Raw genomic sequence first — 56,050 nt, 5'->3', positions numbered from 1 at the left:
AAATCTTTAATTCTAACAGAGTGGACACTGGTTTTTGAAATATTTCTTCCAGGTTTTTTTAAATACAGGTTTTTATGTTTTTTTTTAGTTTAAAGTTAATTTAAGGTTAAAACTGTGTTACATAGTATAACAACATTGAAAAGATATCGTAAAGCTAGTTTAAATGTGATTTTTTATTTGTAATATGATATATTTTTTGTTTCAAATCACAATTTTCTTACTAAACTTGTAAAAATTTTTTAAAACTTGAGGTTTTATAGTGATTTTCTTTGAAAATTCCAAATTTCTTTGGCCTAAATTGTCATATTCCAGTTTTTTACAGGATTCCAGATTAAGTGGCCACTCTGTTTTAATAAGAATGATATCTAAATTAAAAGGGTCAGATGACATAGGGATTCTAATCATAACATTAAAAACTTTCTGAGTTCAAACTTGCAAAATCAAAATTCAGTGGTTGACACATATACAATAAATCAAAATAAACTATTACCCAAAATTTCAAGTATTTTAGTTTTTATACTATCTATATATTTATACAATAAAATTGAGGTATTTAAAACCATAAACAATTAAATTTAGTTAAAAGAACAATAATATAATATAGTGATTATTGAAGCTAGGGAAGTAAAAATGAGCATAATAACATTACTTTATCTTTATTTATAAATCACTCATTTTGAAATTTTATAAGTATATATTTTGTTTTTTTGCTTTTGTCAGAATAAAGTTGCAAACTAATATTGGTATATAAAATTTAATTATAATATAATAGTTTTAAGACCAAAATAAAAATAATTATCTTTATTTAAATAATCGTCTATATGTTCAAATGCCAATGTAAAAAAATATCTGTGTAACGGATTTAACTTCTAGATAATTAAAAAGATCAATTTAATCAAAACCAATTATTTCTGTAAAATATTTCTTAGAATAAGTAGTATGAAGATAAAACTTTTAATCTTATAAATTTTAGAAAATATTTGCATTAAGTAGAATTTGAAAAGTTTTAAGTTCTTGGAATGGAGGATTACCCTTTACTAAAAATAAAATTTACATCAGTAAACGGATTGGTTTTTGTTCTAGTTAGTTATTCATATTGATTTCAAAAAAAACGTCTTTTCAAGTCAAAAAATAAGTAAAGTAAAATAACTATATTTGAGATGTTGTGCTGACTGCTGTGTTACAATAAAACATGCTAAAATGTTTTATATGGAATTAATTGAGAAAAATCTAATACGTTATATCGAAATTGTCTTTTTTAATTTAAAAAATAAAAGTAAATAACTTATTTATTTTTTTAGTTTTCTTAGATTGCTTTAATATTAGCTCGATAGATAAAACGTGGATGAGTTTTAGTTGCAAGAATATCATATTTGCGTAAATAAAGTAGTTGTACCAATATAGTTTGTGAAATAAGAATAATATTTGTTTTAATGTTTAAAATTTTTTACTTCAATTTTTTTTTAGTTCATTCTCTACTCAGTTTATTTGTGCTATAACAATACATAGTTACTATTTTATTCTAACAAATAATAATCTAATAAAGTCGTATTTATTAAAAAGATTTGATGAAGTTTTTATTTTGGTTTTTATAAACTTTTAAATATTATTTTAACACATGTTTGCAGAACTTACTAATAAGTAAGATATTTTGTCAATGAAACTATTAACTTTTTTTGCATGAACAAAGAAAAAACAAAAAAGTCTTTAAAATAACGTTTTCTTAGCTAAATAGTACGTAAAAAAAACAACAATAAGAAGCAAGTTACGATTAAACTTTTTCCAGTCTAGTATTTAGAGGAAAAAGTAATCATAGTAAAAAATACTTATGATATTATCTGAATAAAAGGTTTGGCTTTTTAAATGTTAAGAGATTTTAAAAACTATATAAAACTGTAGTATAGAGCAGGGAAAATGTTTTTTTAGAATAGTTTTTATTAATATCGGTTCCTTGTTAAATATTTTGTTGTACAATACTAACTTTGTCGCAATATTTCAGGTCGTCTATATTTAATAAACTTACTATAATCTTCTCTTAAAATTACTAAGCATGATGCCACTATTGAACTTTGTCACGCAGGTTAGCCCACATAAAAGATATTATCGCAGCAACTAAACGTACGGAAATTCATAGTTTATAACGAGGTCAAAGTTACAAAAAAGTCAGAAATTAAAAAACTGAAGTTTTCTCATATGTGGTACATAATCAAATTTGTAGACGTTTGGAAAATGGTTAGGAGATCATTGAGAAAAATGACTTGGGCTTATAAAAAAAAGTTACAAAACTTAAATGTTTGAAAATAAGTGATATATTTTTTCATGTTTGGTATTCGAAAGTCATTTTAAAAGCCATTTTTAAGATTAGTTTAACAATAAAAACCCTCATTAAGAACATAGTTATGTAATAAATGCAGTTAGAAGTTTTTATATCTATTACCTACACAAAAGTTTACGAATATTAAGTTACAGATTTAACAAAAATTAATGAAACAGTACGATGCAATATTTACATACATAGCATTATCTAACTCTGTAGATATTAAAACTAATTTAAATAATTCTAATAAACTAACTACATGTATATATTTAATATTTTTGAAACCTTTTCTTATATAGAATGGCGATAAAACCTGTTATACTTTCAAGCCCAACTGCAGTTTTTTGGCGAAAATATCTAAAATTAATCTTTAAGCTTAAATTTTCAGTTAGACATAGAACATAAAATTACCAAGTAATATTAAAGTAGTAAAATCTCAATTTAAACTTCTGAATATTTGTCTTGTTGCTCTCAGTTATTAAATATTCACAGTTTGTACTATCTATTACTAATCAACTTTTACAAACATGATAATCTTACTTCTAAGACTCAAAGGTTTGGTAAGGAAGTGTAATATTTGTAGTTTTTAAACTTTGACTATTTTCAATGAGCTATCACAGTTAAAAATAACACAAATGTATACTTGTTTAAGTTACTTAAATTAGTTAAAAAAAGTTTTTACATGTTTTGTTACTATAATATTTTTTATTAAAAAAGCATACAATTAAAAACAGTTGTAATTAACATTATCTAGATTTTTTTCTTAATTTTCTGAAGTCTTGTGTAAGAAAAATAACTTAATTTTTTCCTTAAAAAAAAAATTGAAGCTTTAAGTTCAACCCGAGCTAATGTAAACGCTACTTGGATAAATAAAACAAAAAACTTGTCTTTATCTTATTTTTATTTAAAATAATGAATATATTGCTAAGTAGTGTAAAATAATTAAAAAATTAGTCTTGAAGTTATCTTTAGTTGTTAACTTATTTGTTTTTTTTAAAGCCACTTTATATATTTTAATTATTTTAAAATTTTTAGGACCTTTTAGCTAAAAACTATATTACCTAAATTTTTATACATTTATTACACAATTTTTTTTCGCACGCTTTTTTCCTACATATTTTTAAAGATATGCAGACACTTACAGCTATTTATATTTTAGTTCACACTTAATAGTATAAAAATGTCATATGTTGAACAAAATATTTGCATATTTGCACAATATATAAAAGTTTTATTTCAATTTTTCAACAAACTTTGCTTGCAATAAACTTTAGTTAGAACTTAACGCCTTATTACTAAAGTTAATTACTACCGCTAATAAAGTATATATAGCTTACAATAAAAATTATTTTGTTTAGAAAAAAAAAATATTTTAATAAACTTTGTTCAACTTTACAAGCTGTTGTTTAAAAAACTGTAAATAAGTAAAATGAGATTGTTCTTAACTACTTTTGCTTTAAAAATAAAAACAATTAACAATTACTAAAGATTAACTTTTTATACTATATAAATGTAGTATAGTAGCTAATTTTAGCTACCCTAGAAAATTTAAAAACTTCTACAATTTCAATTGTTTAAAATTGAACACAAAAGATTGCACATAAGGCAAGTGATTATTTAACGACAAAAAACCGCTCAAAATATTTGGTCCCAGGACCTGGTGTACGAAGAACCTTTCGGTTATCGAGTCGCACACCACGGATAATTTTTAATGTCTTGTCCAGAAAAATTATCTTGTCTTGATAATTGACTTTTTTGTAATTTAAAAAATTAAACTAAAAATTATCCAATGTTAAATTTTACACCCGAGATAAAGCTTGTACTAGCAACACAAAATACCTTATATACTTATACTTAATCAATTCTTTTAATGAATTTTATCTTGGCTGGTATAGTTTATATTGAAAAACAACTTTAAATGTTTTGAAACTCTAAATAACTAAATTGTTGTTTGGCTAAATTGCTTTACTTTTGAAAAATCAAGGTGTTTTAGGACAATTTTAAGGAAAGCTTAGGGTTATTTAACTCAAAGAAGTCCTAGCTTTTTTTTTCTAAGGCAATACATATAAAAAAGAACTTACAAAAAATATTTCAAAAATTTTTTTTATTTTAAGTTATCATGATTAAAATTTCGATATTTTGTTTAAAAATTTTAAATAACTTGTTTATTTTACGATAAACACTGTATCGGACCGACCAAAAAAGTAATAAAATATAGCAAAATTTAAGTATTTTTTGTAGCATTTGCAAGCCATGTGATAACAAATCTTATTGAGAAATTAAAAAAATGTTTAAAACTGGCTTTTAATTTAAATTACTTTCGAAATACTTGAAGCAGAAATTAGACTTAACCGTTTTTGAAAAGGAAAAACCTAGCTCGATCTATTCTTATTTTCAATCGAATTTTAATCTTTTCTTTGATTATTCTAAATTTTTAGTTACTAAAAAGTTAATTTTTTGCTTGATCATTTCCAGCCCGATATAGATTTCTAAATTATAATGTAATAAATAGATGCCCTTTACCAAACATTAATACTGACAAAATTTCTTAGATTGACCAAAAATATATAAAGAAATGTTAATATTTACTTTTTTAAAACTAATTAAACTGAATACAATATAAACAGGTTTGTATATCTAGTATAAATTTTTTATTCAAAAAAAATTATTTGTTTCGATGATTAAATATCAACGAAGTTAAACTGCTCATTGAAAACAGTATTTGATGTGATTATAAACACATAAATAAACATAATGAAAAAGAGCTACTTCACTTTCTACTTCTTTTCTCAATATACAGTGCTTTTAACAAAATATTTAAATATGAACATTTAAATATCTTATATAACATAATTTTCTAGTTTATGTTACTATTCTATACAACACGCTTACGTTCTGACTGCTTGGTAAAAAAAAGTAATTATTAAAAATTAAACAAAATTCCCTGGACAAGGGCTAAATATAATTATAAATTCTTATGCAAGAGCTCTAAAAGTACAATTTTTCGAAATTATTTTTGACTTAAAGTTTAATTTTATTGTTTATTAAAATTACAGAGTTTATGTGTTTGTGGATCTATATTTTTTTATTTTGATGTTAAATTCTCATTTTCCTGACCTGGAAAAGACCTTAAAAGGTACCCGAGGTGTGCGACTCGATAACCGAAAGGTTCTTTGTACACCAGTTCCTAGAACCAAATATTTTGAGCGACTTTTTATGTCGTTTAATAAACTGTAATAACTATTTTAACCTATACTGTTAAAATAGTTGATCATAGCAATTTATTTTAGTTTAATCATAAGTTTCATCATTGGAAGTAATAACTTAATATAAAAAGCGACACTTTATACACAAAAATTAAGTATTTGCGCTTAATTTTAAGGTTGTAAACTTTTAGGCTGTTTACTTTGATTAAGGAAAAACTGTTTTTTTATTAAAAAGCTCTATCATTTGATTAATATTAGGAAAAAATAACTTTGTTGTAATGTTTATTTACATTTAATATCTAATATTAATCAAACCTACAATACATAAATACTTGTATCTCATAAAAAACAATAACTAAAATTTATTGATGCTCATCATTGATTCATAAACTTTAAATTATTCCATTCGTTGTTTCCATGTCTTATATTCATAAGTTTTTTCAAAAGGCACAAACTTTGATTGACTAATAATTATTTTTATAGCTCAATGTTTTCTTTAAACAAGTAATAAGCTAAAGTAATTATTTCTTTAATTTATTTATTTTAGGACAATCAAAGAAAGGGTTAAATGACAATTCAAATACAAAAATTTAAATTATAAGAATAAAATATTCTTTTTTATAACTTCAAAAGGTCAAAAAATAATATGAGTTAAAATATAATTGTTAAAAAACACTAATAATTATTAAAAATAGCCATAATTTACAGAGTTGCCACTAGTTTTTTTCAAATTTCTTTCCAGGTTTTCGAAACTTCTACCAGGTTTTTAAAAGTACACTATTATGGGTCTATTTTTAGTTTAAAGTTAAGTTTAAGGTAAGAAACTGTGTTAAATTGTATAAAACGTAATAAAAAAAAATTGACGAGGACAAAAAAAATATTTATATGATAGATTTTTTAAGTAAAATTGAAATTTTACTACTGTATATGTGAAAATTGTTTAAATTCCAGGTTTTTTTGCTTAAATTGTCAAATTCCAGGTTTTTCCAGGTAAAGTGACAACCCTTAATTTGGTAAATTTAAATCTTCTTTTAGCCTTATCTCACAAAATATTCTAAATTGATCAATTACAAAGTGTTCATTTAGGTCAAATTCTGTGGTTTTCATTTTTTTTAAGCTGCGCACACTAAATTACTAGAAAATAAATTCAGTGCTTACTAGACGAAATAAGTTACAAAATATTATCAAAAAACACTATTATTTTTTTGTTTTAAGTCTCTTAACTTGAATTGATAAATTTTAAGAACAGTTAATTTATATATAACTAGATTTTTTAAATATAAAAAGGCAAAACATAGATCGTTTAATTTTTTCTCACATTTAAAAACTCAATGTGCACAGGTGCACAACGAAATACCACTGGTCTTTCTAATGAGATTAAAGTAATAAAAAAATGTTTGAAATGCTTGTTAAAATAGATAATTAAAAACAACTCAGAACAGTTAAAACTTTAATTTTCGTGTACCTTAAAGAAAATGTTGCTACCCAGCTAAAACAATTTTTTACAAACAAAAATTCTTATTGTTGTAAATTTAATTAAAGTTTTTTTTAACTAATAATAAATTTATTAAAATAATGCTTTAGGTTTAATATAATAATCGTACAGGTTTCTAACATTACTTTTTCTTCGGTAAAACTCTAATTTTTTAACTATTAAACAAATACGTTGCAACAACCTGATCATTTAATTGTTAGTGAATATTATCGACACAATTGTTTAATTAAAAATAAAAATTTAGCTTTTAGACTAAGCTCACTCATCAGAGTTTGACTCTTGAATTGGAAGTTTAACATTTTCAATAACTTTTTCAACAACTGTTGTTGGTTTTTCTTCATAAACTGGAAGGTTGAAAACTTCATCTTCCGATTTAACACAATTTTCATTCATTTCTGATTTATCTTGTACCAGTTTCGCACTTTGTTCCTTCTTCTTGCTTTCAACCAGATAATAGAGGGAGTATACAAGAGTGAAGACAACAGCAACAGCTGCAAGATTGTTCGAAGCATTTTTCAGTCCATCTGCTACGCGATTTCCGGAATTTGATCTGTTTTTTTTTTACTATTTAGTGTTTGCTCATTTAAATAAATAATCGGTTCTCATTAACAATACCAGATTGGCCTTACCAGTCATCAGCATGTTACATCTAAACAATCTCTGAGAATCTTAAACATAAATAACTTACTTGTGAAAATGATGTTATTTATGTAATTGAATAAGCAAACACAATACAATAATATAGATTATAAAACTGTTAGGTTATTAAAACAGTTTAAATAAAACACAACGTTTTATCTGTAGCAATTGTTTAGTTGCCTTCAGAAATAGACTATATAATCATTCCATATATATATATAAATTGTGGTTTTGTTTATAAACTGACTGATGAGCTGGTCTAATTTTATAGAATAATGAAACAATTGTATAACAAAAACCGTTGTTTTGTTCAAAATAAGTAGAACATCATACTAAGTTCTAGTTCTTTGTTTTGCGATACTTTATCATATAGAAAAATATGACACATAAATCACACGAAAGAAGAACAAATAAGCTTTTATAAAGTCATTTGACTAGTACAAAAAAATATAACTATTTTTATATTTTGAGTTTACTTAAAATGTATTATTCAATAAATTGTAATTTTAAACATCCAAAACTAGAGCTGAATACAAACTCTTAAGTCCTAATTCAAACATTTCTGAAAAAAAATAATTTAAGAGATCATTTTTATTATAGCGTACAATCCTTTTCAATGTAAAACATTTTGCTTAGTGTTATCTACACATGTGAAAGTTCAAAGTTTAACATAATTTACCCACCCAATAAAAATAAAAAAGATACAACAATGATTTATTTTTAGTTGTGATCTACCAGATCCACTGTTTAAGATCCGGCCAGTTCCGGATTTTAAATGTTATAAGTTTTATGTAGTTACAATAGAGAACAAACTTATAAAAAATAATTATTATTATACCATTAATTATTAAAAATTGATTAATACAAAAATTTTGTTAAAAAACACAATGTTGTTGTCAAGTAGGGAAAAAGTCAAATCGATACCGTTGGATCGTTGTGAGTAAAAACAAGTCGTTATCATGAAGGTTTATTCGTATGCTGTTATTAATAGTATAAAACCTTCTTTCGGAAACCTCTTCTATATTTTTTGCCAAGGTTGTTAAGGTTGTAGAACTACTTTGATCTAGACCTTGTGGACTATTAACTTTATGATTAAAATATATTTTAGTACTGCTGCATGCGAGATTAACTTTGACTGAAATGCGTTGTTTTTAATACACTTTTGCGCTACTATATAAAAAAGTTCGAGCAGTTCATTAAGGAAGCCCACAAATTTCCATTCATCAGCTGTAAGAAAATTTTTTGATTTAAATTTGTTGTTAGACACATAGTTCTGAACACTTGTTTTTGAATTTTTCTAATCTTTTCAGCATTAGTTCGGTTGAGACCCACCTTGTTTTAACATCTTGCACATGTAACAAGGTTTTTCGCATTGACACTGATGAACCTAAAGTGATCTGAATTTTTCTAGTTTCTCGCACACTGTAGAATAATGGTTTAAGTGACCAATAGTTTGACGGGCCTTGTCTATTAACAAACTTATGTTACTTTCTGAAAAAAAGTGAATCTTTAACTATCAGTTGGAGCGTGTGAATGAAACAGAGTGCTGAAGACGATTTTAACATCAACATACCAGCCTTCATATTAAATGCGTTGTTGCTCAGAAAAACTGAATGCAATTCATATTAATAACCCAATTTTCAAGCATCTCCTTTATGTTTTCACAAATATAAAAGCCAATGTGAGAACCTTCTATTTCCTTAATGAGTAAAGCTCGGTGTTTGTACTCGAACTTTTCATTTAACCAATGCGATGTTAAAGAAAGATATGAGGTTTTTGTCTTCAAATTTCCCCATATTTTACTTGTAAAGGACTAAAACGAAGCTTCTGATAACTCAATTTGTACTTTATCTTCAAACTTTCATAAGTCTGAGCAAGCATTGTATCAGTGAAGTACTTAGTGCTCGGAATCAAGTGACCTGGCTCTAAAGCAGCCAACAGGTCTATGGAACCTTGAACGCTAGTTATTAAAAATGGTTGGTTGTCCATAGCAATCATGTTTATAATTATTTAATGAGTTTGATTGCTTATTGATCGTTTATTTTCCATTGTATTTTAATTGTATCCTTAATTTACAAAACTATCCGGAATTATCCTGACCGGATGTAAATCCTGTTTCTAATTGCTTATTTAATAGAAGAACCATGTCATATCTCCCTAAATTTATCATAATGGAAGTTAAAAAAAAAATTTCCTTCCAAAACTTATTCAAGTTTGCATCAAAGTAGATTCAATCTATATTTAAAACAATAAATAATAACTAAGCATAAAAACATTTCTATTTGGAGATTAATTTTAAAAAGTACTTTTTGTTTAAAATAGTTTTTTAAAATAATTAGACTATAATGATCTATAAGAAAGTTATGTCTCTGTGACAATAATTTACTGGTTATAATTTTTATATAGCTTAAGGTTATAGCTAAAATCCTATTTACCCTGGAGATTCTGTAAAGCAGCTTTGAGTTAAGGCCATGGGGGGGGGTTAGAAAGAAGCTTTTCATCGTTTTATAAAATTCAAATTATTTTTTGAGATATGACTAGTCTAAGTCGGGCCGCATAATAGGTTCTCTATGGAAAGGGAAAACTGAAACTGCGAAAAAAGACTATTTTATTTAAAATAGTTCTCCTCCTACATTTTTCAAGCAATATACTTCAAATTTTCACAGTCTAATCTTTATAAAATAAAATAAAATGTTACTTTGGAATTTAAAAAAAAGTAGTAAAATTTTTTTTTTTTGAAAAAAAAACTTTTTTTTGAAAAAAAAACTTTTTTTTTTAGTTTTTGTGATAAAATTTTTATTTTTTTACATTATTAAAAGTCAAAATTAAAGTTTTTTCCTTTTAATATAAGGAGCATTTCCTAAAAAATTGAAGAAGATTGCTTGAAAAATAAAGGAAGAGATAGATTTTTAGTGAATTTTTAAATTCCTGAGAAAATTGACCCCAAAAAATTTGCGGTCCATAAGTTTGTATCAGAAACTTTGTATTAAAGTTACAATATCTCAAAACTTTAATGATATATTTGAATTCTAGAAAAACAGGACTGTAGTTTGAATTAAAAGCTTTCATATAAAAGCCAAAGTTAATTTTTGTAAAAAAAAAATGTCAGACCCCCCTATGGCCTTAAATTTAAGTTTAATGTATTATAATATTTTCATATAAGAAAATAAACTAAATTTACTTCATAACTCCTTCAGCAACAGCAAACATTCCTCCCAAACCTAAATAACTAGTCCAAGCACCAAACCCAACATTTGAAAGGGCTTCACTCAAACTAAGAGTCTTAACAACTCCAAGGCAGGCAGCTGATGTAATTGCAAGCCTCATAGCTGGGTTTGTTCCCTGACCTAGAAAGTTTAACACTATTACGGTATAAAATAATAATTTGAAAATATTATATTGATTTTATTATTTTTAAACTTAATCAACTACATCCGTTTTGTAAATCCGTTCAACTATCTCATTAGTGTTAGTTTAGGGTATATTTTCTTAGATTACAATTTTATAAGCTACTTTGATTAAACAACTAAAAGTTTAAAACATTTATACATACATAAAAAAAAGATATAAATAACTTTCATTAAAATTAATCATTGAACAACATGCCTGAAACTTTTTGTTTTTTAATAAAGAGTTGTTTGTATGGGAAGTCAAATGGTAGTAGCCCATATTTTAAAAGTAAACAATAGAGTTAAATTAAAATAAAGATCAAACAATTTTAAATTCTAAAATACAGAAGATAAACTAAAATAAAACAGTTTAATTAAAGCTGGGACAATTCCAGCAGATCAATTTAAATATTAAATAATTGAAACTGTAACGTATAATCATATAGTTTAGTACATATTACAAATAGTTACTTCTTTTTATTGTTTTACTATTTTTTTTTTAAGTTGAAATATATTTAATTTTGAAAATTGCAAAAATATAAATTTCAAAATTATGTTGTAAAAGAAACATAGATATTTTTTTCATAAAAATTAGTGTTATTTTTTATATAAATTTATAACTGAATATATTTATATTATATTTTTTATTGAACTACAAAAAAAAAATGCTCAAAATTCTTGGCTCTAGGACCTGGTGCACAGAAAAATCTTTTGGTTATCGAGTCGCACACCACGGATACCTTTTAAGTCTTGTCCAGGACAAGAATAATTGGATTTCAAGAGAAAAATTGTTTTGTACAAAAATCCGTGACAAAACAAAAAAAAAAACATAGTTCAATTGATAAAATACCTTAAATACAAAATAGTTATAAATGTTACCAGTAATATATTACATGGTGGGAATTTTTTTAAGCTACACACACTTTGTTGTTGGTTTGATGGTTTTGGTTTCTCTAATTTTAGTAAGGAGTTTATTAGAATTTTAAAATTAAAAACTAACAAAAACTAATCTGTAACAAAACTAATCTATTATTAGTTATTAACCGTTTGTTAACTTTGTTATATCCGATATTTCTGATATTCTATGATTGTTGTTGAAACCACTTTTGTTAATGACTAAAAGTAATTTAATTATTTTATCAGGTATTACTTGAATCTAAATTGAAATTATTCTTTCTCAAAAAATTAAACAATAAAAATTTAAGAGTTTTCTTTTTTGCACTGAAAATGGCTAAGCTCCTTTAATTATTTTCTCCCGCCCAACAAGTTTAACTTTTTTAGTAAAAAACTATTAAAGTGGTATTTTGCTGATCACAAAAATTTAAAATAAATAAAGTGCTTAAAACTTTCAGAAAAAAAAACGTAAAATATTAAATGACAATAACTCAACAAGGATGACTAAGTAACATAAATGCTTGCCTCAATAAAATTTATAAGAATAGAAAGCAGGGATGCCAAAGATTTTTCGAATTTTTGTTCAGATTTTTGAAAGTACAAGCTATTTTGTCTGTTTTTAGTACAAAATTAAGTTTAAGGTAAAAAATTGTAGTAGTAGTTTAAATAGTATAACAATATTTAAAAGATACTAATGCTAATTACAAAAACTTTTAAATAAATAAAATTTTAAATGGTACAAAAAATTTTTTTTTGTTGCTAATAAAAATTTCACCCATTTACATGTAAAAATTGTTATTTTCCAGGTAAATTTTGCCTAAATTTTCAAATTCCAGATTTTTCCAAGAATCCAGGTTTTTTGGCAACCCTGAAATTGTAACAACAATATTTTAAATAAAACTATGATTATTTAATTGTTAAAAAAAATGCTTACAATTACATAAAACAATGATTTTATAGTTTTTTTTTCAAATATTTACTACATAAAGTATTTAAGTAGTATTTAGGTTTGATAAATATATTTGTTCTTGCAGTGTGTTTATATAGGTTACCTATTTGGGTTTTCTTTTATTTCATAACTTTTTTATGTTATATTTGTTATTTTTCAAATTATAGTGAATAAAAATACAACTACTTGGTGTTTTATTTAGTGTATATACTTTAAGTATCATGTTGTATATTTTGATAACAGCTCAATAAAATTTTTTAAGATAAAGTTTTTATAACCCCTCTAAAAAAAATTTACATAAAATACTTTTTAATATAGTCCAACAAAAATAAACAAACAATGTAGTTAAAGCTGTTGTTTTCACTTTAAATTGACGTTGTAAAATAAAATAGTCAACTATTTTGCTAAACTTAGTTATTGTATAATAGAAAACAAAAATTAACTTTTGTTTCAAGTTATAATAACAAAAATAACATGAAACTTCAAACTACTATAAAAACTAAAGGTCATACAAAATACTAAGGATAACAACAAACCAATAAGAAGAGCTGTGGCTAAGCTGGCTGCTGAGTTCCAATCATCCTTTTTCTTACGAACCCCTGCAAGGGAACATTCTATCATAGTATATCCCATACCGATCGAAGCAAAATTCCTAGCTTTTTGAGGTGCTACCTTTTACAGTAGAAGTATTGAATAAACAAAATTCATTAAAGTGTTAACCTTATGCCTAAAAGAGGCTTACCTGACGAACATGTTTCCATGCTGTAGACAATTTCGAACCTATTCCAGAGCTTGAACTTCTAACAACGGCAGATAGTCCAGCAACCAAACCACCTCCAGCAAATCCGATGAACCCACAAGTGAGACCAACGCGAACTAGTTTTACACTATTGCTATCTTCAGTTAACTTAACCATTTGAGAACTGTTTAACTTTTATACTGGTAATATTTTGACCTTTATAGCATATACAAATATAAACTAAATACATATAATAATTGTGAGAAACATTCACTAAACTGTTTTGCTGTCAAGTTTATGTAACAAAAGCACAAATTAAACAGTTACAAAAAATTCACGCTAATCATACACGTTTTTACTTTATAAAAGAATCTTAAGTTATATTACCAGATTTTTAAAGTACATATACATGGTTCTTACACAGTTTTTAAAAAACAAAAATAATGTGTGATATCTAAAAAACGTATTCCAAAAAAACTATTATATCAACTAGTAAGAGTTTTCAGCTAATGTGTATACAATTAAAAAATTTTAGGCACTTTGTGTCTGATGACATAAAATAATGTTCTTTCTTGTTATTTATTTTTTGACTGCGTTTAATTAGTTAATATTAATGTTACTTTTTGTGTTTTTGTCATAGACATTTTGTTTACTTCTAAAAACAATCTAACTGTAAACAATTGACCAAAAAAACTTCAAAAAAATTAAAATTCTAATATATTTGTTATTGACAGCGGTTATAACAGGTGGAGTAGAAGAATTAAAGGAGATCAGCTAGCAGCAACACAGAAATTTTCAATCACTAACTAAAATTCACACTATAAAGTTTAAAAAAATATAGAAGAAAGATATACTAAAAAATAACCAAATAATTTAAACTTTATCAAGTCAAACACTTTTAAAATCTAACAAAATACTAGCTTAAGGTTTTAAATAAACCTTAAAACTAGCCTTAGCTATAAAAATAAATAGCTAACTAGTCTGAATCAGCCTTAGTTTAAAATAATTAAACCTCCTGAGTAAGCCTGATATTTTTTTAAAAGTTTAAATTGGATTTATAAGCTTAGTGTTTGGCAACTCTCTGTTTGATAAGTGATGTAAAACTAGATTATGTTTTACATTTTACAAGTTAAATTTTATCTTTTTAAACTCTTTGTCAAATATTAATTTTTATAGAGTCGGGTGAAATTTTACTTCACTAAGAATCAATTTTCTAACTTAATGAAACTTATGTTGTTTCAGTTTGAGGATTTCACGTTATGTATTTTTATCTCAAACTAAAAATAATTTTTCTAAGAATGCACAAACCATGTTTTTTGTTGTTGTACATGTGTCGAATGACAAGTTTGGTCTTACAAGTTCATGGTTAAAAAAGTTAATTTTTAACTTTAAACTCAAAGGTAGAAATCTTCAGTGTCACTCTTTGCTCTACAATAGGAGTAAGGCAATTTTTCTAAAAAGCAGGCAAATTTACCAGAAGAAGTATTTTTCTTGCCAGGCTTGTTAAAAGTTTACAAGCTATGTAACTATGCTACAAAGAAAAATTAACCATAAATGTTTTAAGAAACAATTTATAAGTACAAATGTAATAAAATGTTCCTTTAATAAGATTCACTGTTAACTGAAAATTAAATTAAGGTCACATTGAGAAAATTTGTACAAACAGTTTAATTTAGTAATTTTGAATAAACTGAAATTTTGAATAAGGTTTCAAGCTAAAAGATTTGTCTCTGTTCAGAGATTTATCTAAGTCAAATTCTTTCTGCAGAGAGTTGGCTAGCAACCAGAGATTAAATTTTTTGGTGCCTAGAAAACTAAATTAATTGTTATATAAGTATGCAGAACTGGACTTTCTGTTTTTAAAACTTTTTGTCTGTTTCATATATTTTATAAGTTAGGTGAGTTGAAGTGCAGCAACATTGCTACTAGTTAAGTCAAAAAGTTACCATAAAAGGTATACTTATAATGTAAATTTAAGACCTGAAATAAACTACACAAAAATACATAAAATGTCTCAATTATACTATTTATTAACACTTGACACAGTACGTAGTTACTAAAAAACTAGATAAGCTGTTTAGAAAATTAAACAGTTTTATACTTTCAATAGTATTATTTTCAAAAGGTCTGTAATGGAATACCAGTTTCACTGATGTTCCATTTAGTTGAACATTAAGTATTATCAAATCATTTAACCAGAAAGCAAGTTGATCTGAAGCAAGTTTACGTTTTTAAAACATAGCTTTATAAACCAGACACAGTGTGATTGCAGTGATATTCTAGACAAGACCTTCCAGATGTAGTTCCAGAACTGAACTTTTTTGTTAATATATTGTTTATTGTAAATTTATTTTTTAAATAAGGTTTATTAATTGTAATTGTTTTTTTAATTTTAATTCAAAGTAGTTGACTTTTAACTTGGTTATATATTCTTATAGTGTAATCTTATTTGTGCAATTTGACTACATTAAAATTTTAAATAAAAAAGATCAAAAACTTAAAGCTAAACCTTGGATTTCAAAGGGGATTATTGTTTCAATTAAAAAGAAAAATCTAATCTTGAAGTCTGCCATCAAAGATAAAACAAAAAAAAAATTCAATTATATTCAAAAAATATAGAAATACTCTGAATTGGGTTATTAAACGATCTAAAAAACTTTAATTTAAACAGGTTTTAAACAAAAACAAAACAAACAGTAAAAAGTTGTGGAAAATAATTAAAAGTACTGTTGCTTATAAGCCTATCTCTCATTCAAAAATCAATGGTGTGCTTGATGTGCATAATAATGTTGTTGTTGAACCAAAAAAAAATTGGTAATGTTATGAATAAAAATTTTGTGTCAATTGCTGTTGGTTTAATAAAAAAAAGAACACATGTTGCTTGTGATTATGATCAGTTTTTAATAGGTTCTGTAAAAAATGGTTTTGTTTTTAAGAATATATCAGCAAGCAAAATTGAAAATTATATTAAAACAATGAACCCTAACAAGAGTGTGCGTTCTGATGTCCCTAGTATTTGTTTTGTGAAGCTTAGTGCAAAAATAATTTCTCCCTACCTTTCTATATTGTATAATAGTTGTGTTGAGTATGGTGTGTTTCCTAATTCTCTTAAACATGCTGAGGTAGTGCCAATTTATAAAAATTGTAAAAAAAGATGTAAATAATTATAGATTTATTTCTCTTTTGTCTCCTTTTTCAAAACTTTTGAGTCATTGGTGTGTGAGAGACTGAGTGGTTATTTTCTTTCAAATGATTTACTGCACTGCAAACAATATGGGTTTAGAAAAAATAGTACGACTGAGTTAGCAGTAAATCAGATTGTTTAGGAACTAATTGAGGTCGGTGAAAAAAAAAGTACGTTGTTCTGTTTTCTTGGATCTTGCTAAAGCTTTTAATACTGTTAATAATAAAATTTTAATATCAAAACTTAAATGTTATAATATAAAATGCTCAATGTTAAATTTTATTGAAAGTTATTTAAAAGATAGAATTTAGTCTACTGTTGTAAATAATGTTGTTTCTGAGCGTGAAATTTTGAATGTTGGAATACCTCAGGGTTCTTGTTTTGGTCCATTGTTGTTTCTTGTATATATAAATGACATATTTTCAGCTACAAATATTAAATTGATATTGTTTGCAGATGGCGCTTGTCTGAGTTATCAACATTGTGATATTGACCATGTTAATACTTTTATAAATATGGAGTTGAAGAAAATTGATAAATGGCTGTGTAAAAATAGATTGTTTATTAATAATTCGAAGACTAAGTTTTTGCTGTTTAATAGAACTGCAAAAAAGAATGAATTCAATGTTAAGGTAAATGGTTTTGTGATTGAGCAGAGTGAAAATATTAAGTATTTAGGTGTGGTATTAGATGATAATTTAAATTGGAAGGCACATTTAAAGTACCTTAAGTCTAAGCTTTTGAGAAGTTGTTCTATGATATCAAAATTAAGATATTAATTGGATACGAGTACTTTGAAAATGGTATATTATAGTTCGTTTTATCCTCATATCCTGTATTGTATATCTGTTTGGGGTGGTGCTGCTAGTTGTCATTTGAAACCAATTGTTTGTATGCAAAAAAGAATTGTAAAATATGTTTGTCGCGTACCTGCACTGACTCCAACGAATTCATTGTTTTTAAAAACTGGTATTCTGAAATTTAATGAGGTGCTTAATTTGCAAGTTTGTAAGTTGATGCTGAATACTTTGAGGGGATTTGAGGTTGACCAAAGTTCTATACTCCAGTAAGTATGGTTCATACTTACTATACAAGACATTCAAAAAATAATAATTTTGTTATTGAAAGACCTAGAACACAACTTGGCCTAAACTCCTTTAAGTATTTCAGCCCTAAGTTGTGGTCAAGTGTTCCAGAAATTTTTAAAACCTAAAAAAAGATCAGTCTAAATATAGTTACAAAAAATTCTTGTTGAGCCAGTATACTGAATAAGTTTAGAGTGCTGTGGTTGAGTATTTTGTGTTGCATGCAGATTTTGATTAATTGCTTTTGGTTGTTATTTTTATCTGTTTCTCTTAATATATGTATGGTCAATTTTGTTTGTGTCTACTCTGATCATGATTGGCTGGTTTTGGTCTGTTGATGGAGAAATATATTGTATGTTTGTGCGTGATTGTTTATTTGCTACTATCCAGTATTTATTATATTTTTGTTATATTTATTTCTTAGCTGTATATTAATTATTATTGCATAAATATAAGGTTTTTTCTTCTTACTTTTATTAGACTAAAATCAATTCTACCAATACAAGTTTCAGAAACTACATTTTTCTTAATAGTTTTTATTTTATTTTATTTTTATTTTATTTTTTTTTTTAATTTAGCTTAATTTTTAGATTTTTTTTGAGTACCATTACAGTAAATTAGTTAGTTATCAAGCTTTAAGATAATTATTTAACGCTAATGTATTCATTATAATACTAGTTTTATGTATTTGCTCAACAACTGGTTGTGAGTTCACTATGGTGGCGGTGATCACATGATTGGATTGTTGGTGTGATTTTTTTGTTGTAGCGCTGGTGAACACTTACTTGGGGATTTGAGCTTCATGATTTTCCCACACTTTGTGGTTTTTAGTGTTGAGATTTTAGCATTGTGAGTGTTCTCCAAATGGCGTGTCACCAAGGGTTTTTTTTTTTTTTTTTTTTAAAGATAGTTTTTTGTTTATTTTATTTTTGGATAGTTAAATATTAATGGGGCAGGTAAAATAACATATGATGTAACACACTCAATTTTTTCCCAGAAAACGTTTATTGTTGCAAGGGGTAGAGTTTGAGACTGATGTTTTTTTACCTAAGAAAACAAAATAATAATAAATAAAATAAAAAAAATATAATTTCTAAAGTAAATGGTTATTTATTTTTAGTGTTAGATACGTTCTTTAATATAACCACCAAAAGTCATGCCTAGTTTTTATAAGTAGTATAGAATAGGCTAGTGATAAAAAGTTGATAAATTCTCCACTTGATATTCCAGCAAAATTTTGGACTTTACATAATATCCAAAAAAAAATTTGAAGTTTACACTAAATATTTTATAGCAAGAAAAAAGGTCTCAAGCATATTTTTACCAAGTTTTAATTTTGGGGTGCATATATGTACCTAATTGTTTCAGTTTAATGTGCACAAATTTCAATTACTGTGATAATCACTGATCTAGAATTATCAGTTAAACTTATTTAAAGTTTTGTTGTAGAGTCTTCCCCAATAGCAAAACTTAAATTTAATGTTAGAAGTTAACTTAACTTACATAACAAAAAGTTCAAACATTTATAACGAATGGGTAAAAAAAAACAGATAAAAAGCAAAAAGTAGGATTTTTTTAAATTTATGTTGAACTATTTTTATTTAACGTAAAATATAACTTTGAACACTTTATCTTAAACGTATTGAGAACAGTGTTCACTTTACTATAATTAAAGAAAAACACAACAGCATCTTTAAGTCGTACTTCGTAAAACTTGTGCAAATTCAGGTTTAATTTTTTTAAGAAACAATTTCATAAACTAAAACATATTTGGTATAACATACTTTCCAAACATTTTTTAAGTTAACAGTATACAGTTTTAATGTAAGCGAAGAATTCTTAGATATAGTACATGCTTTTTCCGTGTTTCTCTGCTAAAGCATGTAAAGTACTAATGACATTGTTTAAAAAGCTTAGTAGTAAACAATCGATAAAGCAGGACAATACCACACCTACTTTTTATGCTGTCATAGCATTATTTTCTAAACAACTCAACAGTCTTACTACGTTTTAAACAATAATATTTTGTTTTAAATTTAAACTGCTATGTTTTGCAATGGTAACTGGAGCAGTATAATTTTTAAACTATATTAAAACATGAATAGTATTTTTACTAGTTTTAAACTCTAATAAAAACTTTGGTTTAGTAGACAGAATTAAAGGTGCTGTTATTTCAATTAAGTGATGTCTTACACAAGCCTGTATTGTTAGGAATTTATCGGTTTATAATATCTTACATGTAAATTTTCGTAAACCCAATAGTTTCGCATAACTACTTTATCTTTTCGAGTTTAGAATATCCTGTTTATCATTATTTTTGTTTAAATACTTGAGTTATTTTATTTACTAAAGCTTTTATAATTTAAAATATATTTAAGCTCTCATCTATTATTAGTTACAACTTTTTATAAATATAAACAAATTATTAATTTGATTTTATTGTCTCCTAAAAAAATAAGTTGCTTTCTTTGTTAAGTTTAGGTTTCCTCAACTGTAATGCTTAACAAGCTTATTGCTTTTCTAGTATTAGTTTAATGCAAAATCATAGTACTGGGCTTATTGACTAGAATTTATAGTAACTTAAAATTACTAGTATAAAATTTTAAAGGTATACAATAAGTTATATTTATTTCAATAAATTTTTAATTGAAAATTATAACTCAAACTTAAGTCTTATTTCATAATAATAAGGTAAAATTAAACTTTTTTTTAATCAAATGTATTTTTAAAGATTGTTAGACTTTTAAGCTGTTTAAAAACTTAAGTAAAAACTTAATCAAAAGCTAGTTTTATATCTATTAGAAAGGTACACTAACACAACTCTTTTTTTTTTGTTAGCTTTTCAAACTTAAATTATAAAGCTGTTGACCATTTTTAATTTTTAAAATGACTTTTCAACAAAAGATAGTTCCAATTACAAAATTATTGTTTATAAACTAAATTAGGTTTAATATTTAATTTTGTTTAGTTACACAGTCTATTAAAATAAAAAGCAGTCTTTTGTAACAATCAAACTTATAACCAATTAGTTTAGTTTGCCAACTAAATAAACTTTAAAAACATGCTGCTACAGTTTCAAAGTGAAATATAAATATCTTTATTTTCATTTGTACTGTTTAGAAAAGTGCTTTGTTTGAGTTATTTATTCCAATTTTATGATATATTTTATTTAAAAAATATATAATGTTTCCTTTTTACAAAAAACAAAATTAACCTTATTTAATACTGTAGGCAAATATATAGTTTAGACTTAGAAATAATTACAGTTTTGTTTTATAAAACTTTACTAATTTGTTATAGAGTAAACCGAAACAATGAAAGTTAAAAAATTGTACATTATTAAATAACACTAAACATTTGGATTGTTATATTTTAAAATGATGTTTTATTATTAAAAAAGGTAATTAAAGTAAAAAAAAGTTAGTTTAACTGAAAATATGTAAATATAAAAGTATTATATACAAAATAATTCAACTTTAAAATACTTTAGCAACTTCTTAGATATAATTTCACCAGATTTACTGAAAAAAAAAGTAAGCTATGTTATTTTTGAAAATTTCACTCTAAAATTAATAGAAAATTTAACACACGTAACATATGAAACTCAAACATACAGCACAGTTCATTAACAATCAAAAACAGTAAACCTGTAAAGTTTAATTTTATCAATTTTTTTTTTAATTTGTTTTATATTCTTAGTTAGTTTTTAGCTAAAATTACAACCGAATTGAACGTCAAGACGGTGGACTCGTAATTTAAAAGCTGTTTGTTCAAATCCGTCTGACTCCTTTATTTCTAAAAGTTTTTATACACCAGACCATTCGACCGAATATTAGAGTGCTATATTTTCTTAAATAGTGTTTAACAAACTAATAATGTACCAAAATTAATAAATTTATTATTACTTTTATAATTAAATTATTATTGACAGTTTATCATTGTTTACCTTGTAAAACGCTTTTTTTCAGTACAGTTAAACTATTAAGTGTATATTAGAAGTCAGAGATCTAAGACCCGTGATTTGATTTCTAAGGCGTTATTTTTAAATTTTACCCACTTTTTATAAAATGCCGAACCGTGATCTAGGTGTAAGAATCCAATTACAAAAATTTAAGTTTTGAAATTTTACAGCTAATCGGTAATTGAAAGATTGCTGACCATTATCAAAACACTAAGTTAAACAAGACACACAATTTAACCAACTAAATATATCACCTAAAACTCTTATCGGTAGATTACAAAAGCTAACAGTACATAAGATTGTTTATTCTTGTAGTAAAAACGTAACTATAATTTAAAATTTACTTAAATTTTATTAAAAAACTAAACTTTCTTACAAACAACTAAGGAACAGGTCAAATATGCACGAAAATATTTTTGCACGAAGGGTCATGTTTGCACGAGATTAAAAAAATAAAGATTAAAACTAAAAAGAAAAAAATAAATAAAACACAAAAAAATACCGATCTAGGGTAAGGGTAACAGTTATAGTAAAAATTATTACTAAAAAACAAAAAATAAGATAAAAGATACCGGCCGAGAGTAAGGGCTAGGGGTAAGAATGATTGTAAAAATTTATTAACAAAAAAAAAAAAAATAACAGCTACCGACTGAGGGTAATAGGGAAAATAAAATTCCAACCCGTGCAAAAGTGACCCCTTGTGCATGTTTGACACCTACCCAAATAATTATCCTATGTTAAAATTATACATAAGTATAATGAACAAAAATATCGGCGAAAGTCTATAGAGCAAGAAACCTGGACAAAAGTTTGCCATGAGACAAGCTCAAGTTTAACATAGGGTTGATCATACCAATTTGATCATCAGACCACAAGCTTTCGGTAGACTGAGACCGGTATCGTCCTTATTAGGAGTTATCAGTCACAGCCGAAAAACTTGTTGTTGCCACGAAGATTTTTTGAAACTTTACCTAGGACCACCTAATTTATGACGATCAATGAATGAAGTGGGGCGACTGAGAATATAACTTTGAAGAACCCTGATGTTTTAATATAAATTGTACAAAAATAATCATAACAGGCAATTGATTATTATACTTAATCTTGAGAAAATTAAATCCTGAATAATTTTTTTGCAATACTTGTTAGCCAATAAAATTTGCTGATATAAAATCCATTACCATTAGAAAAAAAAAATAGCAAGAGATGAAATATTATTTCTATTGGAAAGGTAATACACCGTCAACCTTACTACAACGCTACTTTAATTACTGGAGTGTTCTCGAAATTTTATTATTAACATGCAAAAATTACAATTTTTTGTTTAAAATTTCAGGTTTTCTAGCCTAAATTGTCAAATTCCAGGTTTGTCGGCAACCCTATAAATATATAAGATTAACATTTGGGAAAAATAAGAAGCTTTTTAATTCCAGGAGTCTAGTTTTACAGAGGTTCTTATTTCCAAGTATTTAGTTTTTTTATGCCTATGTAATCTCAAGCAACAATTTATGTAGACTAAACAACGAACATTTTTATTCAAAATACTGTTTCCAAATTTACTTCCAATTAAAGAATACTAAAGTTTAATATATTTTCTACTTGTTAATAATACACAGTGGGCTGGCAAGTGGCCATTGACTATTTTCGCGACTAATCAGTTAAAGCAAGATTTTTATTTAATTGTGTATAGCGGGGTTTCGTCTTTTAAAAACTGGGTTTGTTTCTGTTCTGCTTAAAGTATACTAAAAGTTATGTAAGCTTAAATGTAGCCAAAGTTAGCTTTTTTTAAGCTCAAAAAAGCCTCGAAAAAAGCTTAAATTTTTGTCAAAATTAAGGTCTACATCTACTGTTAAAAAACACCTTAAAAGCTTTTATACAAATACTTTTTTTTAAGTTTTTTCATTTCTTTGGTTTAATGTTAATTGAAAAAAGTCAAAATTCTTTGAATATTTAAATGTAAAAGTATATTATTCCTCATTCAAAAATCTTCTATTCTCGCCAAAAATTCATTGATGATTTTCTGGCAATTTAGGGTATTCTTTAGGGTTAATTTTCTCAATTTGCCACCGTAGAACCAACATAATTTTTTTTTAATATTTAGTAAAAATGACAAGGAATCTATCTATATACAAATTTACAGACAAATCTATTATGTGGAATATAACTATTTTTTTAGGTTTTGACAAGCGATATTTCTGTTAAAACATTGATATAATATCCTATCCCTGGTTTTTCACTGTGACAAATAAGACCATTTTGTATGTTCTAGAAGGTTCTTAATGTGTATAAATTCACTTACTTTTGTTTAGAGATCATTTAAGCTCCAAGAATGATGAGAACAATTGGTATTGGTCAAAGCATGGTAGCTTAGTATATGTTTTAGTTATTGAAATATTTTATTTTTTACTATTTTAGCAAATTAAAGGTTTTCTTGAAAATCGTATCCCACAGGCCTCGGTGTAACTTCTACAACAGGTAACGTAGTCAAAACTTTGCTAAACACCAATAATAGGACTCTGCTGACGAAGCATATTTCTGATGTTAGTTGTGCTGAACTAATTGACAAAAACAACGGTAGAGGTTTGCTAAATTACACCGAAAGTGGATTAAAAGCTAACAACAAGTTTTTAAGACAGTACAGAATGAACTTTTCAAATAAAACTTCTCAGTATGAAAATTTAACAGACCGTTTTAATCGATTATGGGACAAGAGTGACTACGATGTTAACAACACTTTAAACAGACTGAATTGCACTTATTGTAAAGAAGTCGGACATACTGCGCGAAGTTGTTTGCAGCTAAATGAAAAAATTCATCATGTAGTTCAGAATGGGAAACGTTTTACATATGCTTTGTGCTACTGAATAGTGTTTTATTTATTTGAGAAACTCAATTTCAAAGAAGTTTTAAGAACTTACTGTTTGACTTATATTTTCTAGTAAATTTAAAGTGATTTTTTTAATCACAGGCTAAATTATTTTGTTTTTTGCAACGAATTAATGTTTTTATAGTTCAAAATGTTTACGGTTTTTTTCTTTTGATAAACTAGTACAAATGTAACGTAATTAATAATAAAAACTTTGATATACAAAGATCAGCCTTAAATTAAAAATAAACTGTATTTAGAGTATAGTTTCACCCGGCTTGATATTGAAAATTCATTCATATTTAAACTAGAATGGAAGTAAATGTGACTCTCTTGAGGTAGCCAATTAAAACTTTTTTTTTTATAAGTTTCTTTCTTTAAAGTTTGATTAAATATTAAAATTTAAACTATTTTTTAAATAAAAACAAACATTATTCTTATTGTAACACTAAGTGTAACTTTAAATTGTATTATAGTGCTTTTTATGACAGTTTTATGTCAATGGCCACTTGATCCCCGTTTTCAGCCCACTGTTTAATACCAACAAAAACTGTAACCAGCAATCGCTAGATCTATTAATCATTGTTAATTTTATTTATTTAAATTAAAACTTTTTTTAAAATTTATTTTGATTATAGACGGGTTGTTGTATTTTAACTTTTTTTTTTAAAACCTACCTCAAATTAGTGTCAATAAAATAAACTTTTTTTTTACAATTAGTTCAATGTTTGAAAATAGTATATTATTAATTAACTATCATGCAGGACTTGCATATAAATACTTATTTTAACACTAAAAACAAACCCTTGAAATTGACCTGAAGTTTATTGAAAAACTACATCATAACTATATATTTTTTTTATAATTACAATAACACCTGTTTAAGGAAAGATAAAGATAAAAACGACTTTTACTAATAATAGCCTATTACATACAAAAATGTTTGAAAGAAAGACTATATTTTTTGAAAATTCTTAATAAATAAATAGTCTCAGATAATAGAAAGTAATTTTTAGGTTATATTTATACTATAATTAAACTGCAATTTGTGTACGCGGCAGAAATATTTACTCGTCGCCTTCATCGGATCCTTCTTCGTCTGACGATTCTTCCTCGTCTTCTTCATCGTCGCTGAACTCACCGCTTGGAAGTCTGTACAATCGAATGATCGGCTTGTTTGGATCCTGACAATTAATTTTAGTTGAATAGTTTAAGTATGAGAAATAATGCAAAGTTATCGATAAAGTTGTATTTCCTATAAATATCTTAAATAGTTTTATTAATAATATCAATTTTAATCACTATCGAAGACAACATATTTCTAAAAAGATTAAAACACAACCAGACATAAGTTTAAACCTTTAAAATGAGATACTTATAAATATATTTATCTAGTATGCATCTCTAAAAGTCAAGAGTTGACACTATTCTACTTTTTTTACTCAAAAGAAAACTGGTTTCCAATAAAAATTAAACACAACCAGACAGTTTATTTTCAAACCTTCAAAATAAGATATTTTCCCTTGTCCTGCTTCATGCACAGGTCGATGATGCACCTGAGTATGCCCCACGCGTTGCCCACGTTCAAGTTGATCTGGTTGGCGAACTCCCTCGGAATAAACTGCAGCGCTCCGATGATGTCGTGCGATTTGCTGTCGTTGATGTTGCTTCTCGCCACCATCCCCATCTTGATGTACTCCGACCTGAAACGTACCAAGTTTATTTACGAAAGTAGTTGCAATTTTATTATATCAGTTATTCAAAAGGACTGCCATAATTAAAAAATCTTGTTTTTGAAACAATCACTATTTGGCTCAATGTTTGAGAATACTATGGAAAAACTCATCCATTTAGTTTAAGTAAAACAATTCAATATATTTAATTACTTGGAGGAAATTCTATAAGCCATTATACTTATTGAAAATTATAAGTTAATCAAAAGTCTAGTAAACAAACCCTGCCAGTAAAGCGCACATGGTCCACTTAGCCAGCTTGTTGCTATTATTTTTCAATTCAGTAGCCAACACGCTTCCGCGCTGAGTGTCCAATTTCCTTCTCCATTCAACTCCGTTGCAACTGCGATGATCCCACTCGTTCAATGCCTTTTAATGTTGTAAAATATTCAAAAACTACTCAATCAAAATGTATGTAAAACTTTTACTATTGTATGATACTAATTACATGATAAATGTTGTTAACAAATACTTTATTATCTACACACTTAATCATCTATAAATGCATACTTCATTTAAAGTAATAAATTTCTGAAAAAAAAGGTTCAAAATTAAAACTTAACAATTGATTATTTATTTAGTTTTCAAATAGTTTTAAAAATATAGAAATATTTAGTTAAACATCCTCAAACAAATTATTTGCATAAAGTTACATATAAAACTTTCAAAAACTAATTTACTAATAATGTAATTTGAGTGAAATATACTTAAATATTTTTTTTTATTCATAAACGTAGTATACTTTATTTTATTAAATAGTATTTTGCAAGTTATAAAAAACTATTCCACAAAAATAAAACAAATTTATTCGGGCATTTATATTTACGCTAATATAAAATTGAATTAACTACCTAAATACATAGAGCTTAAAACGAAAATTTACCTTGACGTTAATGTAAGTATCCTCGCCAGTAGGGCCAACCATAACAGCGTCGTGTTCAGTTCTGGCAACCAACTGGATTCCATTACCGAGATCCCATTTACGGTATCTGAACGCCTTCGGGGCTTCACCTGGGAAAATAGTTGTTCCAACATTAAAAAGGAGTCAACTGAGCATTGCATATTCTTTTAAAAGATAGAATATATAATTAGTGTTTTCAAATAGCTTAAAAAAGTAAAACTATAGATTAAGAAGATGAATAATTATCAGTATTGTTGTAACTTAATAAGTAATCGATCAAAGTATAGCTAAACCACCTGACACTGAAGCAGCAGGGTTCTTCATTTTGTGGGTATTTCCGGGTTTCAAAACTTGTTGGAGGAAGCTGTGGTCGATCTTAGTTGCTTCAGTCGCCAGGTTCATTGGTGAATTCAATCCTTCTCCCTAGAAAATTTCAATAATTAAAACTTTGTAAACTTATGTTTTTAAGAAATACTATTAAAATTACAGATTAACACAATACAATAAACTATATAGAAAAGTATGTATATAATATTTTTTAACAAGAAAAAAAGTAATACAGCACTACATAAATGATAGCTAAGTTTTAACAAGAATATTTTTGGTTTCTCTGATCATCATTTTCTACTTTTGAACTACTCTAAGTCCGCAAAACTTTATATTAAAAAACTTTATAAACTTCTCAAATAGTCAAACAGTAAAAGTTCGCTATTATAAAGATTTATAACAGTACTACAAATTGAAACTCGAGGCCTCTAGCTCAAGAGTTGAAAAAGTAGCCTGATTGCCATAGGTTTTAAAAAATTCCAGGTCGTTGAAAGTAAAAGTTTTCTTTTTTATTTTTAGTATAAAAATATTGGAAAAATACTGTAGTGTTACTTTAAATGTGTTTAATAATAAATAAAATTGTAAATGATACCTAAAATTCATTATTTTACATTTAAATTTGTTTAAAATTCTAGGTTTTTCTTTTCGTCTAAATTATCAAACTCTATATTTTTCAAACTTTTATGGCAATCCTGAAAGTTTTTTTTTTTTTCGTAGAAAATTGACTTATATAAATTTAAAACAAACAAGGTCTTCAAACAAATATATTTCAACAAATTTTCATCAGTGTGTAACAAAATAAAGAAAATCTTTTATAGCCTTATAACTGCATCACAAATTAGTTAATCAAGCAAAAGACAAAACAAAATACTAAAAAGTAATTAAAATTCTAAATAAACATAATTAAATATAACATGAGAGCATTAATTAACTAAACAAGGATATTGAAAAATCAATTTTTTTCTGCTTACACAACTTTGTTTTATTTAAATGAATGTATATGGCTTCAATTTTGACCAGGTCAAAAAATTAGTACAACTTCTTAATATTTTAAATTTGTTTCATTATAACTTTTTCCACAAATTGGATTTTTAACTAAATGTTCAGATATTGAAGATCTATTCATTGCATATGAAGTTGCTATACTAATTGTCTTGTGCTGATTGTTAGTATGTTCTTTAACACATTTTTGAATTTGCTTTTTAATTCTGGTTTCAAGGTGCCTAGAGGTTTGACCAATATAACTGTTTGAGCAACAGCATTTAACCGTATAAACCACGCAAGTTTTAGGTTTGTTCGATATGAAGTGTTGACCTTAACGACTCAACACAGAACTTGATGTTAAAATAACTCTATGTTTAGCAGCACACGTTTTTCCGTTAACTTTTTATATTTCTTTCAATCTGAGTTGATTTTTTATATACATAAGGAAAAATTAAAAGAACTGAACATTTCTCAGGACCATAAGGTTTATGTAATTTAATCTCTTAATTTCAGTTTTGTTAACTCCATCAATCAAAGGATTAGGATATCCGTGCTTTATTAGCATTTAATTTATAACATTAAATTCAATTTCAAAAGCTTCTGGAGAAAATATTTTCTTAGCTCTGTGAAATAAGGTTTTAATAAACCAATTTTTCTCTATAAGATTGTAAGTTTAGATATTGACCCGTTAAAGAAGGTATTCTGAATACTGACGTGATACATTTATTATCATTTCTTTTGATCGAAACATCCAAGAACGATATTTGATTAATTACTTCAGTTTCTTTGGTGAACAGGATAGCACCATGTAGGGAATTTAATTTCTCGAATAATAAAGAGCTAACTTTTTCACTGTCACTAATAATAAAACAATAGTCTTCGTAATTACATAAACTTATTAGTAATGTTAGAAAAATAATTATTAAAGACAAAATTTTAACTTTTTAATATTATATTCTATAAAAATAGACTCATAGTTCATACATTAAGCTTTCATTTAAGAGCGAGTGTTAAATTTTTGGTAAAACCCTATGGCTTTAAAAAACCCTTAGTTCCTTCAGACTTAAAACCATTTAAGTTTTAATTTTATATAAAGATTGTTTCGATTTGTTTTTGTTCCAATTTATTTAAGTCATACAAACAACTTAGCTGTGTTATATAAGTAGTACTGCTAGAAAATAATCAGATAAATGGTTTAAAGAATTGTAATTTAATAAATGTAGTAGAGCAATATGTACAGTATGCGGTATTTAAATTTTTTTATTTTATCATCATTTAAATATTTAATAAAACACTACGAAAAAAAAATTAATATGATAATAAACAAACCTCAGGTGGCTGATTGGCTGTTTCACTGACAGTTAACAAATCAAAATTGGATTTTTCGCGCTTGTCAAAGATGAGCTTGTTACCGATGCGATGGGCAATAATGTCCCAAGAATAAGCAGACCTTGTACAGCACATAAGAGTTGCTAGGATTGAATCGGTTGCCATGACATTGCATTGACCCGCAAGCTTTCGTAGCACCAAGTCGTTTGAAGTTGTCATCTAAAAATTTACACAATAAAAGCTATACAACATAAAATTATATTACGAATATAAAGGTTTTCTAGCCATCAAATTATTAAAAAAATATCGGACTATATTTAAAAAATTTATAGGTTTTGACATTTGACTATTAAAATAACATCAAATCTCAACATCAACAACTTTTTTTTTAATATATGCATTGAAAAGTGAACACAGTATGTTTAAATTAGTTGCTACTATAATTTAAAAGTTAGTAATAATCATGTTTTACAAAAAACCTCTCTGGCAATATTAAAACAAAAATACATAGTACCTTATTAGTAGTAGTATTGAGATTTTTCAAAGGTTTAGAGTTCTTCACAGCTACTCTATCGTAGTTTTTGTCATAGTATTGAAGTTCACCACACACATACAAGTCTTGTGGCTCAGCAACTTCCTTCTTAAGCTTAGTAAATCGAGAAAATTCAATTTCGTCGATCATCTGAAAACAAATATTTGTTTAAACAAACTAGAAAGCACATCCAACAACTTAAATATATTAAAAACAGTAAAAAAATAGTTAAAATCAAGTTTTGCAGTTCTAACATTTAAATAACTACATTTATCCTAAATTTAAAAGATAAAAACTTAAATTTTAGTATTATAAACGTATTAATATAATAATTGTATAATTGTACTACATAAAAATAACTCTTTTTATTTTATGCACTCTTGACTTAATTTAAAGCTAGCGTTTTTAAACCTTTAATTAAAAAGATAAAATTAAAGCTACTAAATACTAAAACATCTTACATCCCAGTCATCATTAACAGCAACTGAAGCAGCTCGTTTTTTCTGTTGCATCTGCAATTGCCTCTCTTTATACCTAAATTTGGTTGCTCCATACTGTTTCTGCATTTTTCTTACAGCAATCTGCCTTTCTCTCTCCTTCTTCTTCTCAAGCTTAGTCTGAGGCTGATTGGAAAGAAGCTGCTGGTTCAATTGCCTCTGTTGTTGCTGCTGACGATTTTTGAACTGGTTAAACTTCCACCTGTTGCGCTGATACTGCGGTTTTTGAACCTGTAAAGTTTATTATAGATGTTATGGAAATTGCTAAGAAAAAAATTCAAGTGTAAAAAAAAATTCAAGCTTGTTTTATTCCAATAAAATATATTCCGAAAAAAACCTTTCGTATTTTCGTTTTAAATATAACTAAAATACACATTAAAAAAATTATAACTTTATAAATTATTAAATGTTTTAAAAGTTAACTCGTGATAACTACAACAAAATGTTTTAACTATTTAAAAACAAAAACTTTTTCGAAGTTTATTTACATTGTTTGAAAATTATGATTTGAAATTAGAATTGCCGAAATATTTTAAAAATATATCATATTGTATTTTAAAAAATTTACTTTAGTGTTATCAACAAGCTTGAAAGTTGACTCATCTTCACCATGATAGTAAGAATATTGGTTAGATTGATTTCCACTGCCGTAAGCACCACTGTACTTTTGGTTGGATCTACGCTCATGATAATATGTATTTTGCTGATTCCAATCAGCTACCTAAATATTGTTACATGTTTATTTGTGAGATATGAAATACCATATTTTTAAACTTAAAAATTTTATAATCTAGCTTCAGTAGTTCTTTATTTATTAAACTAAACTTAAGAAAATACAAAGCATTTATTAGCATTTTTAAAGATTTTTTTTGTGAAATAGATGTTTTGCAAATAAATGTTTTGAAAATGTTCAAGTTCTTTTTTTTTTCTAATTAAACAAACAATATCACATTGAAAAATAAACTAATAAGACAATTTTTTACTTATTGCTTGTTAAGTCAACCACATATTTAATTTGTAAGTATTTTTTAACTTAAAAACTTTTTTAACTACGATGTTAAGAAACACTATAAATTATTGTTTTAATTAAACTTTCAGCAAATCACTTAAATATCAACCTGCACTTAAGAAAATATAAAGAATATTTTATAAGGGTATGAAAGGAAGTTTTCAACATATGCTATAATAGAGAGTTTGCATGTTTGTTGGATGCTTATCTAACAATTTTCAAAAGTAATATAAAATTTTATTAATACTTGTATTGAATAAAATAGTCTTAATATTAATTAAAGCAAAATTTGAGATATAAAAACAAAGCTTTGGAAATAAAACAAATAAAATAAAATAAAAAAGATTTACAGGTTGATTTTACTTTGTGAACTATTTCTTAGCTACCATACAGTTTTTACAACTTTGAGAAGTTTGTTAGATATAAGGGATGAATGCTACAAGGTTAACTAAGTTTCTTTAAAAAATATGACTACTTAATTAGATTATATTATTTAATAGTATATTGTTATTAGATATTTTCTTTTTAATATAATTAAGATTCGAATTTATTCTTAACTTAAAAATTTTAAAGTTTTTAAATTAAATATTACTTTATTTCTAGATTTTTTTAAACAGGGTTGGCCACTGGTTTTTGAGAAATTTTTTCCAGGTTTTCTAAATTTCTTCCAGTTTTTGTAATTACACGTTTGAAATATTTTTAGTTTGAAGTTAGTTAAAGGTTTAAAACTGCGCTAAATAGTATAACAACATTGAAAAGATATTGTAAAGCTGCTTCAAATGTTTTTTTTTTTGAAAAGAAAAAAAAAACTAATCTATATGATAGATTTTTTGTGTCAAACCAAAATTTTACTACTTAACATGTGAAAATTGTTTAAAATCAAGGTTTTTCCGGGTTTTTTAGTAACTTTCTTCAAAATTCCAGGCTTTACCAGGTTCTTTTAGCCCAAATTGCTAAATTCCAGGTTTTTCCAGGATTCAAGGTTTAATGACAACCCTGTTTTAACTAAATCAGTTATGTTTTTTGGTTGTAAAACTGAATTAACATGACATATATTTTTGTTTAATTATCCAAATTTAAAGTTAATCGTTTGCTATAGAGACCCTAGCAAAACATGTTCACTGGATTATATAAAAACAAATTTACACAGTACTCTTTCTTTATTAAACTAACTCAAGTTTCTTCAACGGATCTCTGTAAAAAATGATACTATAAGGAAAGAATAGAATCTTAAGTATGTGTATGTATGTCTTTATTACAAATAGGAATAATTACTATAGATCATTTCAGATTAATGGTTAATAACAGATACAATATATAATGTTAGATCCAACTGTTATAAAACTATATAGTATTTGTAATTATTAAATAAAAATTATAACAGAGTAAAGTAAAATGCAAAATATAATAACAAATCAAAATATAAACTACTTATATGAATTTGAAGAAACACAATTCATAAGACTAAATTGTTGTTAAATATTTTTTTTTAATTATTTAATAATTGCGTTATTATATTATGTTTCAACTTACTATGTATTTAAAATAATTATGAAAAACTATGTTTAATTAAGTGCCATGATGTTTTTTCTAGACATAAAGACTAGATTATCTATCTTACAACGCAAGGTAAAGGAATTTAAATGTTAATGTATTAGAACATAACATTGTGACGCAATTAATAATTAACTTTTCTAATACTTAACAACCATTTAGTCTTATAAATTAGTATTTCTTTAACTTTCATGTAAGTAGTTTGTATTTTGATTTGCTATTTTATTTTGTATTTTCTTGACTAAACTATAATTTACATTTATTAATTACAAACATTATACAGTTTTATAACAGTCAGAATTAATATTATAAATTGAATATATTATTAATTAATAATCTACAATAATCTCTAGTAATGACTATTTTTTTAATAAAGATATATAAACCTACTCTAGCTTCTATTGTTTCCTTACAGAATTTATTTTTTTACAGAGCTTTGTTGAAGTGTGTTAAAAAACATGTGTTAGTTTAATAAAAAGATTATACTGTGTAAATTTGTCATTATATTTTTGTATTCATTTTAAAAACAAATTCATATTTTCAAATAATATTAAAGTATTAAACTAATAATTATAATAAATAATACTTCAAGTTAAAACTACCTTTCCTAAACGATCTCCTTTACTAAAAGGCTGGTACGGCATATTTTCAAACTTTGAAGGAACACCTACTGGACCCCATCCCAAAGGATTGTCTTGAATTTCTGGTACTGCAAAACTGGCCATGTAATATGTGATACTATTCTATAATCAATTACAAAATCTAAATAAGAAAACAAAATTAAAAAAAATACATTATCAAAGGTAATTTGTGTTCAATTTTCAGCACCTTATTGTGTTTCAAATTCACGATATTAACCAAAATAAAACGAATTTGTTATGTAAAATTGTATAAATCATATTTTTTCTTACTTCATACTTTTAGAAAAGTTTAAGATAACCATATTATATACTGAAATAAAATTTAAGTACTGAAATGTGAAAAGGTATGCTTAAATTAAATGAGAAAGTTCTTCTAATTTTTGAATTTACATAACAGCAAAGAAAAAAAAAGTTAACAAAAAACATTTCCAGATTAGATCTTATAGTAACTTAACTACTAAAAACAATAACTTTGAAACTTCAAATTATTTTCGTTTAAAGAAAAAATTATAATAAAAATGTCTAAAAAGATAGTTTGGATTTCATGATTGTATTTAAGAAATCTAATTGTATTTCATAAATATAACTTATCCTTTACAAAACTAATGAACTCGTGTTAATTAGGCAGTAACAGTTTTTAACCACTTAACTCTTGAATCATGTCAAAAATACTTGAAATTCAAATTTATTTTTTAGTTAAAGCTATATCCTTTGTAAGAACTTGTAAAAATACTGTTATTATAAAAATCTATCCGAAAATTTTATGTTAACATTTATAACTGAATCTTAAACTGAATAACAAAATACACTCAAGCACAAAAACATCTATTTAGAATGACAATCGACAAGTACCTCAATTATAAAAACCTTGTAGTTTTTGAATTTAATACAAAGAAAAAGGTTCACAAAACTTTGTTTAATTTATTAAAACTATTCTATTATACACTTACATAATGTGTATAAATTTTAAGTAGAATAGTTTTAATAAGTTATAAAACTTTGCAGCACTACTAAGTATTACTTAAATAAGGAGCAAACACCTAGTAAAAAATATTTATTCTTTGTTATAATATTGGCCTTTATATAATAAAGTGTATGTCTAGTTTTAGCCTCTAAAAACTATTATGACCAATATACTAAAACTTAAAGTTATTAAGTAATTTATAACATAAAAAATTTAATAAAATAAAACAACCAAGTTTTTTTACTAGACTGGTGTTTAAAATATATATATAAACTTTAACACTTCAAGTTTTACTAGAAATAGAATTACAAATCTTTAGTAAATTTTTCATCCTTTAAACTTGCACTCCATGGAAATATCAGTAAAAAATATTTATAAATCATTTAAATCATCAAGTTGTTCAAATTGTTGATTAGAATGATAAATAAGATGACTTTGTGATGAATGCAAAATGTTTGTTGGTGAACTTATATCAACTAATTGATCAAGGCCAGTCAGTTGACTGTCAACATCTGTGTTTGAATTGGCTTCAGAAAACATCATACTACTTGCATTTTTTTCTGTCTTAAGAACCTCTCTAAACTGATGCAAATGTAGTTTTAAAGGCTCTATATAGTTATCAAAGCCTAGTGTAGCCATAGCATATAAAATATCTTCACCATTAATAGTTTTTCTTTTTTCATGGGAGCAATGTTCAGCAGCTTCTGATGTAATGAAACTTATAAACTCTGAAACACATTCTTGTACACATTCCTTAGACTCTTTGGCAATTTTTCCATTTTGAGGAACTGAGTTTTTCATTATGCGAGCAACATTTGCAATTGGAAGATAAATATCTTGTTCTCTATATACAGACTTATCATTTTTATTTGAGGACTTTTTGCTTTTATCATTTTGTATTAATGTTGGCAACTCTGAATCATTTATCAAACTTTGAAAGTCATTAGTGTTTTCCATATTTAAATCTGACAAAAAATAAAATAAATACAATATTCTAAGTATAATATATTAAATAACTTTATATATAGTTAAATACAAAATTAAAGTAAAAATAGCAACAATTATAAACTGTTAAGAGCATAGATGGAGATAAAAGATGTATTTATAAAAATAATATTTACTCTTACTTGAATGGAAGAATTAAGTATTAACTACAAGTCAGATTTTATGGAATGTAGAAATTTTGTTTAACACTTCAGGTGTACAAATTTTGATTTAAAGATTTTAAATACAAATGCATGAACAGCAAATTACCTATAGTTAATTAACTAGGAAATTCAAAAATTAGCAACTAGCTCACATTTATTTTAGTCACACATATTTTAGTATTATAAAATACAATATAATCATTGAAAAAATTCAAGTATAGGACTTACTGTAAAAAAATGAAGAAGATAGTTTAAAAAATGAAGGATAAGATATACTTTAAGTACACATTCTGTACACACTTTAAGTGAAACAATTTTTTTGGTGTTTTTGGTTTGGTTGTAAAAAGCAAGGTATTCCACCCTTTGCCAATAAAAATAATTTTATAATTCAATTTAAGTAATAACACTACAATAGGTAGGTCTCAAATATGCACAAAGGGACACTTATGCACGGCGTCAAATTTGCACAGGGTGTCAATTTTGCAAGGATTAAAAATTTTTATAGTTCATTAATTTTTTTTCTTATCTTTTATCTCAATCACCGTTAGTCTTAACCCTCAGTTGGTAACTTTTTTCTTTGTTTTTTTATTAATTTATTGAGTTCTTTTATTACTTTTTTTTATTAATAAATTTTATTAGTTATTTTTTACTTTTACTATCACTGTTACCCTTAACCCTTACTTGGTCGGTTTTTTTTTTTTTTTTTTGTTAATTTATTGTTTATCTATATATTTTCTATATAATTTATTTAGTTTTTTATTTATTTATAATCACTGTTACCCCCAACCCTTACTCTTAGTTGGTAACTATTTTTATCTTTTTTTATACCTTTTTTTAACAACAAGGTTTCCAAATGTTTCTAGCAAATTTTCTCCAGGTTTTTTGAAAAAAATACACACTTTTTGGTTTAATTTTAGTTTAAATTTAAATTTTAAGGTAGAAAACTGTGTTAAATAGTATAAAAACATTGAAAAGATACTGTAAAACTACTTCAAATGTGTTTTTTAATAAAAAAAAATTTTGATGATGACAGAAAATTTCATTTTTATGGTAGATTCTTTGTGTCAAATCAAAATTTTTCTACACATGTAAAAATTGTTTAAAATTCCAAGTTTTTTAGTGATTTTTGTTCAAAATTCCAGGTTTTTCCAGGTAATTCCAGTTAGGTTTTCAAGTTTTTTGGCAACCCTGTAAGTTTTTTTTTTTTTTTTTTTTCTTCTATTGTGCAAAAGTGATTTTGTTCAAAAGTGACTCCTTGTGCAAAATATCCTTATGTGCAAAAGTTTTACTTTGTGCATGTTTGACCCTCAGTGCAAAAATGTGTTTGTGTATAGTTGACATGCTCCCCATTATAATATTAAGGTTATCACTCTTTGATGACAAAAACCAACCAGAGTTACACCTGGTATGATATTTTGAGAAAACATAAAAAAAGTAATGTCAATTAAGCTTTATTATCTTTCACTACCAGAAAAAAAAAACACGAGCTCATAAAACTTAAACTTTAGGAAAAGCTAGAAAGTCAAAAAAACTAACCTGAGATTAACAAAAGTATTTTATAAAATCTGACTCAAACTAGCTTAATTTATCCTGAGTAGCATAAGTGTGTAATGTGCAAGTTTCTCTAATTTTTTTAGTACGTCAAATAAAACTTTATTTTTCAACTTTTTAAATATATTAAAACTACTTACAGGGTTCCCACAAGAATTTAAAAATATATATACATGGAAATCTATGAAGTATAGCAAATTTATAGGGAAATTATTAAAAAATTATGTTTGATAGATAGTGTTAGAGAACAACTATATTAAGCTACTGTTCATACTCTTCTTTAATTTAGTTTTGTTATAAATTTATTTGTTTGTATTACTATATTTTTTACCATCAAAGTTGTTAAACTTACATTATTATAGAATAGAGTTTGATGATTCACAATCTTTATGTCTATTTTATATAGCTTATGATATAATGAATACTTGATGCTATAGACAGTATTAAACTACGTGCAGGAGTAATATTCTAGTAGATCAATATAATAGTTAAGATACAAGAAGAATTTTGAATTGTTTTTGAACGGCCTAATCTATTTTATATAGCAAAAAAATAAAAATTTAAACTCTTCAGTTTTTTATTTCTTAGTAACAACATAGTAGATATGTACACTAAAAATAATAAAAATTTAATTTCAAATAATATTTCAACAGCATAGGGGGTTAACACTTTTTTTCACAAATTGATCTTATTTTATAAAGTTTTTACTAAGCTACAAGATGTTTTACAGATTTCAAAAATTCAAAATAATTTTTGAGATATAGCCAGGTGCAACAATAGGTTCCTTATGGAAGGCCAAACTAAAACGGCAAATAACTAGAAATTACTAAAAACCTATTTCCTACATTTTTTGAGATAACTACCTCAAATTTTCAGGAAATTTTCTTGCAATATTTTAAAAATTTAATTAAATTGTAAAATTTCAAAAATAAAAAAGTATTTTTTGTTTTTTTGTTTTTTTTAATTCTTTCAGACAGAATTTTATATATCAAGGAACATTTCCTGAAATTTTGAGGTAGTTATCTCAAAAAACGCAGGAGAAGATAGATTCTTAGTGAAATAGTCTATTTTTGCCTTTTTAGTTTGAGTCTTCCGTAAGGATTCTATTGTTGCTTCCAACTTTAACCGGCTATATCTCAAAAATTATTTTGAAACTTTTAAATTTGTAAAAAGCATCTTGTAGCTTAGTAAAAACTATATAAAATAAGATCAAATTTTAAAAAAAGTGTTTTACCTACCCCTATGTCCCAACAACTAAAATATTCTTTTGATTATGCATCACCTGATACAACCTTAAATTAAAACAAATTCAACTAAAAAAAACATTTTAACAATTTTAGCATAGCCTAACAAACAAACATATATCCTAATAACATCTATCTTAGCAAGATAGAATTGAACTTACTGTCTCTTCAGTTTGTCAACACAGCTTTTCTGAAGCTTGTGGTAGCTACTGTACAAAATCTAAATCTTATATATTCTTAATTATCTATAACTTTAACTTATTCTAAAAAAATATATATAAGGTAAACAAAACTCCTAAACTGCTAAAAAATATTTTAAACACCTGTGTAATGAAACATGTAATGTTGTCATTTTAATATTTCTATTTTACAATTTCTTTAATTTTTTGAGGCAAAAAGAGCCAACCTTAGTAAGTTAAGCCTTGAGCATGTAATGTCACTAAACAATTTTCGTGCAAAAATGTACTTTTACTACTCATAAAATCATACAAAAAAGTAAGAATACTTATAATTCATACAAAAAAGTGATGCTAAAATTTTAAAAATGCTCTTTATGTTATGCACTCTCAAAGAAGTACAAAACATACAAATACAAATAAAATTTATAAAACAAAAAAAAATTATAAAACAAAAAATTATATTGGTTATATTATCACAAAAATTTCAATCACAAAGCAAAACATGATTTGTAGAGATTTTCACATATTTTTCAATTTTTTCTAGAGATATATAGAAATTTTTCAGAATACAGAGTTGCCAAATGTTTTTTGAAAATTTCCTCCAGGTTTTCAAAATTTCTTCCAGGTTTTTTAATTTACATGTTATAGGATCTATTTTTAGTTTTAAAATAAGTTAATTGTAAAAACTGTGTTTAACAGTATAACAACATTGAAAAGATATGATTAAGCTTCTTTAAGTGTGTTTTTTATTGAAAAAATTTGATGACAAAAAATATAATCTATTCTATAGATTTTTTGTGAAAAATCAAAATTTTAATACTTAAAATGCAAAACTGATTTAAATTCCAGGTTTTTCTAAGCCTAAACTGTCAAATTCCTGGTTTTTCCAGGATTCCTTGTTTTTTGGCAACCCTGAGAATATTGCAAGTTTCTTAGGATTTATAGGGAAGTGGGAACCCTGTACTTAAAACAAAATAATAGTCCAAGTAAATTTTGCAGATACTTTTAATACACTTTTATATGATTACAAAACAAAAATAATGTACACACTTAACCTCCTTTAATGATGCGAAAATCAATCAGTCACTTTTTACGGTTAAAATAATTCAAATTAATTTTTGAGGCTTTAACAATCAAATTATTTAAGTTTAAAAGGTGGATGGCACAACCTAAATAAGCAAAAAAGACTATTTCCAGGGTTGGCAATAAATAATGTAACAAAAATAATGTACAAAACAAAAATAATGTACACACTTAACCTCCTTTAATGATGCGAAAATCAATCAGTCACTTTTTACGGTTAAAATAATTCAAATTAATTTTTGAGGCTTTAACAATCAAATTATTTAAGTTTAAAAGGTGGATGGCACAACCTAAATAAGCAAAAAAGACTATTTCCAGGGTTGGCACAGATCAAGCTGAGAAAAATTTCCTAACTTTTTACTTAATTATACCTAAATTTTCTAAATCAAACTCTAAATCTAAACTTATTTTAAAATACATAATCAAACACTTCAAACTATATAAAGCTTACAATCTAATTTTTATACAGGTTAAAACAGTTTATACAGGATTTCAATCATCTAACAGTCAAGTATATACATAAACTTCTTACATAAAATACTAGACTTTGTGCTTAATTATAAAGAACATTATCATTTACCTAAACAAAAAACACTGTGATTTTAAAATTCTGCAAGATAAACTTTTGTGTATTTATCACAGTTTCACTATGGAAGTCTCCTTACCACAAATCATCAATACTAAAAAGCATAAAAAAACTGCTTGTTCAAGTAGGGTAGATGCTCAATTTGTTAATATAAAATTTGGCAGTTATATAAATAATATTTTAACAATTTTTACCAGATGAAGGCATTGGAAATTAATCAGTTTTGTAAATTTCTAGGAAAATTTTGCAATTTTAGTTGGACTTAAAATGATTTTATTTAATTTACATTATTTGAAGGCTTTAAAAATGAGGAATTTTGTAAATTGGAACTGACAAAATTTTGCTTTTTTTAATTTCCTGACTTTTCCTGAGTCTTTTTCTGACTTTGTCATTTTATTAAGTTTTTCCTGATCTTGTTGCAGTCCTGCTTTAGTCATCTGAAGTTTTTATTATCAAACCCTTAAAAACAAAATTTTTGCCACAAGGCCAGCTACTTATACCTCCTGTTCATTTTTATTTTAATAATTAAAAGGAAGGTTATATGTGTATGCTTCTGCATCAAATGTTCACTAAACTTAAGAACTAGTATTTTAGAAGACTCAACATTCAAAGTTTAAATTAATTGAGATTAAAAACTAAAATTTAAGGTATATGTTATATAAATATTTTGATATTTTTATACATTTTAATTGACACTTTAATTTTAACACATAAAGTACTCATTTGCATGTATGTTTATTGTTATTAAAGCAGGTTTGCCACTGACTTTTGGCAAATTCTCTCAAGGTTTTCAAAATTTCTTCCAGGTTTTAAAAGTACTTGTTTTAGGGTCTATTTTTAGTTTAAAGTTAAGTTTAAGCTAAAAAACTGAGTTAAAAAGTATAAAAACATTAAAAAAAAACTGTTAAGCTACTTCAAATGTGTTTTTAAATAAATAAAATTTTCATGATGACAAACTTTTTTAAATATATAATAGATTTTTTGTGTCAAATCAAAATTTTTCTTCTTAACATGCAAAAATTGTTTAAAATTCCAGGTTTCTAAGTGATTTTTGTTGGGTTTTCTAGAATTTTTTCAAAATTTCTCAAATTCCAGGTTTTTTTGCCAAATTGTTAATATCCGGGTTTCCAGGTAAAGTGGCAACCCTGTTAAGGGTATAGGGGGGTTAAATCACTTTTTTCAAAATTTTTTTTTTTTGAGTTTTAACTAAGCTACAAGTTGCTTTTTAGAATTTTTAAACTTAAAGTAACTTTTGAGACATAGCAGGTTTAAGTCAAAGACTACATTAGGTTCCTTATAGGAGGCACAAACTAAAGTGTAAACAACTAGAAATCACTAAACATCTATCTCCTACATTTTTTGAGATAACTACCTCAAACTTCCAGGAAATGTTACTTGCAATACTTATAAAATTCTGTCAGTAGAAAACTTTCAAAAAATAAACAAAAAAAAATATTATGGCAAAAATCAGGGTTGCCACTCTTTGAGTCAAAAAATTTTCCGTAAGTAATCAGAAACTTTCCTGAGTAACCTTAAACTTCCCCGAGTTTCCCTGAGTTTTTTTTTTTTTTTAATCCTTAAAAATTTTATTTCTTATTAAAAAATTACAAACTTAATTCTATGAATATTGAAAAACTAGCTGCTAGGCTAAAAAATTTCTAAATAAGCACTTAAAATAAGTAAAATTAGCTTTTTTGAACAAAATATAGAAATTGGCTTAACTTAATCTCATTCTAGATCTAGAAAAAAATTTCCCTGATATTTTTTAAAAAATCTTCAAATTTCCCTGATTTTTTTAGAAAAAACCATAACTGCCCTGATTTTCCTTAAGTTAATAAAAAAAGAATTAAAGTTCCCTGACTTTCCCTGAGATTTTCTATAACTTGAAAATTCCCTGAGTTTCCTTGAGTGTGTGGCAACACTGATTTTTTTTTTTTTTTTTTATAAAATTATTACTTTTTTTTTTAATTGTTTCCAATAGAATTTCTTAAACATTGCAAGGAAAAATTCCTGAAAGTTTGAGATAATTATTATCTTTAAAAATGAAGGATCAGATAGATTTTAGTTTTCCCCTTCCATAAGGAACCTATTGTAGCCTCAGACTTTAACCGGCTATGTTTAAAAAATCATTTAGAGTTTATTTAACTTGTAATCTTGTAGCTCAGTTAAAAATGTTTAAATATATAAAACTAAGATGAAATTGTGAAAAAGTGATTATTTGGTTTGTGAGAAACTTCTTTCAAGTTTCTCAAAGGAAACTTCTTTCAAAGTACAAGTTATTGGGTCTATTTTTAGTAAAAAAAAAAGTTCCAAGATAAAAAAATGCTTTAAATAGTATAACAACATTGAAAAGACATTGAGAACTATTATATATATTTCTTTAATAAAAAAAGTTCAATATGAAAAAAATATATGTTTAAAAGATTTTAGTGTCAAATCAAACTTTCTTTAGTATAAGAGTATAAATTCTTTTAAGTTACATTTTTTCAGTGATTGTATTAAAAATTCTAAATTTGTTTTTTAAATTTCTAAAATTCTAGGTTTTTTAGCTAAAACTGTGAAATTCCAGGTTTTTCTAGGATTCCAGGTTTTTTATCAACCCTACCTGTGTCATCTTAAGTTTAAAAAAAAATCAACTATCCTGAGTTTCCGGAGTGTGTGTCAACCCTGCAATTATTCCATTTGCAGTAATTAAGTATTTTAAGTGTAGTTTTTTTATGTTCTTTTTTTTCAACAGTTTTAAACTAAAACATTTAAATCCATTATAATTACTCAACAGGGTGGCAAATACTGGTTTTTGAGAATTTGTATCAGGTTTTTAAATATGAAACATTTTTGTTCAATTGATAATCATTTAGTGTTCTTGTCACATTAGCTTAGTGTGGCACAGTCTTGGCATGAGTTTCTTTATATGAAAAGAGACATTTTGTCAAAACATTTTTTAAATTGCCCGTTTTGTTCTGCCTTACAGAAGCGCCTTAATTTTGCAGCTGACAGTTTTATTATCTTAACTATTATTGAAATCGCTTCTGGTTTTTCATGAATTATAAATAACTTATTTCAACTCTCGAAAAATACAGAAAAAAAATTTAAAAATAGAAGTTAAAAAATTGATAAAATAGTAAGTTAAAAACATAATTCCTTTAACAGATCTATAATTTTTATTTTGTACATAACATGTTTAAGTTGTTTATTTATTTTTCTTCTTTAACTTCTTGACTTTAAAACAATATAGTACTTAGAAACGTTTTACTTTTTAAACAAGTATATAACTAAAATAAAGTTATTATAAAATTATTTAAAAGTGCTTTAGATGCCGAAAATCTTTATAATATTTTAGTATAAAAGTAAAAGTGAGGTGAGCTAGATAAGTAATACAAAAAAAACTTACGCTTTGAATTACTTACAAATGTTTTATTAGTTATATAAATCACATTAAACATTATCTAAATTATTTAAATTAGTTAGCTAAATTGTTAATTGTTTTATGTTAGTTGCGTATAAAAAAAAAACTTTTAACAATATTTTGTTATGTATTGTTTTTAATTGAGCTTACACGATAAGATTATGTTGTAAGGTTTTTAATTATTTTTGTAGTATCGTTATGTTTTCTGTTTTTTTTTTAATTATTGTTAGGTATTCTGAAAATATCAATAAATAATTTGGTTTGTTTTGTGTTTAAATCATTTATCTAAATAAGAGTTACTAACAGGTTTATAATCATTTTGTTTTAATATTTTCTCCTGACTGTATTTTTTTAAGCAGAGTTCTAATATATGGTAAAGCTAACTTAAATTTAGCTGTTTAAAAAAATTATTTAATCGTAAATAAGCATATAATTTACAACCGCTAAGTTTACTGTCTTACTTTCAAATCAAATCCAATATCATAAAAATAAAAGCAAAACTGTAATTATTTATTTTTTATTCACTTTTGCCACATGAGTAACTCATAAATAAATATTTCTTTACAATTTTGTTGCCAAAATTCCAGAAATAAAAATTTCTGACGTAATATGCTGCTGTAATATTAGTACAACTGTGTTGTGTAGTATGTACTGAAAATCAATTTTATACTTACTTAAAAGTATTTATTATAAACTAGTCAAATTAATTGATCATATGAGTTGTTATCCAGCTAAAAGCTAAGTCATAAACTACAATTCTTATAAGCGGGCTATACGTCCCCGAATTCCGATCCCTACTCTTTATTGCTTTAAAAGATTTACTTTTAAGTTGGTGCTTGCTTAAAAGTCGGAACTTGATAAAACTGCCCAACTTTAGACAGATTAATGATTATAAAACATTTATGGAATTAATTTTTAATTTACTACTACTATTATACGTATAATGTAAACTAAAGTTTATAAACTTACTTATTTCATTTTCAAAATACATATAGTTTCGAACAGTATAATACATAAAGATTTAAAGTTACTATTATTTCAACATATACGAATTTTGTAACCCAGAGTGCTGCAAAAGTAAAAAACTTCTCAATAGAACAATTTCTTATCCATTTAGCTATTTTTACTAATATCGTTTTAAAACTTTAAGAAACAGCTTTATTTAAAGAGCTCTGTGTAAAAATATTATTTAAAGGTTCTTAAGACGATACTTTTAAAAGTGTTAGAACTGCTTTAAACGTTTATTAGTTTTTTAACTTAATAATTATAGAACAATTATTTATTATTCTAATGAATTTTTTTTTAATTAAAATTTTTCCGTGCTAAAAATGTAACTCCGTGGCCCGTGCTAAAGTAATGACCCGTGCTAAAGTAACACAGTGCTTTTCTGACACCTACCTTTTTTAAACAGCACATACTTACTAAATATAAAATTGCATCAAATAATTATAGCAGTTGATTCAAGCGTTTTTTTGTTGTTACGTTAAACGAAAATTTAAAGCTCATTAATCTTCCAAATCAAATTTTATCAAAATACCAGACTCTGTTAAATTAACCAGAGTACATTAAAATTAATTTGTTTTTGCAACTCTGGTAATGAAGGTTACAAAATATCTATGTATATTTTTAAGTATATCAGTTTAATTCTTTAATCAATTTTTTATAAATAATAAGAGGTTTTAAAATAAGTTTTATATAACTTTTTCAATCTTAGATTAAAAAGAATAAGTTAAAATTATTTATTTATTATTGTTGAATTATTAATTAATAACAAGTTTAAAAAAATAGATAAACAATATATTTTATGTTTTGAAATCTTTATGTTTGAATTTATTTATATGTTTTACATTGTATCTGAAAAATGTTGATATTTAATATTCAAAGTTTGTGGTTATTGAAGTAAGTTGTTTTATTTAACAAACTTGTTTTGCAAAAAAAAGTTTGATTATTTTTTACAGCAATTTTTGCAAATGTTTTCTGAATTGGGGAAACTGTTTTCAAAGCTATATATTTTAGGCCTATCAGTAATACTATTAAAATTAAGTTCTTAATTAATATTTCTATTTTAAATGAAAGGTTTTATAGCTTCATAAAAGTTGCAACACATAAAGAACTATAGAGGGTCAAGAGCAGTACAAATTGCCTTGTATTTAGTTATTCATTATACTTCAACATTCAATTTGTTTTTGAATTTTTAACAAAATTACACACTTTCATATAAAGTTAAAGGTAGTTAAAACTACTCTATTCCCGCTATGACGTCATCACACGTTATTCTTGATTTTTTTTTCACAGACTCGTAACTTTTTTGAGCTAGCTACGTCCCTGGTCAGTGCATTTAAATATTATAGTATAAGTTTGTAGTTAAAAAAAATTCTTTTTGTTTTAATATTTAAAATTATAAATATATTATATAAAAATATATTTTTATCTTTGTTTAAAACAAAATGAACTTTTTGTGTTATTTTTATTTTTTCATTTTTGATTTGTTTCGGGACGTGTCTTTCTGTTTAAGTGACCTAGGTTTTGATGCCTAGGTCCATCATATGGACAATAAACTTACATTAATAATAATTCAAATCGCGTCAGCTTCGAAAGTAAACTCATTCTCATAGTTTTTACTTCAAACTTATAAGAACTTCTGTAATTTGGTTACAACAAGATTTTGAAAACAAAAGTAGACTAAAACTATGTAAAGCAGAAATTAATTTTTCTGATCATTTTCAAGATCAGTATCCTAAACAACAGATCCTGATAGAAAAGAGTAGTGGGTTGTGTATTTGTTTACTAAAGTTTAAAAATACTTGTTATCCATACCGAAATTATTTAACTTCAAAATTATAGTAAAATGCAAAAAGTTATAGCTACAATTTATACAGATTAAAAAATACTGTTAAGACACTTTGTTTTGTAGGAATAAGTAAACTAAACAGATATTTTCGTTATATATAAAAAGTTTATACACTTTGTGTTTGACTATGTGCTCATTTAAAACCGTTTTTTCTTTTGGTTTTTAACTTGATGATTAGTATAAGATTATATAGCAAAAGTAAGTATTTATGGTAATAACTCAATAATTCTCACTTCACATATTTAGAATTCAGTTTTTTATAATACATACTTTTTAGAATTAAATAATAAATATTTACTTTACTTTTAAATAATTTCAATTTGTATATACAGTTAATTTGCATCATAAAAAATGTGTTACAAATAGTTATAAAAACGATTAAAATCACACCGAAAACTGTTATAACGAAAAAGACTATCTTAACTTTGGGAGCGGGTCAGAATGACACAGCGACAAAATGACACGGTCGTCAAAATGACACGGTGCGTCACTTTGGCACAGCGACAAAATGACACGGTGCGTCACCTTGGCACGAAGGGTCATTTTGGCACGGCGACAAAATTACACGGTGCGTCACTTTGGCACAGCGACAAAATGACACGGTGGGCCACTCTGGCACGGTGCGTCACTTTGGCACAGCGACAAAATGACACGGTGGGTCACTCTGGCACGGTGCGTCACTTTGGCACAGCAACAAAACGACACGGTGCGTCACTTTGGCACAGAGGATCACTTTCGCAAAGCGACAAAACGACACGGTGCGTCACTTTGACACGGAGGGTCACTTTGGCACAGCGACAAAATGACACGGAGGGACACTTTAGCACAGCGACAAAATGACACGGTGATTAATAAGGGAGGGAACGATTTGTCGTGAAACTTCAATCTTCATTGGTATGGACAACGATCTTATTTTTATAGGAAACTTTTCGGTTTCCTGTGTTCTAACCGGTTTTGTAGAATCAGCAACAATGACATTGATTAACTTTAAAAACAAAGACCGCAGGAAGTTTTGATTGTGACCTCATATAATAAAGTGAAACACGTAATGTTAATACCTTCTATTGTCCATCGTCGTACTTATAAACAACATACTCATTTTTAAGCAGTAGCAAGGTGTTAGGTGTGCTTAAAAGCTGTGCTTAATAAAGGACAAAAAATTATTTGTATCAAACAACGTTCACAAAGATGCAAAAGCAGCAACTTTTTTAATAAAATACGACTGCCAAAATTAAAGGAAATTTATTTTTGATTTCTTTCGAATGGAAAAACTCAAACACAGTTTTGTACTAGAAATTGAAACGACTATTAAAAATTAGAAAATGATTTGCCATTTTACGACTAAAAAGATAAAAACTCATATAAACATATTTTTTTAAAATTCAGGAACATTCTGATTTAAGAAATACGATCTACATTTTAGATCAATCATTAAGCACATCAAAACAATAAACTAGTAGATGTAAACACAGAGGAAATTTTTTTTTATAAACTAAAGCTCAGACGTTATCGAAAACAACTTTTCTGCTGTTGTAATTCTAAATTCTAATGCAGTTCTTATTTTATGTTTTTATACTTAAAAAAAGTAATACTTGCGCTCTTTTGGCGACTTAATAGGTTGCAATTTTGAACTTAAATACTGCGTTCCCTGTAGATTTACGTTAGTAGCAACATCTTCAAAAAATCATTGTGCACTTGACTTAAAAGATCGAAATTTTGCGCCTCTATGCGACTTATCTGTGTTGTAACATATATCGTGTACTTAGAAGTAGAAATATAATGCTCTTTCGCAAATAAAATTTTGCACCTTAGCACTTAAAATGCATAGATAAAAGTATAAGTACAAATAACCGCAAATAGATTAGTTTTTTTAGCAAAGCATTCCCTACATCAAGCATCTCTTTAAATAAAACTTAATAAACCACTACTACACACTTGTAATACAATTGTAGACTTGCTTTGACAAAATACAATTTTTCTTACTATTATATTAGTAAAACTTCGCAAAATAAAACATTATCGCAATTGATATTGTCAAAATTTTAAACTCGTTAAAAAATTGAATTGTAATTATCTAAATAATTTTCTCGCTGCGTTTTTTCAATGGATTAGGCGTCTGATTTTCCAATTCGTCTGATAGAATATTCCTAAAGATCAGGCAACTCGTGGTCTCCAATATCTCAATATAGATATTGGAGACCACGGGCTGCCCATGATAATTAGGTAAATAGCACATCGCTTTCACCAATTACTTCCGAATGCCCCATACTTTCAAAATGTTGTCTATTTTATTTCAAAAGTAAAAAAAAATTCCTTTTTTTACTTTTTCATCGAAAATAAATTAACTCCTAATTAATAAACAATATTGTTTTAAAATTTTAGAAAAAAGTTTTTAGAAATCCTATAAAATTTATTTATTTTTACAAAAAATTCCTTTTTTTATTCGCAAGATTAAAAATAGAAAATTAAATATTATTATCATAACAGAGTTAAGAGAAAACCGAGTTTATCAAAACTTTTTAATAATAATCAAGAATATAAAGTAACAGAAATGTTTTAAAAGCAAATTAAAATCTGCTTTTACTGTAGTGATATGAAATTTATTTACTGATTTAGTATTAAATATAAATGATATTTAATTCCTTATATGAAATAAAATACTATAATATCTGTTATACTCTAAGTTTAACTGTATAAATTTTAGGCTACAAAGATTTGTAAAAATTTTAATTGTTAAAGCATGTGATTTACGACTCGATAACTGAAATGTTCTTTGGTATATCTTTTCGAGCGATAACCTTTTGTCGTTTAAAAAACAGTAATAAAAAAACTTTTATGTTTAAACAAACTACTAGGTTAAAATATTAAACATATTTAATATAGCTGGCTAGTTACTACAAAAGCAGCTTAACTCTGTATTTTCAGAAAACTAGAGTTAAAACACGCATGACTTAATCTTACAACAAAATAACTCTGTATTAAATTAAATCCTAATTATTTTTCAATACAATTCCTGATTATAATTAATTAAACTTTTAACAAAAAGTATTAAATTATATTCATTACATAAATATGAGAAATCTGAAACGTAAAAAATAAAATTTTAAAATTTTATTGTTTCTATACTATGACTTAAATTTTAAAGCATTGTATCATATATAGTTTCAAATGTATCAAGCTACTATAGTTTGGCAAAAATATAATGAATCTTTTGTTTAACTAATTACTATCAAAATTTTACAATTAAAAGTTATTTTACTGTAGAAGTTTAGTTTTGCTAATAAGTTTGTTATAACTTTGTTTTATAAAACTGAATGAAAGCTTAAAGTAATAATAGTTTGTTACATTAACGAACAAAAAATTTCTACTGTTTGGTTAAGCTTTTTAGCTTTGTTTGTTTAATAAACTATCAAATGTATATATTTACAACTATTTAGTACAATTGTTTTTAAAAATAATTAAAAAAAATTCAAAATAAAGTTGTAATTTAAAGTTTACTTACATATTTAATGCGCGTTTATCTTTAATTTAGTCTTCAAACATGTGCTTTGAATACTACATTTTTCGAAATATTTACAGTTCGAATTCAAAATGTGTTACTTTTGGAGTAAAGCTAATAACTAAAAGAATAAATGGTTTGAATCCAACTTCTGTGTTGTTATACTCACTTTTCCTAATTTTGCTTATAATTTTTACACGTTCTATAGAAAAATTTTCAAATTAAGGTTTTTAAAAGTTTGGTTTGAGCAGTAATAATGTTTATTGCAAAAATAAAAAGTTGAAAGTTAAAAACGGTGCAAAAATGACAATCCATGCTATAGTGACGCACCGTGTCATTTTGTCGCTGTGTCAAAGTGACGTTTCGTGTCATTTTGTCGCTGTGCCAAAGTGACGCACCGTGTAATTTTGTCGCTGTGCCAAAATGACGTACCGTGTCAAAGTGACGCACCGTGTCATTTTGTCGCTATGCCAAAGTGACTCACCGTGTCGTTTTGTCGCTGTGCAAAAGTGACCCTCTGTGCCAAAGTGACATACCGTGTCATTTTGTCGCCGTGCCAAAGTGACCCTCTATGCAAAAGTGACGCACCGTGCCAGAGTGACCCACCGTGTCATTTTGTCGCTATGCCAAAGTGACGTATCGTGTCATTTTGTCGTCGTGCCAAAGTGACCCTCCGTGCCAAAGTGACGCACCGTGTCATTTTGTCGCTGTGTCATTCTGACACCCACCCCTTAACTTTAGGATGTCAAACCAATATGGTTAATAAAAATAATAAAAATTTTAAATAACACAAATTTTTATAACTACATATTTAAAAAAGTTTAAAACTCATTACTATCTTATTAGAAAAATAAATACTATAAAACATGCTTGAACAAATTATTTTACTACTTTTTCATTAGAAATAATATCAATTATTAAATTTTCTGATATATAAATTGTAATAAATACTTAAAAACATATATGGTACTGACTGTTCGATATAATTATAAATGCTACTTGACAATAAACAATCAAAACAGAGATAATAAAGAGTATGTTTATTTAAATTCTAAACGAACAAATAATTAGGCAAAGAATTTACTTCTTAAAATTTTTTAAAGTTAAAAATTTATTTTCAGTTTTTGTTTTTAAAATAATTTTTGATATATCGGATATTTCAGCAAAAAACAATTTATACTATTAGCCTCATAATTTTCTACAACTTTCAAATATTAAAGATACGAAACTTAATTTTACATTATGTTACATTATATTTCATTCGTTTGACTCTTTACTTTTTTCGGGTGATGATGTATGGAAGAAAAATGACACTGATAGTTATTATTTTGATATACCAATGGGTAGTTTTCATGGAGCGGGGGTATGCGATGTTGTAGGGTTATACATTCTAGATAAACTCAAACGTATTTTTGATAGTTGTAAATTGTATAGAGATGATGGACTCGGTGTCATTGATCTTTCAAAACCTCTTGTTTACGAAAAGATTAGAAAATAAACGTTTAAATTGATGTCTGATATCGATTTTAAAACAACTTTAGAAATAGGAACGCAAATAACGATTTATTTAGATGTTACTTTAAATTCATCTAATTTTACTTACCGTCCGTACCGTAATCCTAATTCTTTATTAAACTTTTTTAATTCTGACCACCCTTATCATGTAAAAAAATGCCTTCCAGTAATGACACAAAAACGTTTAAGTACCCTCTTTTCGATAATAGGATATTTAACGAAATAAAAGCACCGTGCGAAACTGAATTAAAAAATCGAGGTTTTAAATGTAAATAAAAAAATGAAAAATTAGATATAGATAAAAAACGCAAAAAACCACGTGACCGACATATAATGTGGTATAATCCTCCATATTGCTCTTCAGTTAATATAAACTTAGGTAAAGCATTTTTAAAGCTAGTTGATAAACACTTCCCCAATAGCCACTTTTATAATAAATTTTTTAATAGAAAGACAGTTAAAACTTCTTATAGTTGCATTAGTAATGTTTAAACTTTGATACAATCGCACAACAAAACAGTAATTTCAAACTTTAATTTTAGACATATCAAAGCTAATACAAACAATAATTCTAGTAATAAAGATAGTAACAACGTGGATATATATAATATTTCTAATTATACTAATCATATTAATAATAACAGTAATTACAAAAAAAACAATTTTAATAGTAGCAATAATAATAGTTGTAATGATGATAATCCTAATAGTAGTAATTTTAATTATGGTAACAATAATGAAAAACCAATTAAAACTTTAAACATAAAAGATTTAAGCTGTAATGATAATTTTAGTAGTAATTGTAATGAAAATATTGATATCAATAGTACTAATAGTAGTGTAGATTATAATAATCAACGTATAACTAGAAGTATTGCTAAAATGATAAAAGAAAACTTAAAACAAGTAAGTGATAATCGTGCCAAAAGTATAAGTAAAATGCATAACAATAATACTATAAATGAATATTCAAAACCAACTAAGTCTAATAGTGATAAGTTAAGTAATATGGCTAAAATCTGTAATTGCCGTAAAATGAATAAAGATTACTGCCCATTAAAACGTAATTGCTTAATTAAAAATGTAATTTGTAAAGTTAAAGTTGAAAGTAAGGGCCCTGATAAAATTTATATCGGAAGTACAGCAGGTAGTTTCAAAGATAGATATGCTAACCATGAACATACTTTTAAAAATATAAACAAAAAATAAAGCACGCGTTTATTGGGTTATGTCTGGAGCTTTTTCACAGGTACGGTAAAAAGCCAAACATGGAGTGGAGTATTGTTTAAAAGACCAAACATACATCCAACGGAATAAGTAGAATTTGTCCAATTAGCAATACAGATAGAGCAGTAATTGCAGCAGAAGATAAAGACCTACTTCTGAACAAGCGGCAAGATTTATCAAATATTTGTCCTCACAACCGACGATTCTACTTTGAATAACTCTGTCTACTTAAGCACTTATTTATTTCACAACATTTTCGTATACAATCACAAACACTAAGTTAAATACTACATGTTTTGAGCTGAAAAACTTATTGATAATTTGTTAAACTTATTATGACGTAACATTTCTGCCCAACTTAATTTATGTTTCATCTTCAAAACTTGCCTGTTTTTAGAGCTTTTTTGATGTTAGTATATGGTTTTATTAATTTTGTAGTTTTTGTAGACAATTTTATATTTTTATGTTTTTATTCCAAACTTTTTTTTTAAACCATAAAGTTCGTTTATAGTTACTACTCACATAAACATTATAAAAAATTATACATGATTTTTTTCTAATGTGTGTTAATATTTTATAGACTCCGTAGATCTGTTCTTAAATTTATTTGAGAACAGTGAAACGGTGTTAGTCGGAATAAAGTCTTGACACAAAAACATCTGTAGTATATATTCCGATAAGATTAACGCCTTTTAACGTTAAATCTTATTTATATTTTAATTCATTAAGTCTTTAAGTTTTTGTTAATATAATTTCAGTTTTAGGCTTGTTACATTAACAATTCTAAAAAGCATTCTGTAAGTTAAAAGAAACACATCTGAAAAACTTGATTTCTAGTATATTATTAATTATCTATATAAGTTTACATAAAGGTATATTAAATCCTAATAACAAAACTTAAAAGTAAAAGTCTATCAAAAAGTTTAAGGGCCACTACAATTAAAAATTAGTTTTGTTATGGGTAAAAAACTCTTAAGCTATTCAACAGTAATGAAAACATAAGTTAGTATACTGATTTTTCTTATTATGTGTGACAAAAATAGAAAAGTAGCAATAAATAGTATCATCGAGTATCAATGAATCATTTTAAATTGATTTTTATTTGTTGTATAAGTGTACTGTTTACTCTTTACACTACAAAATGGAAATAAAACGTTTTATATTTTATGTTTTGTGTGTTTAATTATTTTTAGTTATAAAAACAGGTGTAACTCTATTTTGATACTTGTTTTAGTTTTGATTGAATGTTGATCACTACTTTAATTAATTTTAAGAAACTTTTTGATTGTATATTGTAAGTTTCTATTGATAATATTTGTTTCAGTAATTTTTCAATATAATTTATTTCTAAAAACAGCATAGTTTAAAACCACGTTTATAAATTATTTAAGTGAATATTTTTTAAAGTTTTGTTAATAAAAGTTTTTAGTTTCGGAGTTTTTTTTTAAGCTTGTGTTACCAACTTTTAGTTTTGATTAAATGTTGATTACTACTTTAATTAATTTAAAGAAACTTTTTGATATTATATTGTATAAGTTTAATTTGATAAAAAAGTTTCTATAATTATTCAGTATAATTTATTTTTAAAAACAGCATCATTTTTAAGTATATTTAGATCAGGGTTTCCCAAACTTTTTTTCGAAAGACCCGAAGAGAAACTAAAAAAGCTATGGCTCCATCCAATAACATACTACAAAAAAACTTACTTTAAATACGTCTAAGACCTTTTATTTTACTCTGCATCACCATATCCAGTATATCCGTTAAGTTATAAACTATAACCTTATGGCTCCGTAAATTTGCTACCAAGGGGCCACATGGTTCACTTTAGGAAACCCTAATATACAAACACAAATGTTCAAGATAATCTTATAAGCTATTAACAAAGCAAAACATACATAAGCTGATTACTGTTTAAGTGCCTTATAAGATTATTATCAACTTTTTATTTCTCTAGTTTTGTACACATATTAAAGTTTAGTCTAAGTTATAGCTAAAACTCTATATATTGTTTAACAATATTGTCAGTTTAATTTGTGTTCATGCAAAATAAACAGAACAAAATGTTATTTTATCTTGTTATAATTCTCATCATGTGACTTTTTTGATATTATCAACTAGTTTAGTTTTCAATAAAGCTTAAACTTGTAAATTATACAAAGCTTATTTAGTTTACATGTTGCGTAGTTCGTTTTTAGATTTTTAAAGAAAATATTACAAATGTTATTTAGGCATAAAAAAATAAAAATAAATTTTGTGCTAAAATGTCACTCCGTGCTCAAATGTCACAACGTTCTGAAATGTCACATCGTGCTAAAATGTCATTCTGTGCTAATATGACGCCGTGCTTTTCTGACCCGTTCCCGTTTAAAAAAGGTTACTTTACAAAAAGCATATTAATACAGAAGAAAATCAAAGTAAGCAATGTTACGTAATTATCGGATATGTTTTTTCAATGATTAGTAACCAGTCAATATTTAGAACTAGTAAGTGGAATTAGTCATTTTCATTTAAGTAAATTATATTATGTTTTGTTATTTTGATTTGTGTTTTTGCTTTAACTTAT

General features: G+C 25.8%; 2 protein-coding genes across 2 annotated transcripts; both read right to left on the bottom strand.

The window, feature by feature from the left end:
* Positions 1 to 5,930: 5,930 nt before the first annotated feature.
* LOC145831703 (uncharacterized) lies at positions 5,931 to 13,832 on the bottom strand. Its single transcript, XM_082939016.1, has 4 exons — positions 13,632 to 13,832; positions 13,426 to 13,561; positions 10,839 to 11,004; positions 5,931 to 7,568 (listed from the first exon to the last, which is right to left on the bottom strand). Exons 1-4 carry the CDS (start codon positions 13,803 to 13,805, stop codon positions 7,277 to 7,279), a joined length of 768 nt encoding a protein of 255 aa, XP_082795142.1. The 5' UTR covers positions 13,806 to 13,832; the 3' UTR covers positions 5,931 to 7,276.
* Positions 13,833 to 25,530: 11,698 nt separating this feature from the next.
* On the bottom strand, positions 25,531 to 34,348 carry LOC145832701 (eukaryotic translation initiation factor 3 subunit D-like). The gene is made up of 10 exons (XM_082940009.1): positions 34,193 to 34,348; positions 31,596 to 31,748; positions 30,992 to 31,258; positions 30,513 to 30,680; positions 29,999 to 30,217; positions 27,655 to 27,781; positions 27,341 to 27,468; positions 26,681 to 26,826; positions 26,226 to 26,427; positions 25,531 to 25,908 (listed from the first exon to the last, which is right to left on the bottom strand). Exons 1-10 carry the CDS (start codon positions 34,313 to 34,315, stop codon positions 25,792 to 25,794), a joined length of 1,650 nt encoding a protein of 549 aa, XP_082796135.1. The 5' UTR covers positions 34,316 to 34,348; the 3' UTR covers positions 25,531 to 25,791.
* Positions 34,349 to 56,050: the final 21,702 nt, after the last annotated feature.

Source organism: Thalia democratica, chromosome 3 (assembly GCF_965202585.1).
Source record: "Thalia democratica chromosome 3, ktThaDemo2.hap1.1, whole genome shotgun sequence".
In the NCBI taxonomy this organism is placed as follows: domain Eukaryota; kingdom Metazoa; phylum Chordata; class Thaliacea; order Salpida; family Salpidae; genus Thalia; species Thalia democratica.
This window is presented reverse-complemented; position numbering and strand designations above follow the sequence as displayed.

Coding starts and splice junctions, on each gene's coding strand:
- LOC145831703 (XM_082939016.1), bottom strand. CDS start 13,805: ATGGTTAAGTTAACTGAAGATAGCAATAGTGTAAAACTAGTTCGCGTT. Junction 11,005..13,425: donor AGCCACAGCTCTTCTTATTG/GTTTGTTGTTAT, acceptor TAAACTTTCTAG/GTCAGGGAACAAACCCAGCT. Junction 7,569..10,838: donor GTTGCTGAAGGAGTTATGAA/GTAAATTTAGTT, acceptor AAAAAAAAACAG/ATCAAATTCCGGAAATCGCG.
- LOC145832701 (XM_082940009.1), bottom strand. CDS start 34,315: ATGGCCAGTTTTGCAGTACCAGAAATTCAAGACAATCCTTTGGGATGG. Junction 31,259..31,595: donor AGCTTGTTGATAACACTAAA/GTAAATTTTTTA, acceptor TAAACTTTACAG/GTTCAAAAACCGCAGTATCA. Junction 27,782..29,998: donor CAGCCAATCAGCCACCTGAG/GTTTGTTTATTA, acceptor GAAATTTTCTAG/GGAGAAGGATTGAATTCACC.